Source organism: Hordeum vulgare, chromosome 5H (assembly GCF_904849725.1).
Source record: "Hordeum vulgare subsp. vulgare chromosome 5H, MorexV3_pseudomolecules_assembly, whole genome shotgun sequence".
NCBI classification, from domain to species: domain Eukaryota; kingdom Viridiplantae; phylum Streptophyta; class Magnoliopsida; order Poales; family Poaceae; genus Hordeum; species Hordeum vulgare.
In genome coordinates, this window is record NC_058522.1 from 242,076,921 (window position 1) to 242,149,009 (window position 72,089).

Consider the following 72,089-nt stretch of genomic DNA (forward strand, 5'->3'; position numbering starts at 1 on the left):
AGATTCTGTTTTTGTTGAGTTGGTTTCTTGGTTTGATGAAACTATGGTTAGTATCGGGGGGTACTAGCCATGGAAAAGTGAGAATACAGTAGCCCATCATCAATATAGATAGAATTCAAGTTTGCTACAGTACCAAAAGAAGTGGTAGTTTGTTTTCTTGTGCTAATGTTATCACGAGTTTCTGTTTAAGTTTTGTGTTGTGAAGTTTTCAAGTTTTGGGTGATGTTCTCATGGACGATGAGATAAGGAGAAGAAAGAGCTCAAGCTTGGGGATGCCCAAGGCATCCCAAGCCAAATTCAAGGACAGCAAAAAGCCTAAGCTTGGGGATGCCTCGGGAAGGCATCCCCTCTTTCGTCTTCAATCCATCAGTAACATTACTTGGAGCTATATTTTTATTCACCACATGATATGTTTTTTGGTTGGAGCATCTTGTATATTAGGAGTCTTTTATTTTTGTTGTGTCACAATCATCCTTGCTGGACACCTTTTTTAGAGAGAGAGACATGCACTCATCTTGATTTTGCTAAGAATGCTCATAGTGCTTCACTTATATCTTTTGAGCTAGATACTTTTGCTCTAGTGCTTCACTTATATCTTTTGAGCTAGACACTTTTGTTCTTGTGCTTCACTTATATATTTAGAGCACGGCGGTGCGTGATTCGGTAGTTGGATTATGATATGAAAGTAGTCCCAAATGTGATAGGTACCCAAAGAGGATACAAAAACCTCCATCTTCATGTGGATTGAATAGAAAGAGAAGTCTTGATTCCTCTCAATTAGTTTTGAGACGTGGATTTGGTAATATTAAGAGCTATGTTAATAGGGTGTTGTGAATCTAGAAATACTTGTGTTGAAGTTAGTGATTCCCGTAGCATGCACGTATGGTGAACTGCTATGTTAGGAAGTCGGAGCATAATTGATCTATTTATTGTCATCCTTTGTGTTGAGGTCGAGATCGCGCGATGGTTAACACCTACCAACCCTTCCCCTAGGAGTATGCGTTTAGCACTTTGTTTCGATTACTAATAAAAACTTTCACAACAAGTATGTGAGCTCTTTATGACTAATGAGAGTCCATGGTATAGATGCACTTTCACCTTCCACCATTGCTAGCCTCTCTAGTGCCGCGTAATTCTCGCCGATGCACAAACCCTCCATATGCATTCCTCAAAACATCCACCATACCTACCTACTATGGCATTTTCATAGCCATTCCGAGATATATTGCCATGCAAGTCCCACCGTTCCATCTCATGACTTGTGCCATCACTCTCATATTGCCATTGCATGATCGTAAGATAGCTAGCGAGATGTTTCAACGTCATACGCCATGCTAGTTCGTTGCACATCCCGGTACACGCCATGCTAGTGAGCTGTGAATAAAAGTGTGATGATCATCATTATTAGAGCATTGTTCCATGTGAGGAAATAAAAAAACAAAAAAAAGAGAGGCCAAAGAGCCCAAAAAAACAAAAAAATAGAAAAGAAAAGAAAAGAAAAAAAGAGGTCTAAGAGCCAAAAAAAGAAAAGGGACAATGCTACTATCTTTTTCCACACTTGTGCTTCATGATAGCACCATGTTCTTCATGATTGAGAGCTTCTTGCTTTGTCACTACCACATGCTAGTGGGAATCTTCATTATATAACTTGGCTTGTATATTCCAATGACGGGCTTCCTCAAAATTGCCCTAGGTCTTCGTGAGCAAGCAAGTTGGATGCACACCCACTAGTTCTACTTTTGAGCTTTCACATACTTATAGCTCTAGTGCATATTTTGTATGGAAATCCCTACTCATTCACATTGATATCTATTAATGGGCATCTCCATAGCCTTTTGATACGCCGAATCAATGTGACCATCTCCTCCTTTTTGTCACGCAACCACCACCACACTCTATTCCACCTATAGTGCTATATCCATGGCTCGTGCTCATGTATTGTGTGATTGTTATAAAAAGTTTGAGAAAGTAAGAGTGTGAAAACAATTACTTGGCCAATACCGGGGTTGTGCATGATTCACATTAGTTGTGTGAGGATGATGGAGCATAGCCATACTATATGATTTTGTAGGGATAACTTTCATTGGCCTTGTTATTTTGAAAGTTCATGATTACTTTGCTAGTTTGCTTGAAATATTATTGTTTCCATGTAAATAGCAAACTATTGTTTTGAATCTTATGGATCTGAACATTCATGCCACGTGAAATAAGTTGCAAAGGACAACTATGCTAGATAGCATTCCACATCAAAAATTCATTCTTTACCACTTCCCTACTCGAGGACGAGCAGGAGTTAAGCTTGGGGATGCTTGATACGTCTCCAACGTATCTATATTTTTTGTTGGTTTCATGCTATTATCTTGTCAAACTTTGGATGTTTTGTATGCCTTTTATATATTTTTTGGGACTAACTTATTAACTCAGTGCCAAGTGCCAGTTCCTGTTTTTTCCATGTTTTTGACACCTTTCAGAGGAGATTTTGAAACAGAGTCCAAATGGAAGAAAATCCCCGAAAATATTTTTTCTGGAACGGAAGAAGATCGGGAAGCTTGGGAGCCAAGGCACGGGAGCCTCAGGGGCCCCACAAGCCCCCACCCCGCGGCCAGGGGTAGGCCGCGCCATCCAGGCTTGTGGGCCCCCTGAGCGCCTATATATTCCCTAAAAATCTCAAAAAATGAGGAGATCATCGAAAGTACTTTTCCGCCGCCGCAAGCTTCTGTCTCCGCAAGATCCCATCAGGGGCATGTTCTGGTGCCCTGCCGGAGCGGGGATTCTGACACGAAAGGCTTCTTCATCAACACCATGACCTCTCCGATGATGCGTGAGTAGTTCACCGTAGACCTACAGGTCCATAGCTAGTAACTAGATGGCTTCTTATCTCTCTTGGATCTTCAATATAAAGTTCTCCATGATCTTCATGGAGATCTATCCGATGTAATATTCTTTTGCGGTGTGTTTGTCGAGATCCGATGAATTGTGGATTTATGATCAGATTATCTATGAATCTTATTTGAGTTTCTTTTGATCTCTCTTATGCATGATTTCATATCCTTGTAATTCTCTTTAGGTTGTGGGTTTTGTTTGGCCAACTAGATCTATGATTCTTCCAATGGGAGAAGTTCTTGGTTTTGGGTTCATAACGTGCGGTGACCTCACCCAGTGACAGAAGGGGTAGCGAGGCACGCATCATGTTGTTGCCATCAAGGGTAAAATGATGGGGTTTTCATCATTGGTTTGAGATTATCCCTCTACATCATGTCATCTTGCTTAAAGCGTTACTCCATTCATCATGAACTCAATACACTAGATGCATGCTGGATAGCGGTCGATGTGTGGAGTAATAGTAGTAGATGCAGAAAGTATCGGTCTACTTGTCTCGGACGTGATGCCTATCTGTATGATCATTGCCTTAGATATCGTCATGACTTTGCGCGGTTCTATCAATTGCTCGACAGTAATTAGTTCACCCACCGTTATATTTGCTATTTTGAGAGAAGCCTCTAGTGAGCACTATGGCCCCCAGGGTCTACTCCACACCATATTTTCAGCCTTACACTTTTTACTTCGTTGCACTTTCCGCTTTCAGATCTCACTTTGCAAACAATCTTGAAGGGATTGACAACCCCTTTGAAACGTTGGGTGCAAGCTTGTTTGTGTTTGCGCAGGTACTCTGGACTTGATGAGACCCTCCTTCTGGATCAATACCTTGGTTCTCAAACTAAGGGAAATACTTACTGCTCCTATGCTGCATCACTCTTTCCTCTTCAAGGGAAAAACCGACGCAAACCAGAGAAGTAACAAAAAGAATTCCTAAGCGTGAAGGAAGGACTTTTGTTGTCGTAGTAATATGGCCATGAACTTGTGCTTCTTGATCTGCATCACCAAAGCATCGGCATGATCTCCATCGTCATCGGCGCCGCACCATGATCTCCATCATCATGCAGTCATCGAGGTTGTCGCGCTATCTATGCTATTACTACTAAAGCTACATCCTGGCAATATAGTAAAAGCATCAACAAGCATAGACGTTAGTTTAAAGTCAACCCTATGGCTCCTGCCGGTTGTCGTAGCATCGACGTGCAAGTCGATATTTAACTATTACAACATGATCATCTCATACATGCAATATATCATATCATGTCTTTGGCCATATCACATCACATGCATACCCTACAAAAACAAGTTAGATGTCCTCTAATTTCTTGTAGCATGTTTTACGTGGCTGCTAGGGGTATGTAGTATGATCGCATCTTACTTACGCAAAGCCACAACAGCGATATGCAAATTGCTATTGAACCTTCTCCAAGGACCGCCTTGGTAAAATCTGATTCAACTAAAGTTGAAGAAACAAACACCTGCCAGTCATCTTTATGCAACAAGTTGCATGTCTGTCGATCAAACCGGTCTCTCGTAAGCGTACGAGTAAAGTTGGTTCGGGCCGCTTCAATCCAACAATATTGCCGAATCAAGAAAAGACTAAGGAGGGCAGGAAATTGAACATCAACGCCCACAAACTCTTTTGTGTTCTACTCCAGATATCATCTACGCATGAACCTAGCTCTAATACCACTGTTGGGGAGTGTTGCATGGGAAATAAAAAATTTCCTACGCACACGAAGACCTGTCATGGTGATGATCATCTATGAGAGGGAGATTGAATCTACATACCCTTGTAGATCGCTAAGCGGAAGCGTATATAACGTGGTTGATGTAGTGGAACATCTTCGCGATCCAAATCGCAACCCTTCCCGCGATCCCATCACGATCCATCCCGATCTAGTGCCGAACGGACGACACCTCCGCGTTCAGCACACGTACAGCTCGAGGACAATCTCCGCTTTCTTTATCCAACAAGAGAGATGGGGAGGTAGATGAATTCTCCGGCAGCGTGTCAGCGTGCCGGCGATGGTGGTGGATATATTCGAGTAGGGCTTTGCCTACGCGCTGTTGAAAACCGATCTAGAGGAAGAACTACGATCTAGAGGAGAGGGTAGCACGTGGCTGAAAATTCTGTGCAAAAACCCTCAAAAACTCTAGTATATATAGGAGGAAGGAGGGAGAATGCTTTCCCACCAAGGGAAGCCTCCCTTGGCTCGGCCTAAGCAATGAGGGAAGAGTCCTCCTTCAATTCCACTTGGAGGAGGACTCCTCTCCCACTTGTCGACCTCTTTTGGACTTTCTACCTTTTTCCTCATGGGACTTCTTTGGTTGATTGTCCAGACCACCAAGGGCTATTGCGCCACCCCAAAGTACATGTGGCCCTCTCAGGGAGTGGTGGGCCCACTAGGTGGGCCCCCGGAACCCATTCATCACTCTCGGTACAGTGCTGGTAATGTTTGAAACCTTTCTGGAATCCAAATACCAACTTCCTATATATAAATATTCGTTTCTGAACCATTCCACAACTCGTTGTGGCATCCTAGGTATCATCAGGGACTCCGAACAACATTCAGTTACCAACATCAATAATTAAACTATACCGAAAACGTCACCGAACCTTAAGTTTGTAGACCCTGCGGGTTTGAGAACTATGTAGACATGACCGAGACACTCTCCGGTCAATATCGAATAGCGGGACCTGGACGTCCATATTGGATCCTACATATTCTACGAAGATCTTATCGGTTGAACCTCTATGTCAAGGATTCACACAATCCCGTATATCATTCCCTTTGTCCTTCGGTATGTTACTTTCCCGAGATTCGATCATCGGTATCTCCAAACCTATTTCAATCTTGTTACCTGCAAGTCTCTTTACTCATTCTGTAATACAAGATCCCGTGACTAACTCTTTAGTCACATTTCTAGCAAGGCTTGTTTGTGATGTTGTATTATCGAGTGGGCCCCGAGATACCTCTCCGTCACACGGAGTGACAAATCCCTATCATGATCCATGCTAACTCAACAGACACCTTCGGAGATGCCTCTAGAGTACCTTTATAGTCACCCAGTAATGTCGCGACGTTTTATACACACAAGGCATTCCTCCGGTGTCAGTGAGTTACACGATCTCATGGACATAGGAATGTATACTTGACATGCAGAAAACAATAGCAACAAAATGACACGGTCATATGCTATGTTTATAGTTTGGGTCTTGATGGGGTTATAGTCCCGGGGTAGGGTCATAGGCCTGCCCTATAGGTCCTACCCAAGGACTACCCTTCATAGAGGACAAGGCCCTTAGGCAGTTCCGAATGAACTAAGGACTCCCCCATCATCCAGTCGGTGACGAACACTCGGAGCGTATTTAACGCACCGACCGAATTCCACTATGTACATCGTAACCTCCCAGGAGGGCAACGGTCATACATTTTCATACACCATTATTAACATTTAAGGCATACGTTACCTGTAACGTAGGCATTTATTCGCCACTATTCCACCCCTGTCCACCGGGCCATTATGAAGGGTAGCGCACTCTATATAAGCCGCCCTTCCCCACTGGTGCAGGGGTTGGCACTTACTGTAATCCGATAATCCACTCGACACTAAGCTCCCAAGAGCACTGAGACGTAGGGAATTTACCTCCACCATAGAGGGGCCTGAACTCATACATCCTCGCCGTAGCTAAGGCTCTGCCCATCCTTTCGTACCCTACACATCTACTGTCAGACTTATACCCACGACAGTTGGCGCCCACCATGGGGCAGGCGTCTAAGCGACTTCCGGCGAGTTTGCGACTTCATCTTTTCATCATGTCGACCGGCGGTGATTTGTGCATGGGTCATGAGATCCTCTTCAGCGCACTCTCCTTCATCGTCGACGATTCAGCATGGCTTCGAGATGCGCCCCTCGATGTCGAGGCGCTCCCCAGTCGCGGGGCTACGCACTTCCGTGCCGGTTCCCGCGGCATCCTTCTTCTCCAACAATCGGCCCCGGTGTTGATCTTCGCCCCCGTCACGCACCGCAACAAGCGGTCCCGCCGTCCGCGGCTCCAGCGTTGGGTGCGACACGCCCAGGCGCGACAGAACGCGTCCTCTCAAGTGGCGGTCCTCGAGTCGGTTGTGGTCGCACCGCTGTCCCACTGCTTGGACTCAGTTCCGACTGAGTTACCTTCCGAGTACTTGGGTCGCGGACCTGCAGCCGAAGTTCTCATGGCCGATTCCCATGAAAGTCCCCTCCGAACTGGTCGGAACGAGCATGAGGTTGGCGAATCATCTGGCGCTCGTCGTCAACACCACCGTTCACCCAGTCGACGCACTCGCCATAGCAACGTTGAGGTGTTCCGCACACCCGTCCTCAACCTGCCTGCCGCTGCCAAGATAGCCGATTCCCTCCAACCGACTGATTCAGAGGCTGGTAGAGGGATCGAGCAGATCCGTGCCCTGTTGCATACGGCGCAGTAGCAGAATTCGGCGGTTTCCCAGTCGCACAACAGGATCCACAACAGTTTTGTTCACGCGAACACGCATCGGTCGGTTTTCAGCCCCGACTCTCATCAGCGACGTGGAGGAGGCAGCCGTTCCAGGAATCCCGAAGATCGTCGCCGTTCACGCACCCCTCCGCGGGGTGGGCCTTACGGGCCCCGGCATCACGATGATCAGCGTTCAGTCGGTGACGCATATGATCCAAGGCCCGACGCAAGAGGATACATCGCCCAGAGGAAGGTCGACAGGAGTCGAGCCCGCCGTGATGGTCATGATAGAGACCGTCCGAGTGGAAGCAGGACCATCGTCTCTGGTCCCGAGTGCTTCAGTCGGGCCATCCGTTCAGCTGACATCCCTCCCAACTTCCGATTGGTGATGGGAATCAGCAAGTTCACAGGAGAGTCCAAGCCATAAACGTGGCTGGACGACTATAGAGTGGCGGTCCAGATCGGTGGCGGAGATGACCAGGTCGCCATGAAGCATCTCCCCCCTGATGCTCGATGGCTCGGCACGAGCGTGGCTGAAACAGTTGGCTCCGTCAAGCATCTACAGTTGGGCAGATCTGTCCCGAGTCTTCATCAGGACCTTCGAGGGCACGTGCAAACGCCCTGCTGGTCTCGTGGAGCTCCAGCACTGTGTCCAGAAGCAGAATGAGCCCCTGCGCGATTTCATCCAGCGCTGGAGGACCCTCTACCACACGGTGGAGAACGTCACAGAGCATCAAGCAGTCTGCGCCTTCAAGGCAGGCGTGCGGTACAGGGACTTGTACCTGAAATTCGGTCGGACATGCGACATCTCCATGAGCAAGATGATGGAGATAGCCGCACGCTATGCAAATGGCAAAGAGGAGGACCGCATACGTAGCGGCAAGCATAAGGCAGTGGCCGATGGAGATGGGAACAACAATCGGAAGCAGAAGCAGAAAGCTCCATCCACTCCGCAGGCAGATGCAGCAGCCGTTACAAATGCCAAGTTCAAAGGCAGGGGGAAAGCTCGGTACACCCCCAAGAAGAAGCAGTTCGGGAATTCCATCCTGGATCAACCATGTCCAATCCACACGAAGATGGATGAAGAAGGCAACGCCATATTCCCGAAGCACACCACTCGGCAATGTCGCCTCCTGATCCAAGGGTTCGGCGAAGGGCAGCCGAGTGAAAAGGACAACGAGCAGAATGATGAGGACAAGGAGGATCCGTTCCCCCAAGTCCATGCAACATTGATGATTTTTGCTGACGTGGAAAGAAAGAGTCGACTGAAGCTGGTGAACATGGAGGTGAACATGGCAACCCCAACCAACCCCACGTTCCTCAAATGGTCTCAGACTGCGATCACCTTTGATCAGTCGGACCGTCCAGCACATGTGCCCACCCCAGGGAGGCAAGCTCTGGTCGTCGACCCGATGGTGGAAGGAGTCCGACTGCGCAAAGTCCTCATGGACGGCGGCAACGGCTTGAACATCATGTACGCCGACACTCTCAAGGGGATGGGCATTCCGATGTCCAAACTTAGCGAGAGCAGCATGCAGTTCCACGGAGTCGTCCCAGGACGAAAGGCCAAGTCAGTCGGCCAGATCGCGTTGGACGTCGTTTTCGGCTCCGACAAGAACTTCCGCAAGGAAAGGCTGACATTCGAGGTGGTGGACTTCCAGAGTGCATACCATGCGATTCTGGGCCGTCCGGCGTATGCGCGTTTCGTGGCCCGTCCATGTTACGTGTATCTGAAGCTGAAGATGCCGGGTCCTAAAGGTGTGATCACGGTCACAGGCAATCGGCAGCGGGCCGAGGATTGTCTGCAGCAGGGGTCGAGGATTGCCGACCAGCAGATGGCTATCCTCGAGCTGGATGAGTACAAGAAGACAGCCGACCCGCTGACTTGATGCGTTCGAAGAAGCCAGCTTCGGAGTCCGCATTCCAGTCGGCGGGAGACACGAAGAAAGTCAGCATCCACCCGACGGACGACGCCGCTGCCCCGACGAACATCTCCACCACCCTTGATCCAAAATAGGAAGCCGAGCTCATCCAATTCCTTCGTGAGCACTGGGACATTTTCGCATGGAAGCCCGCTGACATGCCAGGTGTACCCAGGGAGTTGGCTGAGCACCGACTGCATGTGGATCCTGCTCTCGGCCCGTCCAAGAACGCCTGCGTCGGTCCGCCGCGCACAAAAGGAAGGCAATCGAAGAGGAGGTGCCTAAACTTTTGGCAGCCAACTTCATTCGTGAGGTACACCACTCCGAGTGGCTCGCCAATGTTGTCATGGTGCCCAAGAAGGACAAGTCTCTCCGTATGTGCATCGATTTCAAGCATCTCAATAAGGTCTGCCCGAAAGATCATTTCCCGCTCCCCCGCATTGATCAAATTGTTGATTCGACTGCGGGTTGCGAGCGTTTATCATTCCTTGATGCCTATTCGGGCTATCATCAGATCCGTCTGTATGGTACGGATGAATTAAAAACAGCCTTCATCACCCCATTCGGGTGCTTCTGCTACATCACTATGCCATTCAGTTTGAAGAATGCATGAGCAACTTTTATGCGCATGATCCAAAAATGCCTCCTTGACCAGATCGGTCGAAATGTGGAGGCATATATGGACGATATCGTAGTCAAGTCACGCAAAGGTTCCGACCTGCTGACTGACTTGGCAGAAACATTCGCCAACCTACGTAGGTACGATATCAAGCTCAACCCAGCCAAGTGTTCTTTCGGCGTTCCCAGCGGGAAGTTAGTCGGTTTCTTCGTTTCCGAACGAGGGCTCGATGTCAACCCCGAAAAGATCGGGACCATCGTCCGAATGGAACGGCCGGTCAGAATACATGATGGTCAAAGGCTCACAGGTTTCCTAGCGGCATTGAGCAGGTTTATCACTCGACTCGGCGAGAAGGCGCTACCTCTGTACCGACTCATGAAGAAATCAGATACTTTCGAGTGGACAGACGAAGCCCAAATTGCATTCGACGACCTCAAAGCCCTGCTTTCCACCCAGCCGGTTCTTACTACCCCGCTCAGTAAAGAACCCCTTCTTCTGTATATCGCGGCTACAAATCAAGTCGTCAGCACTGGTCTCACAGTCGAACGCGAAGAAGAAGGCAAAGCGTACAAGGTTCAGCGGCCAGTATATTATGTCTCTGAAGTCCTCACTCCTTCCAAGCAGAGGTATCCCCATTATCAAAAGCTTATTCATGGGATCTACATGACTGCAAAGAAGGTGGCTCATTATTTCCAAGACCACTCGGTGTCTGTCATTTCTGAGGCTCCATTGTCAGAAATCCTCCACAATCGGGAGGCATTAGGCTGAGTGGCGAAGTGGGCAATGGAGATGTTATACTGCGACATCAAGTTCGAAGCCAAGAAGGCTATAAAGTCTCAAGCTCTGGCTGACTTCATAGCAGAATGGGTAGAACAACAGCAACCGACTCACATCTACTCGGCTCATTGGACCATGTTCTTCGATGGGTCCAAGATGTTGAATGGCTCCGGCGCTGACATAGTGATCATATCGCCAAAAGGTGATAAACTCAAGTATGTGTTGCAGATACATTTCGATTCTTCCAACAATGAGGCAGAGTACGAAGCTCTCCTTTATAGATTGCGCATGGCCATCACACTCGGCGTCCGTCGCCTGATGGTCTATGGCGATTCAGATCTGGTGGTTAATCAAGTGATGAAGGAATGGGACGTAAGGAACACCACCATGACCGCATACTGCAACGCAGTAAGGAACCTCGAGAAGAAGTTTGAAGGTCTGGAACTTCATCATGTTCCCCGACTGAAAAACCAAGCAGTTGATGAATTGGCAAAACTTGGATCCACTCGGAGACCAGTCCCGAGTGATGTCTGCCTCGAGCACCTACATCTCCCCTCGGTGAAAGAAGATCCTTTTACAGAGGAACCGGTACAACCGAAGAGTTCAAGAGATCCAACTGAAGTCGAGGTCCCCGCTGTGGTTGATTTGATTATGGAGATTCTTGCCATTGTCCCCGAATGGACTGTGTCGTTCATTGCGTACATCCTGAGGCAAGAGTTACCAGAAGACGAAGTCCAAGCTAGGCAGATCGTCTGCAGGTCGAAGTCCTTCACCGTCATCGATGGCCAGTTATACAAGGAAAGTGTTTCAGGCGTCCTTCAGCGGTGCATCTCCCCTGAGGAGGGACAGTTGATCTTGGAAGAAATTCACTCGGGAACTTGCGGCCATCGTGCCTCCTCAAGAGCAATCGTCGCCAAAGCATTCAGAGCTGGTTTCTTTTGGTTGCAGGCGAATGAAATGGCAAAAGATATGGTCGACCGATGCGAAGGCTGTCAGTTCTATTCGAACAAGTCCCACAAGCCAACATCTGCGTTGAAGACAATCCCTCTTGTTTGGACGTTCTCCTTGTGGGGATTAGATACAGTCGGACCATTCAGAACGGGCCAAGGGGGATTCATTCATCTGTTGGTAGCAGTCGACAAGTTCACCAAGTGGATTGAAGCCAAGCCCATCAAGAAGCTCGACGCCCTTACAGCCATCAAATTTGTCAGAGACATCATCGCCAGATTCGGGGTTCCGCACAACATAATCACCAACAATGGCACAAACTTTGACTCGGACAGATTCAAAGGTTTTTGCACATGCCAAGGTATCCGAGTGGATTTTGCATCTGTGGCGCACCCCCAAACAAACGGGCAAGCAGAGCGGGCGAATGGACTTATTCTTCAAGGGTTGAAGCCTCGACTCTTGTGAGAAGTTGGACATGCCGCCGGTGCATGGGTCATCGAGCTGCCTTCGGTGTTGTGGGGCCTCCGCACAACTCCGAATAGAACTACAGGGCGATCCCCGTTCTTCCTCGTTTATGGAGCAGAGGCAGTCCTTCCGAGTGACTTGCTTCACAACTCTCGACGAGTCGAACTCTTCTTTGAAGCCGAAGCAGAGAAAGCCAGGCAAGACGGAGTGGATCTCCTAGAAGAAGAGCGCGAGATGGCACTTACTCGCTCAACAATTTATCAACAAGATCTGCGGCGATTTCACACGCGACACGTCAGGAGCCGCACATTCCAAGCAGGCGACCTAGTGCTCCAAGTGGATCCGCAGAGACCTCACAAGTTGGCTCCCGCCTGGGAAGGACCCTTCATCATCTCTAAGGTGCTGAACAACGGAGCGTATCGACTCTACAACCTTGACAGGGAAACGGACGAGCCGCGAGCATGGAATGGAGATCTCCTGAAGCACTTCTACACGTGATCGCCGATGGAGACAATGTAAAGAACAAGTATCGTTGAAGTAATACAAAGCAGATTGATTTCTTGCAGGTTCAAAATTCTTCCACGTTTGCAGACTCCGGTCTAAAAACTCGCTTCGAGTGCGCACCAAGAGCCGCACTCGGGGACTTAGCTGCGACCCAGAATCACCTAAGTACAAACTTGCTCCGAGTGTGCACTAAAAGTCGCACTCGGGGACTTAGGTGCGACCCAGAATCGCCTAAGTAAAAAATTTGCTCCGAGTGCGCACTAAAAGCCGCACTTGGGGACTTAGCTGCGATCCAGAATCGCCTATGTAAAAAGCTTCCTTCGAGTGTATCCTCGAGATCCACTTGGAGGCTTAGCAGACCCTCATTGAGGCTCATGTGGATGTGAAGACAACTGACAACTACATGAGTAACAACTCGCTCCGAGTGCGAGCTTACAGCCGCACTCGGGGACTTAGCTACGACCCAGAATCGCCTAAGTACAAACTCGCTCCGAGTGCGCACTAAAAGCCGCACTCGGGGACTTAGCTGCGACCCAGAATCGACTAAGTACAAACTCGCTCCGAGTGCGCACTAAAAGCCGCACTCGGGGACTTAGCTGCGACTCAGAATCTCCTAAGTACAAACTTGCTCCGAGTGCACACTAAAAGCCGCACTCGGGGACTTAGCTGCGATCCAGAATCGCCTATGTAAAATGCTTCCTTCGAGTGTATCCTCGAGATCCACTCGGAGGCTTAGCAGACCCTCATTGAGGATCATGTGGATGTGAAGACAACTGGCAACTACATGAGTAACAACTCACTCCGAGTGCGAGCTTACAGCTGTACTCGGGGACTTAGCTGCGACCCAGAATTGCCTAAGTACAAACTCGCTCCGAGTGCTCACTAAAAGACGCACTCGGGGACTTAGCTGCGATCCATAATCGCCTAAGTCAAAAGCTTCCTTCGAGTGTATCCTCGGGATTCACTCGGAGGCTTAGCAGACCCTCATTGAGGCTCATGTGGATATGAAGTCAACTGACAACTACATGAGTATCAACTCACTCGGGGATACACTCGGGGACTTAGCTGCGACTCGGAGTCGCCTAAGTAAAAAGCTTCCTCATGTTTGCCATTGGCTTCACCAAGAAACGCCAAACAAAAACCACGAGCCAAAACCGTGTCAAAAAAATTGGCGAAAGAAGAGCAAAATATTCGATTCGAATTCAAAGTTGGATCTATGATCAGTCGGCTCGGTGTGGATCAAGCTTATCCACACCGAACCATGAATGTGAAGGCCAACAGCAGTGGCCAAAGTTTGATACAGATACCACTCGGCATACCGAGGTAAAAAATTTCAAGCGTGAGGTAAAGTTTTTCAAGCGTCACCGGGACTGGCAGGCTCCACAAAGGTGTCAAGGTCGATCCCGGCTGCGATGCGAGTGGCTGTGTCGAGGAAGGTCTCCATGAAATCTTTGAATTGAAGCTTCTTGGTGTTGGCGACCTGCAACGTCTTCATCTTTTCTTCACGAGCTTCCTTGCAGTGCACTCGGACCAGAGATAGCGCCACGGCCGCACCACAACGAGCGGCAGACTTCTTCCGTGCCTGCACTCTATTCGGGACGTCCTCCAGCCGAGTCATCAACCCTTCTATTTCTTGCCGGGAATCGTCTTCGGGCCACAACTCCTTGTCGATCCGGCCGATGAGTTCTCTCAGGCGGCCAATGAAAGGTCCCACTCTGCCAAGGCGAATATGCGCTCGGAGCAAGTCCCGGTTGGCACCGTCGCCGAGTGGAACGTTCGGAACAACCGACCGTTCAATGTCGGCTGCTTCAGCCTCAGCGTCCAGACAAAAATCTGCAAAGAAAATACAAGCAGAAACTAAGCGCAGAGTGAACTCCAAAGTCAAGAAGCACTCGGCAAAAGACTTACCACCAAGCAGTGCAATCATCTTCCTTGCCCAGTGCTGACGTACTTCTCCTGCGCCATGCACCGAGTGTTCATCAACTTCAGTTGGCCCATCCGTTGAGTTCTTTGACTCTTCAATTTTTAAATTTCGGCTAGCAATGCCTTGTTGGTATCCCGGGACTCCTCCAAAGACTTCTCTCGGTCAGCAAGAGCCCCCTTCACACTAGCCAGGTCATTCATAGCCGCCTCCAAGTCCGCAGCAAGCTGAATCTTCTCAGCCTTGAGAGCATTGTACGCGGATCCCATTTCGCAAGTCTTCTGCCAAATAAGAGCAAACGGAAGATCAGACACATTCAACAAGGAAAAAGTAGCGACTCATATGACAAAACAATCAAAGTTCTTCAGACCCCTGCCGATGCAAGCAATCGACAGCGGTCTCGGGGACTACACCCAATGGGTTCACTAAGAGTGACCCCACTAGCATGAAGCTCGAACAGGTCGACCCTATTGATCTCCATGACAAACAGACGAATCTATGAGACTACCATTACCCGACCTGAGTAACATTAATCTCGGGGACTACATCCAGTGGGTGCTCTCCGAGTGCCCCCACTGGTAATATTCGGGCAGATCAGCACTGATCTGCTCAGATCACGGGAAATACATATAAAGACAGCTGCCGGTGCAAGCACTCGACAAAAGTCTCGGGGACTACACCCACTGGGTTCACTCGGAGTGAACCCACTTCAAAATTATACTACTGTATCCGAGTATATCACTTAAACCCCCAGTGGGTAACCAGAGGAAAGTAAACACTTACTAGCGCACTTACTCGGATATCGTCCCGGAGTTCCAAGCTTTTCTTGTATAAAGACGCAATGGAGTCATACGCTCCCTTGGCGTCACCCACCATCAGCTCCACCTGCAGCATGGCGTCCTTGGCGGGCCCCACCTGGTCTTCCGGGAGGTGTCGGGCGTCATATTGAATGGTTGACGGACCCGGCACGACAAAAGACTCCTTGGGCATCCCAAGCTCCGCTCCAGTCGGTTCCGCCGCGAGGAGCACCGTCTCAGTCGGCGGCATCGTCTCGGTCGGCGGCACGTTCATGGTGGGAGCAGCAGCAGATGGGACAACCTCAAGGACAGGCACCAAAGCTGGCCCTGACCCCCTTTGGTCGTCGTCCTCCAGATGAATCACCTCCGAAGGAAGCCCGACTGAACAACATGAAATTACAGAAAAAAGGCAAGATTAAAGGCAGCACTCGCGAAGCAATAATACAAACTCTCAGAGTCGTTATCCGTGTCCATGGGATCATCGTCCTGGTGCGGCAGAGAGGCGGCGGAGGTAGCAGCTCTGTTGAGTGAAATCCACTCGACAGATAAGCATGAGTTCAATCAGATACTGAAGGAAGATGGGAGAACAAGACACTTACGCTGAGGCGACTGGAACAGCGATACTCATCCGAGGCAAAGCTTTCCGAGGCTTGGCCCCGCTAGGTTTGGCCACCTTGCACGGCTGGTCCGTGGGCTCGGCAGCAGCATCCCTAGTCCTCTTCACACTCCGAGCACTCGGAGTTACGGGAGGGGCTGGCGGAGCACTCAGGGCCGCTGGAGGAGCTGGCGGAGTCGCGGGATCGTGACGGCGGTTAGTTCGATGTTCTGATGGTGGAGGTGGCGAGCTCTGCTCCCCAACCTCCTCCTCCTCCTCTTCGGTCTCCTCCTCCGTCTCCTCACTGTCGGAGACGTACTCGGCGCTGTCCACGCTGCCCTCCTCGCTGCCCTCCTCTTCCTCAGCTGGATTCCCGTTCGAGACGGCAGAATGCCAGTTAGTCCATTCTTGCACAAGACAGAGTCGGCAACGTCACACGTCAGGCGGTGGTACAAGAAAAGCGATAAATCTAAGAAGATTGAAAGCACTCGACAAGATGCGCTCACCTCATTCGGAGGAGGATTGTCGGCGCGGAAGGGCTTCACTCGCCGGGCACCTTGGGGGTTGTCGCATGCGCCTGTGATGCCGGGGACCCACGCTGTCACAGTCTCCCCGGTCACGCACTCTGGATGAGTCCGAGTGGAATCCTCAGGCCCCGTGTAGTGCCACATGGCGTGGTGTCGGGCTTGCAGCGGCTGGATGCGCCGACCCAGAAAAGCCTCCAGCAAGTCCGTGCCGGTGACTCCCTTGCGAACGACGGCTATCAGCGCGTCGACCAGAGGCTGGATCTGGACCTTTTCCACCTTTGAGAGTGCAAGCTGCCTGGGAGGGGCCGGACGATCTAGGCTAAAAGGTGGCAACCCAGTCGCAGCATTCGGACAAGCAACGTCCTAGCAATAGAACCAGGTCGACTGCCAGTTCCTAACTGACTCGGACAACTGGAGAGAGGGGTAGCTACTCTTTGTTTTCTTCAGGAAGCCTAAGCCCCCGCAGAACTGGAGGAGATGGGTCTTATCGTCCGGCCTAAGTTTTTTGATGGTTTGGGACCTAGCGGAGAAGACGTACTTGAAGAGCCCCTAGTGGGGGGGACATCCAATAAAGCATTCGCAAAGGGTGACGAATGCTGCAAGGTGGGCTATCGCGTTCGGAGGAAAATGATGGAGCTGCGCCCCGAAGTGATTCATAATACCTTGGAAGAAGGGGTGGGGAGGCAAGGAGAAGCCCGTGAACACATGGCTGAGCAGCAGCACTCCCCCTCCTTCGGTTGCGGCTCCATCTCGCCCTCCGGTAGCCTCCACAACTTGTTGGCAATCATGCCGTGCTCCACCAGCTCCAGCAAGTTGTCCTGCGTCACCGTGGAGGGGAGGAAATCCCCCTGGATCCAACCCGCCGGCAGTGCCCGTTGTCGCCGCTGAGCAGGGGCCGTCCCCTTCTTCTTCTTCTTCTGCGCTTCGAGTTTGCTGGTCTGCCCCTTCGTCATGGTGAAGGTAACAGATCCACAAAGGAGGAGAGGAAGGAGGAGGCTTGGGGCGCGCAGGGAGCTGCGGGAGGAGCGAGGTTAATGCGAGGAAGAAGAGCAGCGCAACAAGAGATCCTCGCCGGAAGGGCTTAAATAAGCTTTCGACTGAGTTGCTAACAGGTGGCCCCGAAATCTTATCCCCCCGACCGGCTGCTGCGATGTTAGTGGAGAGGATAAAGGCGCGGTAATCGAGGCGGCAGAAACTACTCGATCGCGATGTCGTCATCCCCGTTGAGCGCGCGGCAACCGAAATCTGAGGATCCCGGAAAATCCGCCGCTGTCAGTTTGACCGGTCACATCGAAAGATTCTGCGGAAGCACTCGGTCCTTGACGGTTCATTTCACTAGTATATTCCCTCGGATCACTGGTTGAAAGGATAAAATGGATCGAGGCAAACAACGCCAAAGTCACATCCATACCAGTCGGATCCGCACTCCAGGCATCACTTCATCGTTCCAACCCCGATCCATTCGGGGACTAATGATGGGGTTATAGTCCCGGGGTAGGGTCATAGGCCTGCCCTATAGGTCCTACCCAAGGACTACCCTTCATAGAGGACAGGGCCCTTAGACAGTTCCGACTGAACTAAGGACTCCCCCATCATCCAATCGGTGACGAACACTCAGAGCGTATTTAATGCACCGACTGAATTCCACTCTGTACATCGTAACCTCCCAAGAGGGCAACGGTCATACGTTTTCATACACCATTATTAACATTTAAGGCATACGTTACCTGTAACTTAGGCATTTATTCGCCACTATTCCACCCCTGTCACCGGGCCATTATGAAGGGTAGGCACTCTATATAAGCCGCCCTTCCCCACTGGTGCAGGGGTTGGCACTTACTGTAATGCGATATTCCACTCGACACTAAGCTCCCAAGAGCACTGAGACGTAGGGATTTTACCTCCACCATAGAGGGGCCTGAACTCATACATCCTCGTCGTAGCTAAGGCTCTGCCCATCCTTTCGTACCCTACACATCTACTGTCAGACTTATACCCACGACAGGTCTTGTCTATCACATCATTCTCCGAATGATGTGATCCCGTTGTAGAGTGACTACACTTGTCTATGGCCAGGAAACCTTGACCATCTTTGATCAACGAGCTAGTCAACTAGAGGCTCACTAGGGATAATGTGTTGTCTATGTATCCACACATATATTTGAGTTTCCAATCAATACAATTCTAGCATGGATAATAAACGATTATTATGAACAAGGAAATATAATAATAACCAATTTATTATTGCCTCTAGGGCGTATTTCGAACACTTATTTGGTCAAGTTTTATAATCCCCCTATCGTCGTTTCCTCACGACAGATGCCATGGGTAGGCTTATCGAGAGTGGTTGGAGTCGAAAGGACACCGGCGGGCTACGGGAACGAGATTGGTAACTAGCGAGCAAGACGCATGATGTACCCAGGTTCGGGGCTCTCCGTGGGAGATAATACCCCTAGTCCTACCGGAATGGTTGATGAACCAGAGTATTTAGAGGATGCTCCTTGAGCTGTTCGAAGGAGGAGGAAGAAGGAGCTTCCGGCTCGCGTTCTACCTCTCGTGTGTGTGGGGGGTGCAAGAATGGCCGACCCTCTGCATGGAGGGGGCGGGGGGTTTTATAGACGAACCCACTGGCCTACAAAATGGATATAAGCACATAATGGGGGACCCGGCTGGCAACCTCTCTAACCGGCCAGGGGGCACTATGGTTTAGTCTTGTCGCATGAGGGGCCCGCTGGCTACAAGGTCCCATCTGGCCATGAGGCCCGTCGGCCAACCTATGGGGTTGGTGCATGCTCCGCACGTAGCATGTGTATTGTACGTCCGGCATCGCCTTGCGGGATCCGACGCCGGTCAGCGGTACGGCAGTCTCCACTGTAGCCATGTTGGACCGGGTAATGGAGTGGGCGCTGGCGTGCGGGTACTGTGCATGGTTAACGGATCGGAGCCGGCACAAGTCAGCGGTACGGCCGCTGACACTGTAGCCATGTGTGCGCTTCTCCCTCGTACCCGTGCTGACGTACCTTCACCTTTAATCGAAGGCCCCCGTCACATCCTAGGGATTCATGTGATAGGTGACCTTCAGCCGGCTGGCGGCTTAGCCAGCCGGCCAGAGAGTAGCCGGCTACGCTGCTAGCCGGCAAGTACTTCGTAGCTGGCCAGGAGGAGCCGTCAGTTGAGGAAGATATTGTTCCCTTCTATACCAAGGTATAGAGGAGTAGGCTTGATGAGCCTACCCTGAACTTATCCCCCCTTTAGTAGTCCCCAAAGCAGGGGAGGTATGCCGTCTCGAGACGAAGGGCCTCGTCGGCTTGAGTATCCGGCCTGCGAACCTTGAGAGTCGTTGTATGAGAGGCGTCCGGGCCGGGAGCCGGCTGGCTTCCGGCAGACGGCTCGGCTTTGTCGCACGCAGCAACGATGCGCCACGTGTTGGGGTTCGGGCGCCGCACCCTGACAAGCCATGCGCGTGACGGGACTGGGCCTACATCATGGGGCCCGCCATGCTGCGCCCTCGGCCCACGCGCGACGGTTGATATTTTGGGGCGCATTAACGCTCCCGCACGATTCGGAGGGGGTGGGGATCGTCTGCACCAGATCCCCTCCCCCACGATCTCTTCGATGGATTAAATTGACGGGCGGGGACGCTGTAGAGGCCATTCGCTCCTGTCTCGCTCCGCTCCAGTGCCCCTTCCCTCCCAGAGCCAGAGAGAGAAGGAGACACCGCTCACACCTTCGTTGTCGTATGTCGCCGGAGCTCTGTGCATCTCGCACAGCCTCCCGCCACCGCTCCACCATGTCTCAATCCGTCACCGAGAAGGAGAAGTTCTGAGGCGCCTGGGAAGGCAGCGACGTCATTGATGGGCACATTGAGGTGCTCCGCCACCGCCGAATGCTGCCCCGAGCGGAGCGCGTGGCGGTGCGTCTCCCCGGCGCCGAAGAATCTTCGACCCCTTGGGACGGCGAGGTGGTGGTCTTCAAGGAGCATTTCTTCCATGGATTTGGGCTCCCTGCCAGCGACTTCTTCTCACGATTCCTGGTGTTTTTCGGCTTGCAGCTGCATCATCTTGCGCCCAACACCTTGTGCTCGCAGCCTTCGTCACCCTGTGCGAGGGGTTCGTGCGGATTGAACCCCGCCTGGATTTGTGGCGCAAGCTGTTCTTCTTCAAGGAGTAGTCGACACCGACTGATGATCCCAACGTCAAGAGGATGACCCCTTGCAGCGCCACGGTTGTTCATCACTGGTTCGCCTCCGGCTTCCCGAAGCTACATCTGCAAGATTCGGTGAAGAAGTGGCAGAGGGGATTCTTCTACATGAAGAATGTGAATCCCCTCTGCGACTACATCGACCTTCCTCCATTCGCCATTGCTCCGCCAACTGCGAAGCTAAACTGGAGTAGTTCGCTTCCGAAGCCCATCCCAGACATGAAGGAGATATACGCCCACCTCGAGATTTTGAAGGCTCAAGGCCTTTTGGCCACAGATTTGCTCGCCACCATGGTGGCCCGCCGGATCCCACCTCTGTAGCACCGGCCGCACCTGATCTGCTAGATGGGTGGCCAGCATGATCCATGTCGGCTCTCGACGAAGAAATTCTGAGCCGGCAAGGTGAGCCAGCAGGTGAACTTGATATACTCTGCCTCCATGGATGAAGGTGGTGAGTGGGAGTGGGCACTACAAGGAATATGCTAATACACGACGCTATTTTTTCATCGCTACATCGTCACGGTTTTTAATTTACGATGATCTCACGAAAATAAACCAAGCTTCAAAAACGGAGCGTCACAAATGAACAACAGCGATGTTTTGATCAAAATCGTCATAACTTTTACGACGATTCCTGGATTGTCGTAACCTTTACAACGATCCTAAGTCATTGTTGGCAATAAAACCAGTCCTACGTGGCAAAATTACGACGAAATCAAAACCTCATGGTTAAAATCAGCCCAACCCATTTTAATTGATCACATGGGCTGATTTTATTTTTTTGGTCTTTTTCTTATTGGGCTTTTTTTGGACCTTATCCTATTTACAACCACTTCAGTATTTTTTTCGAATTTCTTTTATCATTCTAATTTGGGCCCTGGCCTTTTAGTACCCAAATACATTTGATCCAGTTTCACTTTTGGCTTTTTCATTTTTGAATTCAGCAACTTTCTGTTCCAGAACTTGATTTCATTTCTATTTGTTGGGCCTTTTCAACCCAATTATTTGTCCAATATTAAATCCAACACTATTTCATATTCAAATCAATAAAACTCCTAGTCGAATTAAAATCATCCATCATATAACATCACATAATACATCTCTCATGTTTACATAACACAATAAGTTATTGTACAGCTCCATGACGTTGTTCTACAGTACTGTGAAATTACATCCATGATAGCTAATTGTACAAAAGAGTGAATGAAATGAACTACGAAAATCCAGCATCATAGATCTACAGACGGGCTTCTCAAAAGTGAGCCAAGTTGTATACTAGAGTCCATGAAAGCTGCAAGCCGAGAGAAGAATCTGTTAGTAATTGATGACGTCCAATTTATTCAATGTGCGAACACAAAGACGTAAGAACTTAAAGGAGTTCATTCAATGTTACAAGCTTGTGTTTTTTGTTTGACACCTCCTACTGAAATAGTAGAATCACGTGATAGTGCTACTTTTATGTGCCTGTAGCGGTTGCTAGTTAGGAGGCAAGCTGATAACATGTGAAAAGAAATCACTAGTAAGACATGTGCATGTGTGGTAGAAATGAGTTCAACATCGGTGCAACTAGGAGGTGGTGATGGAGAAGACATGATTATGGACGATAGCTTACCAGGAAAAGGGTGAACGAGGCAAAGAGCCCCTCCTGAATTAGGGCGGCATGGCCTCCAAAGTCTTCCTCATCAATCTTCAGCAGATGTGCATAGTACAAATGAAATATTACGGTGGAAATGGTAAAGAATCTGCAATAGAGAAAAAAAGAATATGCCACATGGTCAATTTGGCTGAGAAGAGATAAAGCATTCTGCATTTATTGAAAGGGTGTTGAAGCTATCCTAATACGACAAGCGGATTTTAGAAATTCACTGGCTAACTTGTAACAAGTCATATGGGTTATTATAGTCCTGAATAGCTGATACCAAAATACAATATAATCTAGTATGACAAGCGCTTTAATCAAACGGGCATAGTACTGCCTATGGGAAATGTCAAGCCATGATTTCTAAGTGTTCGAATATAGAAAATGCTCAGGTGTTCAACAAAGATGAGCAATCAGGCAATATCACTGCTCACAACACAATTTTGCACCAGAATTATCCCATGCTAAAGGGAGCAGATAGATATACTCTCCTGGACCGAAGAAAAAGTACAACTCATATCTAAAGCAGTTCTTATCCCATTGTGGCAATTGTGTTTGTTTACTAATGTTTGCAATGTAGGTGTCCCAGAAGTTGCCGCTCTTACTTTGAATCGCCATTCATGTGATTTTATTTTACTTGGTGAAATGAAGCACACGGACTGTAGCAGATTCGCCGAACGCCACTGGAAGGAAGAAACACTTCACGCATCTGTTCCAATACAATAGGCCAGCTTTATAAGGAAGGAAGAAGCACTTCACACATCCATCTAATCAGTTTCAAAACTAGTTCAAACGCCACTGTAATTAGATGAGCATATAGGTGACCAGGAGCTTGTAGCTACCACGATAGGGCGTACTTACCAATTCTAGTTTCAACATTGCTAAATACAGTATTAAACTTATTTTTGCATCACTAAATCGAAACTAAGATGTGGCGAGAGATGCTATAGATAGATGTTAAGCTGTGTTCTTTGCCCTCAAATTAAGCTCATTGAGCCGCTCGAGCGGACAGTCAAAAGTGGATGACCGAATATATAACATCTACTGTATGTATAACATCTACAAGTACTGGGGTTGGGTTGGAGTTATCTAGATTCATCCAGCATGCAACTCCTCTTCTTTCTTCTTCCTCTCCGAGCTACTGCACGAGGCAGAAAAGAGCTTCTCTTAGTGACATAAGCAATACTGCAGGAAGATGTGCATAATCAAATAGAAACATGGCAAAATCGACTAAAGAATAAACAGTTTCAGGCCAAACAAAGAGACCAGTTACAATGGCACTGAATATGTAATCTTCTTTAATACGGCATAAAACAGATAGATCAGAGGCGGCCCTATATATACACAAAAATAGACAAACCTGGCATATTTTAGGACATACAACCACAACCTGAAAATCTGAAATAAGGCTATAAAAGACAGCGTGTTCACTTGGATTTACGGCTCTACGCGCGTATGTACAAATGCAAAAGCAGTTAAACCCTGTACCAGAGCTGATAATCTTAAGATCCTACCGACCCAGCACTCAAGTGCAAAGCAAAGCTATTAATAGTAGTAACCACTAAATCTAAATGTACAAGACGTTCAGAGTGGTGATATTAGCAGCTGCATAACGATTCGAAAAGATCTTTCAAACAATTGCACACTGAACCCATCATCGTGAAAGTTCCCATTGAAATAACAGCATGGACAAGTCGTAAATAATCCAACCCCTCCCGCAAAACCAACCTCGGTCAAAGCAAAGCATGCAGGATTCCTCTCGAGAATTAATACCCAACGAAATACTAAAACAGGGAAGGCTACCAGGGACGGATGCCTGCTCAGCCAGTTCAAACGGTGTGCTGCCATGGTTGATTTGGCCATCCTAGTAATGTCCTACAGACCCGCCACTCAATCAAATGAAAAAGCGACAATATCTCAGTTAGTACTCTAGTGCAACAATGAGCAAAAAAATATGCATTAGGCGCACACTTAGTACGTTGTCCTACAAAAATGCTAATCGGACATTGCAACTCATGTGAAAACTAGAATCAGGTAGATAACAGAATGAACGAAAACTACAACCAGGTAGAAAACAGAATTAATGATCCAACTAATTTTGGTATAAGATATGTAGAAGAAATATGAATCAGATTATATAGTTTATGATCAATCAGTACATGAGCAAAATAAATAGCCAAAAGGGAGTGGGATTAGCCTTATTCAGGTAAACAGTATTTGCACAACTAACAGGGATGCATTTCACATATGAAATGCACATTGCGTTATGAAGATGCAAAAAGGAGATGCATATTAGACACTTGCAATATCCTAAGGTTTGTTTAGAAAATGTGAGTGGTGACGACTAAGGAACAAGTGTGTGCTGCTCTATACTTTTTTTTGCTTTACGGAACCAAAACTGGTCCAGAACAAGAGATACATTCAGTAAGCTTCAGCAGGCACTGACTGGTCCAGGACGATAACAAAAACAGGAATACAAACTTTGGTAGGAGTACTAACATAAATTCAAGTCCTTCTTTCTTCTGTATTAATTTAGGGACCAAATAATACATCGTAACTCATGTTCTACTCCAAATATTATTCAGTCAGCATAATTCTAATATTAGTACGATCGTGCAAGGATATAATAACACAGTAGAATTATCATGTTCACTTTAAATAAGACCCAATCTACAGAAAACTAGGTATTGCAGCAACAAACTATTGCAGAGTTCATCACCATGAAATTATGAACCAAATTTCTTGTAAGACACATCACGATCACACACAGAGTTCCTAGGGGATAAAAGGCCTAATGCAACCATGTCATTTGGGCTTACCTTGATCTGTAGCTGCAAAAACTTAAGGTAGAGGACTGCCTCCTCGAGCATAGTGCTGAGATCCACCTATGAAGAAATTTCACAGCAGTCAGAAAGTACTAATGCCAATAACTAGCTCAATCTGCAGCTCAGTTTGCTTCCTAGATTTTTCTTTTTTGAAAAGGAGTTTGCTTCATACATAGAGTAGGAAAAATAGGATGGACTCACTTTGGTTCCGTTGGGCACCAGCTTCTGCAAAACCCAAAGCTTGTCGTTGATCTTCTCCCTTCTTCTCTGCATTGCACAAAACAAAAGTCTGAACCAGTCCACTGAAACGGTCACATTGAATTGACCTGCAGGGCTGCACATGCATTCACATCACCTTTGCATACAAGTTCTGGGGGTCGCTCGCCGGTCCGTGGCCGGCCCGAGCTTTCACGATGCAGACGACTCCGACGTTCCATCTGCCAAGACAACAATCATGTTTTCATACCAAGTTGAAAATATACTCCAAGTAAAGATTAAGATTGTGTGAAAATAAATATCCTCTGCCGGTCCATCTACCAGTCAAGAAAAAAAGTAAAGACAATATCAACATTTAACGCTTTGACGATCGTTAATTACAGCTCATAATAGCACAGAAACAGAGCATACTACATACACATCCTCCTGCCCCAATCAAACCTGTCATGGATCAGAATGCTGATCAGGCTACGCCATCACCAGAAGGAAAACAGACACACAAGCAGAGGAGGTTTTCTCGACGTCGAGCGAGGATAAGCACGCCCGAGCGGACATGTTAGCAGGCGATGGCGTTCGAGCAAGCAGCGCTGGTTTCCTCAATGTGTTGTGGTGCCAGCGTCGTCGCGTGGGTGTTGGATTTATAGACTCTGAACCTGTCTCCCCTCTGCTTCTATCTAACCACCACCACTACTCTACAGTAAAACTGTAATCCTGTTCTTGAGCTCTATCTGGTCCAGCCTAGTTGATGCTACTGTATCCAGGTCCATGACAAAACCCAGTCTCCAACTTGAAAATTGGAATCGAGCAGCTTCAACTTTTCAAGGAGCAATCAGACAGTGTGCATGTGCCTTCCAATGTACACGGGCCCAGGTTCCACTCGGGGGGGTGACCGACGAAGTGTCGGCACGGCCACACGAGCAGGCAGGCCGTTGTTGCGGCACAGCTTGCCGAGGTGGAATTTGTCAAACGACATAGGGAATTTGAGGGGTTGATGGAGATACGCCTTGTCCCCCCTGTGAAAAAGGGATCAAGCTTTCCACGATTGAACGGAAGCTGATGCTGTTGCAAAAGGTGCATGGAAACTATGGTCTTCCTAGTGGACAGGAGAAATCGGATAACCATCACAGCCAACAGTTTCAAAGGAATAATCACCTAAGCTTAGCCGCTATGTTCATGTGCGTCGCGTCCCGGAGGAATCTGGGAACAACAAACTGATCAAAAGGGCGGCGCCGAACCAAACCCTAGCGGCGACCGAGAAGGACGGAACGGAGAAGCGGGGGCCTCCGGGGACCGACCCGGCGGAGAACCCTAGAGCGAATCGGGATGGAGGGGGCAGGGGGAAAGCGGGGAAGGGGAGTGGAACCTTGGCCTCGTAGAGGAGGGGCCCGTGGTAGGCGAGCACCTTCTCGCCCTCCGTGAAGGAGACCGAGGCGCCCTTGCCCTTGTCCCCGTCCTTCCCTCCGCCGCTGCTCGTGGTCGTGGTCGTGTTGGAGCTGACGTCCATCGGATCCAGCGATCTGACAACGAGGTCCACCACGGGTGAGGGTTGCTGGCGCGAGAGATGGATCTGACGGGAGGGGAGGAGAGAGTGGCGCGAGGGGACCACGGAGGTGTGCTGCGCAACGGCGAGAGCCGCATCAACTCGCCGGAATCGAGCGACATAGGTGACGGCGGCAGAGGAGTCGTGGGAGGGGGACAGAGAGAGGGCTCGCGGTGGGAGAAGGGGGCTAGTGGTTTTCTTTAGATTAGGTCAAACGAGAGACATTGGATCCGTAGGGTGTGGAAGGCCTAGATCGGCTACAATGTGGTGATCGGTGGGAGGGTGCTTTCTACCTCGTGATTGGTTCAAAATATGTGTCATTGAAAATGGTTTTTAGTGCTATAAACACAAGAAATTTTGTGAAGCAGCTACCAAAAATAATTTACAAAATAACAACATTAAAAATTTTACTAACGTTAGGCCATGTCTTATGGATGATCACCAACGTGTATGCACTTGTGATATTTCTAGCTATTTTCAGTCATTCAAATGGTTTTCTATCGAATCACATGGAACCGGGTTCACAAACTAGGTTGAGGTGGGATAGAATGGATCCACGAGTGACATGTCAACATAGTTAGAACATGTTAAGACATTTTTATAATCGTCGTAGAAGTTATGACGGTCTCATCTTATGCAGTTACGACGTTTTTGACTAACATCGTCGTAATTTATATGTAGATTTGATCCCCTCAAACGGGTTACGACAATCTCGGATGAAATCGTCATAGATTTATGACGAATTCATCAACGACGTCTTAAAAAACATCATGTATGAGCATATTTCTTGTAGTGGGGGCATGGCCCCTTACGACCGAAGCAATCTGACTCCAATGGTATGTTCCTTCATTGAGTATGTTTCTTGTATTTCTTTGATTTCTATCCGACATCTGATGCCGGATGCCGGCTACACCCTCAGTTATTCGAGCCCTATGAAAGTCTATTGGCAGCCGACTGCCGACCTGGAGGTGTCGGACCCCGTCCAAATCGAGGATGGGGACGAGGTGGAGCTTCAATCTTCTTCCTCCGAAGATGTGTAAAGGGTGGCGGAGTCGGAGGGCACCGAGCCGGCTGGTGAGTTTTGTCGGCGTTCTGGGAATGGGGATACCCAGACCTCCCTGCAAGTGGCACAGGACCGACCCACTTCATCAAGCAAACCAACGGGCTTGGCACCACTCAAGGCAAGGCCGTCGTGAGGGGCCAAGCCTCACGAGGAGGAATGGCATCAAGACCCGCAGGGGCCTCTTGAGGACCCCTCCGAAGCAGCGAATATTCGGAGGCGAGGCCCGACCTCATGAGTCAAGGATGACGCAAGGGAAGGACATGCGAGCAGCAGACAGCGGAGCAGAGCAGTTTCCCCTTTAGTGCAAAGGGGGGCAAGGACATACCAGGGTTACAAAGGCATCTTTCAAAGGTTTCCCTTGTGGTGCAACAAGGCCGTCGCTGCCCACCAGCAGGACAGACGCCATCCCCGGACCCGTCCCTGCAGCGCGGGCAGCCACTTTGCATGAGAAGACCACCTTTGGGCAGGGGAGCATGTTCCCGTGTCCCCCTTCATAATTGGCCAATGTGGGATCCCTTCCCATCGAAACGATAAGGGAAGAGGACCGGGGCCGCCATTATATATAGGGGATAGGTTGCTCCGTAGAGGAGGCCGAACCATTCATTCACCCACTAGCACCGCACAAGGTCACCCAAACTCCGGAGGCTCCCAAGCACTGTATTAGTTCATCCACCAACATCCGCGAGAGGCAATCCACCAAACCAGGAGTAGGGTTTTACGCCTCACAGCGGCCCGAAGCTGGGTAAACTGTTGTGTCTTGTGTTTCCTTCACCATCAAGTGAGTTTCCTGCCATCTGAAGCGAGTAGCGAGCTAGGTGAGGCGAACCAGTGAGAGATCTTCGTACACACCCCTGAGTTTGAATATTGAGGGTTTTGCGGAGCCCGAAACCTCACATTTGGCGCGCCAGGTAGGGGCGTGTCAAGGTCTTCTCCAGGTTCCACCTTCACCAAGCTTCATCGCTTCGATGGCTGACGCTCGCCGGGCTCGTGCCGAACATCGCGCCGCCCACGTCTCTCAGACGGCGCACGCAGGCCCCGCCGGCGCGCGTCGATCAGCATACCCCGTGGTGAACGCCGCCACGGGCCCCGACGCTCAAGAACAATAGGGCTCGTCCCATCCAAATATCGAGCACCGCGACGGCCGCACCGCCACTCCGTCGCTTGGCCTCCGGGGCGACCTCGCACGCCCGGCCGGAGATGCCACACGGCTGGCACGCGCTTGCCATGGCCACTGAGCTGCTCCGCTACCGGCCCGCCCCTAACCGCCACCACGACTGGCTCCAGCGCATCGAGGAGCTCGTTGTCGTTGGTGGTGATTCCACAGCACTGTCGTGTTCGTTTCAGCCCCAACCGTCCCAAGAAAAAGTCAAGGAACAAGATGTGCCGCCCCCACCACCGCGGTGAGATGTGCGTCCCGAGCCCAGACAGGAAGCGAGTCGCCGCGACCAACCTCGCGAGCCCAGGGCGGGGCCAGGAGATGAAGCCAGCTGTCAAGTGGTCCCTCGGCCTCGCACTGCCATCGCACGCCCCCGACGTTGCAACTCCCGCGTCATGAGCACGCGCCGCTTGAAGCAGACCTGGTGGAGAAACAAGACACGGCTGCTCCCGCGCACGCGGCACTCGTCGGGCCAGGGGGATGCCTCACCATCGCCCCTGAACTCTACCCAACTACGTGGCCCTGCAAGTTCAAGCCCGACCTACCCCCGCGCTATGACGGCACCCTGGACCCGGCAGAGTTCCTGCAACTTTACACGCTGAGCATCAGGGCGGTAGGAGGAGGCGACAAGGTCATGGCGTGTTGGCTCCCCATGGCGCTGAAGGGGGGCGCGCTCTCTTGGCTCCTCAATCTTCCGAAGGCGTCTGTGCCCCCACCGTGAACGACCTATGGTGCATCAAGCAGGAGGAGGGGGAGACCCTGCACAAGTTCATACAGTGCTTTACGGTCATATGCCTCAAGATCCCCAAGGCGTCAGACGAGGTCGTCATCTGGGCCTTCTCCGACGGAGTCACCGACCTCAAGATGAAGGAGGAGCTCGCCATGAGTGATGAAATGAGCACCGCACTGGAGATGTTCAACCTGGCAAACAAGTGCACCAAGGCTGTGGAAGGTTGCTTGTCTCTCCTCGGGCCTCAGGCGGTGGAACCAGAGGAGAAGAAGGCCAAGGCTAAGGAGGTGAAGCGCAAGGCTCCTACGGTGCTCGCAGCCGAGCCTGAGGCAAAGTACAGCTCAGGAGGAGAACATCCGCCAGGAGGGGGCCAATGTGCATATTCCATGGCACCAGCGGCCATGATACCTTTGAGTGCCAAGTGCTCTGACTGGCCCGTGCTGAGCATTTCAGCAGGCACACTGGACGGGGAGACAGAAGCCCCGCCCGTGCCGGAGGCAGCGGTGGAGGACGCTGGGACGACCAAGATCTGTGTCAGGGGTGGCACGAGCGGCCTCATGAAGACCCTTGGTGTGGCCAGCCTCAGGAGGACCGCTGGCGCGACGACCCTCGGGAGGGGCAACGACGCGGTCAACCTCGTGAGGTCCGCCCTTGTGAGGCTGGACTGCCTCCTCTACCTCCGCCACCCAGGAGGAGAGATGAAGACAGGCAAGACGATGGGTATGGGGCTTCCAGGAGGTTAGGGCGGTGGCCTCCATCTTGCGTGGCGCCCAGACCCTAGCCTCCAACAGCGCCTTCAAGCAGTTCGCATGGGAGGTGAACGCCGCTCTCCCGAAGCCTGAAGCGATACGCCCCCTCACATGGTCCCACACCACCATCGCCTTCGACCCAAGTGATGAGCTCAGGTGCTTGTTCATGGCCGGCAAGCTCCCCATGATGTGCACCCCGACCATCAACAACGTCCTCGTCACCAAAACCCTTATCAACAGTGGAGAGGGGCTCAACGTCCTCTCGGTAAAGACCTTCAAGAAACTCCAGCTGTCGTACACACTCTCCTACTGACCAAACCCTTCTCAGGAGTCATAGAGGGGTCCACCGTGTCCATCAGGCAGGTTCATCTACCAGTCACCTTCGGCGAGCACATGAATTACTACACTGAGATCATCGTCTTCGACGTCGCGCACATCCACCTGCCGTACAACGCAATCCTTCAGTACCCGGCTCTCGCCAAGTTCATGGCAGTGACCCACCATGGCTACAACATCCTCAAGATGCGAGGGAGCGGTGGCGTCATTACCACCGCCTGCGACGAGAAGTATGTCGTCTGCACCCTCGAGCGCACCTACCGCAAAGCGGTGGCCGAACGCTCGGACGACGAAGGAGACGAGGCACTTCGCAAGGACCCACACAAGAAGAAGAAGCAGCTCCTCCTCACAGAACACCCTGGGACTTCAGGCCGTGAGCCCGGGGACGGGGCCATGCCCCCCCATCACATAGGAAGGCATGCTCGGTGCCCCCCTTGGGTCAGGCCTGGGGGCTCCCGCCAGGGAGATCCTCGGCTTGATCAGTGAGGCAAGGGTGGCGCTCGAGCACAACTCAAGGGTGAGCTCCGGCGCACGCCTGCTTAGCTCTCATGAGTCCGTCATCAGAGTAATCCGAGAACTTCGAGAGGCCCAAGTCGTGCGAGGCAGGAGGTGCCCTGAACCACCAACCGCAGCTGATGTCGTCGTTACGGTCGATCGGCCCCACATCTGCATCAACGCGCTCGCAATCGACAGAACCGCGACCCGAGACCCTTTCTGTCCCGCACCAACTGAGCACCACTGGGTGTACCCGTGCGATGGTGCCTGTAGGGCCTTCGGGCTAGGGCACGCAAGTACCACCTATCAGCGGCTCCAGCGGGCCATGCTCATGCCCGGCCTGGTGGGGCATGGCGAGGAAGAGGAGGAAATGCTTGGGTCGAGCGAAGGCCCCGAGCCACGGGAGACGGCGGACCTGTGAGGTTCACGAGGGTGGAGGCAGGAGATCGGACAACGACGACGCTTTCGACACTTCAGCGGCATGGTCGCCACGTGACTTTTTGATGGCTGCTGCCATGTAACTTTTTGGCTCACCTTGTCTGAGGGCGCCCACACGGACATGCGGCCTCCAGGAGCTCAGTGCACCCCCAGACGCTACTTTCACGTAAGCATCTTTCAGATGTTCCCACCTCACCCGCTTCGTACCCTTACGTTCTACTTTGCTTGCGTCTTTGGGCGGTCGACTCCCGCTTGGGGGCTCAGGTCGAAGCTTATCCTTGCAGGCTGATACGTCCATTTTGCATCATGTTTTCATGTTGATATTTATTGTTTCTTGGGCTGTTATTACACTTCGTGGAACAAATCTTATGCCTTTTCTCTCTTGTTTTGCAAGGTTTACATGAAGAGGGAGAATGCCGGCAACTGGAATTCTGGCCTGAAAGTGGAGCAAAGTTGAGATACCTATTCTGCGCAACTCCAAACACCGTACAAATCAACGAGGATTTTCTCCGGATTTATCAAAAATACTGGGCCGAAGAAGTGCCAGAGGGACGCCAGGGGTTGGCCACAAGCCTGCACGGCGCGGCCACACCCCAGGCCGCGCCATGAGGGCTTCTAGGCAACCTGCTAGCCAACTTGCCCCCTCTTCTACTATATGAAGTGTTTCGTCTGGAAAAAAATCAGAGAGGAGCTTTTTCGTGGATTCGCCGCCGCCACGAGGCGGAACTTGAGCAGAACCAATCTAGAGCTCCGGTAGGACGATCCTGCCGGGGAAACTTCCCTCCCGGAGGGGGAAATCGTCGCCATCGTCATCACCAACACTCCTCTCATCGGAGGGTACTCGTCACCATCAACATCTTCATCAGCACCATCTCATCTCCAAACCCGAGTTCTTCACTTGTAACCAATCTCCATCTCGCGACTCCGATTGGTACTTGTAAGGTTGCTAGTAGTGTTGATTACTCTTTATAGTTGGTGCTAGTTGGATTACTTGGTGGAAGGGTTTATGTTCAGATCCTTGATGCTACTCATTACCTCTCTGGTCATGAATATGATTATGCTTTGTTAGTAGTTACTTTTGTTCCCGGGACATGGGATAAGTCATGCTAATAGTATTCATGTGAATTTGGTATTCGCTCGGTAATTTGATATGTTGTATGTTGTTTTTCCTCTACTGGTGTTATGTGAACGTCGACTACATAACACTTCACCATTATTTGGGCCTAGAGGAAGGAATTGGGAAGTTGTAAGTAGATGATGGGTTGCTAGAGTGACAGAAGCTTAAACCCTAGTTTATGCGTTGCTTCGTAAGGGGCTGATTTGGATCCACTAGTTTAATGCAATGGTTAGACTTTGTCCTAATTCTTCTTTCGTAGTTGCGTATGATTGCGAGAGGGGTTAATCATAAGTGGGATGCTTGTCCAAGTAAGGGCAGTACCCAAGCGCTAGTCCACCCACATATCAAACTATAAAAGTAACGAACGCGAATCATATGAACATGATGAAACTAGCATGACAGAAATTCCCGTGTGTCCTTGGGAGCACTTTTCCTCCTATAAGACTTTGTCCAGGCTTGTCCCTTGCTACAAAAGGGATTGGGCCACTTTGCTGCACCGTTGCTAATTTTGTTACTTCTTGCTCGCTATGAATCATCTCACCACACAATCACTTGTTACTGACAATTTCAGTGCCTGCAGATTTTACCTTGCTGAAAACCACTTGTTAGATCGTTCTGCTCCTCGTTGGGTTCGACACACTTACTTATCGAAAGGACTACGATTGATCCCGTATACTTGTGGGTCATCAAGACTCTTTTATGGCGCCGTTCCCGGGGAGTGAAGCGCCTTTGGTAAGTGGAACTTGGTAAGGAAACATTCATATAGTGTGCTGAAATTTATTGTCACTTGTCACTATGGAAACTAATCCTTTGAGGGGCTTGTTCGGGGTATATTCACCTCAAACGGAAGCACAAAGAGTTGCTACTCAACCTGCTGCACCTACTGAAAATATTTTCTTTGAATTTCCTTCGGGTATGCTTGAGAAACTGCTGGCTAATCCTTTTACAGGAGATGGAACATCACATCCAGACTTGCATCTAATCTATGTAGATGAAGTTTGTGGTTTATTTAAGCTGGCAGGTTTGCCCGAGGATGAGGTCAAGAAGAGGGTCTTTCCTTTATCTTTGAAGGATAAGGCATTGACATGGTATAGGCTATGTGATGATATTGGATCATGGCACTACAATCGGTTGAAATTGGAATTTCGTCAAAAGTTTTATCCTATGCATTTAGTACATCGTGATCGGAATTATATTTACAATTTTTGTCCTCGTGACAGAGAAAGCATCGCTCAATCTTGGGGGAGGCTTAAATCAATGTTATATTCATGCCCCAATCATGAGCTCTCAAGAGATATTATCATTCAGAACTTCTATGCTCGGCTTTCTCATGATGATCGCACCATGCTTGACACTTCTTGTACCGGTTCTTTTATGAAGAGAGATATTTACTTCAAATGGAATTTATTGGAGAGAAATAAATGCAACTCTGAAGATTCGGATCTTGAAGAAGGTAAGGAGTGAGGTATGAATTTCACGTTTGATTGCGTTAAATCCTTTGTTGAGACAAATACTTTTTGTGATTTTAGCGCTAAGTATGGACTTGACTCTGAGATAGTAGCTTCACTGTGTGAATCCTTTGCTACTCATATTGATCTCCCCAAAGAGAAGTGGTTTAAATATCATCCTCCTTTAGAAGTCAATGTAGATAAACCCATTCCAGTTGAAGAGAAAGTCATTGCCTATAATGATCCTATTGTCCCCAGTGGTTACATTGAGAAACCACCTTTCCCTGTTAGGATAAAGGATCATTCTAAAGCTTCAACTGTGATACGTAGAGGCTATATTAGAACACCTACAGCCCCTAAGCAAATTAGAGTTGAACCTAGCATTGCTATTATCAAAGATCTTCTGTCCGACGATGTTGAGGGACATAATATTCACTTCTGTGAAGATGCTGCTAGAATTGCTAAACCTCACGCTAGAGACAAACATTGGCATGTTGTTGGCATGCATGTGGTTTCTGTTAAGATAGGAGATCATTGTTACCATGGTTTATGTGACATGGGTGCTAGTGTTAGTGCAATACCTCAATCCTTATACGATGAAATAAAAGATGAGATTGCACGTGTTGAGATAGAGCCTATTGATGTCACTATTCAGCTTGCCAATAGAGATACTATCTACCCTGTGGAAAATGTTAGGGATGTTGAAGTCTTGTGCGGTAAAACGAAGTATCCGGCTAATTTCCTCGTTCTTGCTACCGCACAAGATAGATTTTGTCCCAACATATTTGGTAGACCCTTTCTCAATACTGTCAATGCTCATAAAGATTGTGAGAAGCAAATTGTCACTGTTGGCATTGAAGGTGTGTCACATGAGTTCAACTTCTCCAAGTTTGGTAGACAACCTCATGAAAAGGAGTTGCCTAGTAGGGATGAAACTATTGCCTTAGCATCTATCGCCGTGCCTCCTACTGATCCCTTAGAGCAATACCTGATTGAGCATGAAAATGATATGCATATGGATGAAAGGGATGAGATAGATAGAGTTGTTTTAGAACAATATCTTATCCTTAAGAATAACTTGCGTGTTGAACTGCTTGGGGATCCACCCCCACCGAAAGGTGATGTGACGCCCTCGATTTAATCGTACGCTAATCATACATGCAAATGCGTACGATCAAACCCAAGGACTCACGGGAAGATATCACAACACAACTCTAGACACAAATAAAATAATACAAGCTTCATATTACAAGCCAGGGGCCTCGAGGGCTAGAATACAGAAGCTCGATAAACACACGAGTCAGCGGAAGCAACAATATCTGAGTACATACATAAAAATGGGGTGCCTTAGAAAAGGCTAGCACAAAAGATACAACGATCGAACGAGGCGAGGCCTCCTGCCTGGGAACCTCCTAACTACTCCTGGTCATCAGCGGCCTCCACGTAGTAGTAGGCACCGTCGGGGTAGCAGTCGTCGTCGGCGGGGACCTCCATCTCCTAGGCTCCATCATCTGGTCGCAGCACGGATCAAGGGGACAAAGGGGGAGCAAAGCAGCGGTGAGTACTCATCCAAAGTACTCGGAAGTCTTACATCATAACTATTCTAAGTATGCATCAATATCAAAGAAGGGGGCGTGGTTATATGTGGATTGACTGCAGCAATGCGAGAATAGAGAGAAGGCCTAGTCCTATCAAAGACTAGCATCTTCAGGGTCTTGTAGCAATAAACGAGAGTAGAACAGGTGGAAACACAATTAATAGTCATATTGTTGCAGCAGTATTAAAGTGAGGTCACACCCAAAGATCCTCCCTCGACTCCCTGCGAGGAAGCAATCCCGAGGCAACTACTTCCAGTTAAGTAACAATTGTAGTTGTATAAGATCAGGGCACAATTCCAAGTCGTCCTGTAACCGTGGACACGGCTATTTGAATAGTTAATTTTCATCCCTGCAGGGGTGCACCACATGTCCCGACGCGATCGATAACACTCTGGCCAGACACACTTTTCTGGGTCCTGCCCGGGCATGGAATATCGACCCGCCGCAACCCCACCTAAGACTAATCAGAGAGGCCAGCCCGCCGGTCTAAATCCTAAGCACAAAGGGTTCATGGGCCCAGTTCCCCTCCGCGCTCATGCACGATGCGTGGGCGGCCGACGTCAGTCCTAGCATCCCTTAATCACAAGCGCGATGCATGTCGGGACCACTCGGGCGCGCGCCGCTATGATTGATGACATTTGAAAAGCTTCGGTTGATACCGCGACGCCGAGTACCCATAATTCTTCCCACGCAGACGGTGAGTGCGAAAAGGTCTCCGACCAACACAGATCAACTACCCAAATTCATTAACATTTTAATTAGGCCATTGACACAGTCTTGCGGGAATCCACCCGTCTTAACAACTAATCACCAATGATCCGAGTAACATGGTCGAGTAACTGTGTGGCTGTAACATCAGGGGGAATCCGAGGTATCACCCTCGTAAGATTCCGAACGATGTATCCGTCAAGGTGGGCTTAGAGGAATCACCCTCGGGGGTCCCACACTTGAGGGGTTGCACGACAGAGGCATCATCGGGAATGGTGAAAGAGGAATCACCCTCAATAACCAAGACCGACTAGCTATACTACAAAGATATCATCAGGAGTACATAGCGAGGTATCACCCTCGGTACTCGATAGTATCTCTGTAGCATCGTACAACTAAGGGGGGTGTATGTGCTGTGTCGGGTATGGCTCGTCGACCAGGGATCGAGATTTGAAAAACAAGCGGGGCAACTAGACTACATGGTCACAGGTGATGGCTGCTCCACCTATACTAAGCAGATTTAAAGGTACAGGACTGAAAATAGTAGTTCATCAAAAATAGGCTATGCATCAGATATAGGAGCTATCTACAATAGTAGAAAAATACTAATGCAAGCAGTAGGAAGAAAGACATAGGCGATATAGGAATGATCAAGGGGGGTTTGCTTGCCTTGCTGCTCCGCGGCAAAGGATTGATCGGCAAGGCCGTAGATGTACCCGGCAGCAGCGTCAGTCTCGGGGTCTACCGGTAAGAAGAGTGGGAAGAAACAATAAATAATAGCAATAGTGCAACACAATGCATGACATGGCAAGATGCAGGCTAGACATGAGCTAACGCAACAACATCCGTCATAGACGGGTCGGAAGAATATCTGACGATATTTTCCGGGCCTCGGGCTACTACCGGTGATGGGGTTATAGTCCTAGGATAAGGTCATAGGCCTGCCGTGTAGGTCCTACCCAAGGACTACCCCTCATAAGGGACAAGGCCCTTAGTCAGTTCCGACTGAACTAAGGAGTTCCCATCATTCAGTCGGTAACAGATCCTCGACCATCCAGTCGTAGACGAGCATTCGGAGAATATCAAACTAACCGACTGGATTCCACTCTGTGCATCGTAACCCCCTTGGAGGGAAACGGTCATAAGTTTCCATGTGCCTTTATTAGCATTTAAGACATACGTTACCTGTAATGTAGGCATTTATTCGCCGCTACTCCACCCCTGTGCACCGAACCGTTGTGGAGGGCAGAGCACTCTATATAAGCCACCCTCCCCCACTGGTGCAGGGGTTAGCAAATCACGGTATTCTATATTCCACTCGACAACAAGGTCCCAGAGCACTGAGACGTAGTGCTATTACCTCCACCGCAGAGGGGCCTGAACTCATACAACCTCGTCGTAACTAAGGCTCTGCCCATCCTTTCGTACCCTACACATCTACTGTCAGACTTATACCCACGACAACCGGTCTGAGTGGAAACGATGGAAATGTTCCATGTTTGCTATTGTAGGGATGCATGACAGACGAATGGACCGTGTATCCGGGTTCGTCTCGTTCTGTTGATCAACTTTCATGTTGAAAATATTTTGATCTGACTTACAGATTAATTAATATTAATATTTAAAGTTTGATTAATTATTTAGGAATTAAAAATAGATTTATTTAATTTAAATAAAAGCAATTATGACATCAGCATGATGTCATGGTGACATCAACAGTTGACTGGTCAACTGACTAGTGGGTCCCGAGCGTCATAGACACAAGTTTTTAATTAAAATTAAATAGTAATTAATCTAATTAATTTAGTGGGGGACCCACGTGTCATACTCTAATTATTCTAATTACCCAATTAATTAATTAAATAATATATCTATTTATTTATTTAATAAAAACATATTATATATTATATATTATATATTTTCACTTTTTCTCAAAAGAGGGTGTGGGGCCTACGTGTCATAGACAGCGGGGTGGGTTGGCCCCACCGGTAAGTGTCGTAGGCCTCATACACATTTTTCTACATACACGTATTCTCCAATACCTACACACATAAATACATACATATGTGCATCTCATACATACAAAATACGTACGATATCTAATACACACATACATACGCCTTTTCATTTATTTTTATTTTTCTCTTTTCTCATCTCATGTCCAAACTCTCTCTTTTAACACACACTCTCAAACTCTCAACCTCACATAGAGAGAGGAACATCTCCAACATTTCTTACACGATCCTAACGGCGTCGGAACGGAGCGCCGTTTGCCGGAATGGAACCGGGACGGCGTGAGGAAGGAGACAGTGGGAGGAGCCCGGAAGGGGGCTCACCGACGTTGACGAGAGGGCCCGGTGAAGCCGGAGTTCTCAGGAGGTGGAGGAGACGGCGAGGAGGAGGACGAGGCGGTGACGGTGGCGCGGTGAAGATGGTGCCGGCGAGGGGAGCCGGGCGAGGCGATGGGGAGATCTGGGGGGAAGTTGTCGGTGGGATGGGGCGGGGTGACCGAGAGGAGAAGAGGGCTCGGTCGTGGGGTGTCGTGGGGGTAGCTGCGGTACCGAGAGGAGAGGTAGGGAGGCTCTCGTCTTGGTGGGGCTCGGTGGGGAAGGAGCCCGGTAGGTGGGGGGTACCGAGTGAAGGGAGGCCGAGGGGGGTAGGTGGCCTCGCGGGGGGGGGGGGTGGTGGGAGGACGAGAGGAGGGACCTGGCGCGGGAGTGGGGGTCTTTGGAGGCGGCGGCCAGGGAATTGGGGAAGGGGGTCGGTTAGGGTTAGCCCTCCCTAGGGGGCTTTATACACGAGGGGGTGGTGGGCCGAATGGGGGTTTGACTAGGCCACTTTTGGCCTAGTGGGGTTCTTTTTTTCATTTCTTATTATTATTTCTTTTTATTATTCTATTTTATTTACTTTGTTTTACAATTTATTATATATACTTTTAATTCTTTTTTTAAATTTATTTATTTTCATTTACTAAATTTCTTTTATTAATTTGATTTAAAGCTCCACTTTTAAATATATAGGGGTTACCAATAATTCCTAAAGTGCCTGATTTAGTATTATAATCCGCTAGGGAATTTTTATAACTCCCCGACGTTTTTTGATTTTCACAACCAAAATATTTTCTCGTTTGATTTTATCTTAAAGCTTCAAATTTTGATTCGGTTTCAACCAACACGAGATCATTGATATAATTAACGGTGACGTGGTATCATTAGCGCGGGATCACTGTCGCTTAATTACAATCATCACTGTAGCAAAAGTCGAGGATGTCACAATTCTCCCCTACTAACAAGAATTCTCGTCCCGAGAATTAAGAGGTAGAAGGAAAGAGCCCGGGGTATTCATCACGAAGGTGATCCTCGCGTTCCCAAGTGGCTTCATCTTGAGAATGATTTGACCACTGCACTTTAAGGAACTTGGTGACTTTGTGACAAGTTTTATGTTCAGCTTGGTCGAGAATGCGGACCGGATGCTCTTTATAAGAGAGGTCTTGTTGCATCTCAAGCATACCATGATCCACTGCTCGAATAGGATCCTTGAAGCAGCGGCGGAGCTGAGAAACATGGAAGACATCGTGAACCTCGGAGAGGTTCGCCGGCAGTTCCAATTGATAAGCCACTCATCCACGCCTTTCGAGAACAGTGAAAGGACAAATATAGCAAGGAGCTAACTTGCCCTTGATCCCAAAACGGTGTGCACCTCTCATTGGTGTGACACGAAGATAAGCCTTTTCGCCAGGTTGGTAGACCATATCTTGATGATGACGATCATACTGACTCTTTTGACGAGACTGGCCAGCCTTCAGATTCTCATGAATAATGCGGACTTGATCTTCGGCATGTTGAATAATATCCGGGCCGAAGAGTGATCGTTCCCCAGTTTCTGACCAATTCAGAGGAGTTCGACAGCTCCGTCCATACAATACTTCGAAAGGGGCCATCTTCAGACTAGCTTGATAGCTATTGTTGTAAGAGAACTCGGCATACGGGAGAGATTCCTCCCATTTCTTATCAAAAGAAATGACACAAGCTCGAAGCATGTCCTCTAGTATTTGGTTGACTCGTTCAACTTGTCCCTGGGATTGAGGATGAAATGCAGTGCTGAAGGACAGATGAGTCCCCATAGCCTTCTGAAAACTTCCCCAGAATTTTGAAGTGAACAAGCTGCCACGGTCCGAACTGATTACCAACGGAATACCGTGAAGTGAAGCAACTCTTGACATATAAAGATCTGCCAGCTGACTAGCATTAATTGTTTCTTTGACGACCAGGAAATGTGCAACTTTGGACAGTCGATCAATGACGACAAGAATAGCATCATTACCTTTCTGAGATTTGGGAAAACCAATGACAAAGTCCATTTCAACATGGTCCCATTTCCACTCAGGAATAGAGATAGGTTGCAGAGTTCCAGCAGGCTTTTGATGTTCTGCTTTGATACGCCGGCATATATCACATTCTGCCACATAGCATGCAATGTATTGTTTCATATTGGGCCACCAGAATCTTTGCCGGATGTCTTGGTAAATCTTGGTACTACCCGGGTGAATAGACAATGGTGTGTCGTGATCTTCTTTCATCACCTCTCCGGTCATCTTGAGATCTTCCTTCTTATTTGGGACGAATAGGCGACCCTTGAAGTACAAGGCGCCATCTTCAGCAACAGTGAAAAAGGAGGGTCTACCCTTCGCAATATAGCTCTTAATCCTGTCGACATCATCGTTAAAGCCTTGCAGATTCTTTATGGAGCCCACAAGATCTGGTTCAACAACTAGGTTACTGAGGGAACCCTGATTAACAACACGAAGATTCATCTTTTGACACTTGAGCAGGGGGAACAAGGTAACCCTGAGGAACAATACGGAGGTTCAGCTTACGGAATTCCTCTTGCAGACGATTGTGAACCTTATGAACCTGGAGGTGGTTGCAGTATGACTTGCGACTCAAGGCATCAGCCATTACGTTAGCCTTGCCAGGGGTATATGATATACTGCAGTCAAAATCTGCTATACGCTCCATCCATCTTTGTTGACGTAGATTCAGCTCCGGTTGAGTGAACAAGTACTTCAGACTTTGATGGCCGGTGTAGATTTCACAGCGATTATCGACAAGGTATTGTTGCCATTCTTTCAGTGCATGAATAATTGCGGCAAGCTCGAGATCATGAACTGGGTAGTTCTCTTCACGAGCACGCAGTTGAAGTGAAGCATAAGCAATCTCCTTGCGATCCTGCGTCAGGACACAACCTATTCCTTGATGAGAAGCGTCACGGTATATGACGAAATCCCTTTTTGTATCCGGATGGGCAAGCACTGGAGCGGATGTCAGTTTGTCCTTGAGTGCCTAGAAACTTTCCTGACATTTATCAGTCCACTCATACTTAACACCTTTGTGAAGCAGGTTGGTTAAGGGCTTCGCAATCTTGGAGAAGTTCTCGATGAATCGACGACAATAGCTGGCGAGTCCGAGAAAACTTCTAACTTGCTTGACATTCTTCGGGGGAGTCCAGTCAAGAATAGCTTGAATTCGTTTGGGGTTGACTGCAATACCATCCTTGGAAACCACATGACCAAGGTAAGTCACTTCGTCTAGCCAGAATTCACATTTGGGATACTTCGCATAGAGTTTATGCTCCCGAAGCTTATCTAGTACAAGACGAAGATGTTCGGCATGTTCCTCTTTATTATTCAAAAATACCATAATATCATCCAGATATACCACAACGAACTTGTCGAGGTAGTCCATGAATATATAATTCATCAACCGAGAGAAGGTTGCCGGTGCATTGGTTAAGCGGAAGAACATGACGGTGTACTCGTATGATCCATAACGAGTAACAAAGGCGGTATTTGGAATATCCTCTTTGCGAACACGGATCTGGTGGTATCCCAACCTCAAGTCGAGCTTAGAGAATACGGTGGAACCAGCAAGTTGATCATACAAATCATTTATCCGAGGGAGAGGATATTTGTTTTGAATAGTGGCCTGGTTGATAGGACGATAGTCTTGAACCAATCGATTTGTCCCATCCTTCTTCTTAACAAAGAGAGAAGGTGCTCCCCAAGCAGAGGAACTCGGACGAATGAAACCCAAACGGAGCGAGTTGTCAATTTCTTGCTTAAGTTCAAGAAGTTCATGTGGCGGCATTTTATAAGGACGCTTGGCAATAGGAGTGGTACCGGGTACCAAGTCAATGACAAAATCGACAACTCGAGCAGGGGGAATCCCCGGAAGTTCTTCTGGAAAGACATCTTGGAATTCTCGGACCACTGGAATGTTTTCAATCCCTTCAAGAGGCGACACATTTAATGCATTCAAGGCATATAGCCGTGCCTCAGCATTTCGGTGGAGATGAGCATGGTAGCTTACTAATTCATCTGAAGGGTGTAGGAGGTGGACGGTCTTGGTGGCACAAAGGATCGATGTCGTATGAGCTTTCAACCTGTCCATCCCCAGTATGAGATCAATGTTGGATAACTTTAGTAGTATGGGGTTGGCAAGGAATTCTAATCCTTCAATTTCAACTGGAACATGGGGGCAAACCACAGAGGTTCGGCATTCGCCCCAGGGGTGTTTACCACTATCGGGATGTTCATCTCTTCGCTCCTAATGTCATGCATGTATGCAAAATTTTCTGACATAAAGGAATGCGATGCTCCTGTATCAAACAATATAGAAGCAGGTACTGAGTTAACGAGAAGTGTACCCATCATAGTAGCAGGCTGGTCTTGAGCTTGATCCATATCAATGTTGTTGGCCTGACCACGAACATAAGCAGGCTTAGCATTGAAGTTGCGGTTCTGGTTGTTGCCACTGCCAGTTGAGGGAAGTGTCAGCTGATTCGGATTCTGCCTGCAGCCTCTAGCACGGTGACCTGGACGGCCACACTTGAAGCACAGCCCACCATCAGGACGGGAAGGAGGAACTCGAGGTGGTGGAGCTGGAAGCCTCGGTTGCCTAGGTGGTGGAGGAGGCAGGCGAGGTGCAACATAGGACGGCCTCGGAGCAGGAGCAGGTGCATGGTACATGTTGTTGGGAATCCAGATCTTCCGCTTCTGTGTAGATGATCCCAAAGATGAGCCCATGTCACGGTTGTGCTTGCTGCTATCCTTGTATTCCTGCAGACCAGTCTCAACCTGAATAGCCTTGTTCACCAGGGTGGCGAAATCAGCATAGTCCTGAATGAGGTGTGTCAGCTTGATATCAGGGTGGAGGCCTTCACGGAACTTCTCCTTTCCGTGTGCATCAGTTGCAACGTCTTCTTCAGCATAGCGAGATAAGTCCAGAAATTCCCGCTGATAAGCATCCACAGTCTTGTTGCCCTGGACCAGGTTGCGGAACTCACGCTTCTTCCGGTCCATGATTCCCTGAGGAATGTAACGAGCACGGAAAGCAGCCTTGAACTCTGCCCAAGTGATGACAGTTCCATCGGGTTGAGAGCGCCTGTGGCTGTCCCAGCATTGAGCAGCGGGACCCTTCAGGAAGTAGGCGGCAAAGTTGACATAGCTCGCCAGGGGCACATTGGCAGACTCCAGCTCGTAAGCAATGCCACGGAGCCAGTCATGAGCATCAAGAGGCTGAGTTGAGCTGCGGTAGATCGCAGGGTTGAGGCGGCAGAAATCTTGTAGTGTCACGCCTTGCTGTTGGTTCATGTTCGACTTTTGGAACTGATCCATGAGCCCTTGCATAAACTGGCGGTTCAGCTCAAACTATTGGATCATCCCCGCCATATACTTAGGAGGCGAGGGTGGTGCATCGTTGACAGGGGCACGCGGGCGGCCAGCTGGTCTAACCATCCTATTAAATATTTAACAGGGGTAGTTTAGCTTAAAGTAATTGCAAAGGCATCGCACGCATTCATGAAGTAATCAAGCATGATGAAAGGGAAATGCGGTAGATACTTCATAGTAGTTGAGTTCGACATACAGACACATACATAAGTTCGATTACAGACTAACAATTACAAATTCGAAATTTGGCGATAGCCCGGACGCATTAGACGATACCCTGGACTCACTAGGCGGCATGCACGCACGCGGTGGAAGAGTACCACAACGAGATATAGTGATAAGGCTACATCAACGTCGGAGAGGACGAACGAATCCTGGTAGCTGGCGGTGATAGAAGGTAGGAACATGATCCTCTGTCCCGTTGTGACTCTGGTGAGGGTACCACATCCACTCGAGGAGCTGAGGTCCAAGTGCAGGGGCTCTACCCCCAACATCAGTCCACTCGAGGCCAGATGGTAGCTCTGTCCTGCTCGGCTCACGGATGTGCATAGGGGGAACCCTCGGGCAGTGTGATGGCTGCAGCTCTGTCAACGCATTGTAAAGACGAGCGCACGTAGCATACAGCTCCATAGTCAGAGCTCGAAAAGCATGATCCAGTGCATCAGTGTACTGCACCAGAACCCACACGTCATAGCGACGCGTCAGTAGGGGGCGCAAACAGCGACGTAGGATCAGTCACTGCGCTCTCGAACGTCAGCAGCGTAGGTAGTGAGATCAGACCGAGTCTCATCCCCAACGGGAGCATGCGGGATGTATCTGAAAGGGCTCTCTTCCAGGTGAGGGTACGCTGCAAGGAGACGGGTGATAGCGATGTAGGCCGCATCATGGACGGCCATCTTGACCGACACTCCAATACCACATAAGACGTGGCGGTCGTGGGTCTCGCCTCCCATCTGGTCGAATATGCGAACCTTAGCCTGGTACTGGTACTGGTTGTACTCGCGGAAGTCCTTGTACACAGTGTACTCGGGGTACCAGCGATATCCCAGCCTGGTCAGGAGGTCGACCAAAATGGCCGGGAACCCAGTCGTCTCAGTGTCCTGTGTCACGCGCACATGCTGTCTTGCGGGACGCATCTGAAAATAAGATTGGCGGATGTCAAATGACAATGTGTGTAATATATATTCAGGAGAAAAGAGTAGATAGTCCAGCGCTCCGGGTCGATGTGATTACGAAAACCTAATGTTAGAGTTAGTAAAATCTTTGACCCGAAAAAGAAGAGAGAGTACAGCCCAGAGTATAGGAAAGGAGTAAAAGATACTAATACCACCCAATTGAGATGTGGGCCCGTAAACCACAACATCAGTGTAGTAAAGTTTTTCAAACACTAGACTCAACTTCAGCCAAGGAGTTGGAAAGGGAGCTACCTACAGGCAGTCGGCTCTGATACCAACTTGTGATGCCCTCGATTCAATCGTACGCTAATCATACACGCAAATGCATACGATCAAACCCAAGGACTCACGGGAAGATATCACAACACAACTCTAGACACAAATAAAATAATACAAGCTTCGTATTACAAGCCAGGGGCCTCGAGGGCTAGAATACATAAGCTCAATAAACACACGAGTTAGCGAAAGCAACAATATCTGAGTACACACATAAAACATGGGGTGCCTTAGAGAAGGCTAGCACAAAAGATACAACGATCGAACGAGGCGAGGCCTCCTACCTGGGAACCTCCTAACTACTCCTGGTCATCAGCAGCATCCACGTAGTAGTAGGCACCGTCGGGGTAGCAGTCATCGTCGGCGGGGACCTCCATCTCCTGGGCTCCATCATCTGGTCGCAGCACGGATCAAGGTGACAAAGGGGGAGCAAAGCAGCGGTGAGTACTCATCCAAAGTACTCGCAAGTCTTACATCAGAACTATTCTAAGTATGCCTTAGTATCAAAGAAGGGGGGTGGTTATATGTGGACTGACTGCAGCAATGCGAGAATAGAGAGAGAAGGCCTAGTCCTATCAAAGACTAGCATCTTCAGGGTCTTGCAGCAATAGACGAGAGTAGAACAGGTGGAAACACAATTAATAGTCATATTGTTGCAGCAGTATTAAAGTGAGGTCACGCCCAAAGATCCTCCCTCGACTCCCTGCGAGGAAGCAATCCCGAGGCAACTACTTCTAGTTAAGTAACAATTGTAGTTGTATAAGATCAGGGCACAAGTCCAAGTCGTCCTGTAACCGTGGACACGGCTATTCGAATAGTTAATTTTCATCCGTGGAGGGGTGCACCACATGTCCCGACGCGCTCGATAACACTTTGGCCGGACACACTTTTTATGGGTCCTGCCCAGCCTCGTAATATCGACACGTCACAGCCCCACCTAATACTAATCAGAGAGGCCAACCCGCCGGTCTAAATCCTAAGCACAAATGGTTCATGGGCCCAGTTCCCCTCCGCGCTACTGCATAATGCATGGGCGGCCGACGTTAGTCCTAGCATACCTTACTCACAAGCGCGATGCATCTCGGGACCACTCGGGCGCGTGCCGCTACGATTGCTGACATCTGAAAAACTTCGGCTGATACCGTGACGCCGAGTACCCATAATTCTTCCCACGGAAACGGTTAGTGCGAAAAGGTCTCCGACCAACCCAAATCAAATACCCAAATCCATTAACATTTTAATTAGGCCATCGACATAGTCTCGCGGGAATCCACCCGTCTTAACAACTAATCAGCAATGATCCCGGTAACATGGTTGAGTAACTGTGTGGTTGTAACATCGGGGGGAATTCGAGGTATCACCCTCGTAGGATTCCGAACGATGTATCCGTCTAGGTGGGCTTAGAGGAATCACTCTCGGGGGTCCCATACTTGAGGGGTTGCACGACAGAGGCATCGTCGGGAATGGTGAAAGAGGAATCACCCTCGATAACCACGACCGACTAGCTATACTACAGAGATATCATCAGGAGTACATAGCAAGGTATCACCCTCGGTACTCGATAGTATCTATGTAGCGTCGTACAACTAAGGGGGGGTGTATGTGCTGTGTCGGGTCTGGATCGTCGATCAGGGATCGAGATTTGAAAAACAAGCGGGGCAACTATACTACGGGGTCAGATGGAATGACTGCTCCACCTATACTAAGCAGATTTAAAGGTACAGGACTGAAAGTAGCAGTTCATCAAAAATAGGCTATGCATCAGATATAGGATCTATCTACAACAGTAGCAAAATACTAATGCAAGCAGTAGGAAGAATGACATAGGCGATATAGGAATGATCAAGGGGGTTTGCTTGCCTTGCCTTGGGGAAGGGGGGGGGTCAGTTAGGGTTAGCCCTCCCTGGGGGCTTTATACTCGAGGGGGTGGTGGGCCGAATGGGGGTTTGAGTGGGCCACTTTTGGCCTAGTGGGGTTCTTTCTTTTTTTATTTCTTATTATTATTTCTTTTTATTATTCTATTTTATTTACTTTCTTCTACAATTTATTATATATACTTTTAATTCTTTCTTTTATTTATTTATTTTCATTTACTAAATTTCTTTTATTTATTTGATTTAAAGCTCCACTTTTAAATATATAAAGGTTACCAATAATTTCTAAAGAGCCTGATTTGACATTATAATCTGCTAGGGAATTTTTATAACTCCCCGACGTTTTTTATTTTCACAACCGAAATATTTTCTCGTTTGATTTTATCTTAAAGCTTCGAATTTTGATTCGGTTTCAACCAACACGAGATCATTGATATACTTAATGGTGACGTGGTATCATTAGCGCGGGATCAGTGTCGCTTAATTACAATCAACATTGCAGCAAAAGTCGAGGATGTCATAGGAGATCCTGTGTTCGAGCTTAAACAGTTGCCTGATACTCTTAAGTATGCCTATCTGGATGAAAAGGAGATATATCCTGTTATTATTAGTGTTATCCTCTCACAGCATGAAGAAAAGAAGTTACTAAAAACTCTGAGGAAGCACCGTGCCGCTATTGGATATACTCTTGATGATCATAAGGGCATTAGTCCTACGCTATGCTAGCACAAGATTAAAACTGATCCTGATTTCAAACCAGTTGCTGATCATCAGAGGAGATTAAATCCTAAGATGAAAGAAGTAGTGAGAAAAGAAATAGTAAAGCTCCTAGAAGCAGGTATCATTTATCCTGTTGCTCACAGCGATTGGGTGAGTCCGGTGCATTGCGTCCCTAAGAAGGGAGGCATTACCGTTGTCCCTAAAGATAAGGATGAATTGATCCCACACAGGATTATTACTAGCTATAGGATGGTGATCGATTTTAGGAAACTGAATAAAGTCACTAGGAAAGATCATTAACCTTTGCCTTTTATCGACCAAATGCTAGAAAGGTTATCCAAACACACACACTTCTGCTTTCTAGACGGTTATTCTGGTTTCTCCCAAATACCAGTTGCACAATCTGATCAGGAGAAGACCACTTTCACCTGCCCTTTCGGTACCTTGGCTTATAGACGTATGCCTTTTGGCTTATGTAATGCACCTGCCACCTTTCAGATGTATGATGGCTATATTCTCTGACTTTTGTGAAAAGATTGTCGAGGTCTTCATGGATGACTTTTCCGTTTACGGGTCTTCTTTTGATGATTGCCTCAGCAACCTTGATCGAGTCTTACAGAGATGTAAAGACACCAATCTTGTCTTGAGTTGGGAGAAGTGCCACTTTATGGTTCATGAAGGCGTCATATTAGGACATAAAATTTCTTAAAGAGGTATTGAAGTCGATAAGGCTAAGGTTGATGCAATCGAGAAAATGCCATACCCCACAGATATCAAAGGGATAAGAAGTTTCCTTGGTCATGTTGGTATCTATAGAAGGTTCATTAAAGACTTCTCTAAGATTTCTAGGCCTCTTACCAATTTCTTGCAAAAGGATATTCCTTTTGTTTTTGACGATGATTGTGAGGAAGCCTTCGAAATACTTAAGAGGGCTTTGATAACTGCACCTATTGTTCAACCACCTGATTGGAACTTACCTTTTGAGATCATGTGTGATGCTAGTGATTATGTTGTTGGTGCTGTTCTAGGCCAAAGAGTCGATAAGAAGTTGAGTGTTATTCACTATGCTAGTAAAACTCTAGACAGTGCCCAAAGAAACTATGCCACTACGGAGAAGGAATTTTTAGTAGTCGTGTTTGCATGTGAAAAGTTCAGGTCTTACATAGTTGATTCCAAAGTCACTATTCACACTGATCATGCTACTATTAAGTACCTCATGGAGAAGAAGGACGCTAAACCTCGACTTATCAGATGGGTTCTCTTTCTACAAGAATTTGATTTGCACGTTGTCGACAGAAAGGGTGCTCATAACCCAGTAGCAGATAACTTGTCTAGGTTGGAGAACGTTCTTGATGACCCACAACCTATTGATGATAGCTTTCCCGATGAGCAATTGAATGTCATCAATGCTTCACGTAGTGCGCCGTGGTATGCTGATTATGCAAACTATATCGTTGCCAAATACATACCACCTAGTTTCACGTACCAGCAAAAGAAGAAATTCTTCTTTGACTTGAGACATTACTTTTGGGATGAGCCTACCCTTTATAAGGAAGGAGTAGACGGTGTTATTAGACGTTGTGTACCTGAACATGAACAGGGACAGATCCTAGAGAAGTGTCACTGCGAGGACCTACGGAGGACACCATGTGGGAGATAGAACTGCACACAAGGTATTGCAATCAGGTTTCTATTGGCCCACTCTCTTCAACGATGCCCGTAAGTTTGTCTTGTCTTGTGACGAATGTCAAAGAATAGGTAATATTAGCAAACATCAGGAAATGCCTATGAACTATTCACTTGTCACTGAACCATTTGATGTCCGGGGCTTTGATTATATGTGACCTTTTTCCAAAATCCAACGGGTATACTCATATCCTGGTTGCTGTTGATTATGTCACTAAGTGGGTAGAAGCTATCCCCACTAGTAATGCTGATCACAACACCTCTATCAGGATGCTGAAAGAAGTTATCTTCCCTAGATTTGGAGTCCCTAGATATCTAATGAGCGACGGTGGTTCACACTTCATTCATGGTGCTTTACGTAAAACGCTTGCTAAGTACAATGTCAACCATAGAATTGCGCCTCCCTATCACCCACAGTCCAGTGGTCAAGTAGAGTTAAGCAATAGAGAGATTACACTGATTCTGCAAAAGACTATCAACAGGTCTAGAAAGAATTGGTCTAAGAAGCTCGATGATGCACTATGGGCTTATAGAACTGCCTATAAGAATCCCATGGGCATGTCTCCGTACAAAATGGTGTACGGTAAAGCATGTCATTTACCTCTTGAGCTAGAGCATAAAGCTTATTGGGCAATTAAAGAGCTCAACTTTGATTTCAAACTTGCCGGTGAGAAGAGGTTATTTGATATTAGCTCGCTTGATGAGTGGAGAACTCAGGCACATGAGAATGCCAAGCTGTTCAAAGAGAAGGTTAAGAGGTGGCATGATAATAGGATGCAAAACCGTGAGTTCAATGTAGCTGATTATGCCTTCCTATATAACTCTCGTTTAAGATTCTTTGCAGGCAAGCTTTTCTCTAAATGGGAAGGTCCCTATGTTGTTGAGGAAGTATATCGTTCTGGTGTTATCAAGATCAACAACACGGAAGGTAATTGTCCGAGAATTGTAAATGGGCAGAGAATCAAGCATTATATCTCGGGTACTCCCATAAATGTTGAAAACAATATTATCAATACCATAACTCCGGAAGAATACCTAAGGGATATTTATCAGCCTGTTTCGGACTCCGAAAACAAAGAGGTATGTGATTCGGTAAGAAAACAGAGTCCAAAACATTTCTAGTAGGAAATTTTCTCCGTTTTGGAATATTTGAAAAAATACAAAAATTGGAAGTAGTCCGGAAAGTGCACGAGGAGGCGACAAGCCTGCACGGCACGGGCCCACCCCCTGGCCGCGCCGTGAGGGCTTGTGGCCACCTCGTGCGCCTCCCGGACTCCGTTTTCGTGCTGGGTACTCCTTCTGATCTGGAAAGAATCATTATATACACTCCCATTTGGTCTGACCCCTGCATCACGCAGATTTCCTCTGTTTTTCGTTTCGAGCCTGTTTTCTGCCGCAGATCTAGGTCAAGATGTCTTCTCAGGATTCATAGGGGGAAAGCTATGTGGCAGATTACCTTGCTGACCCCGAAGTCTATGGGGACTTGGATCCTTATGGCTGGACTACTCATGAGTAAGAAGATTACGATCCGAAGGGGAAGGAACAAACAAGTTCCGATGAAGAGGAGGCTCCTCTACCTCAACCTGGACACACGCATGTGGAGTTCAAGAAGTCGAGCCTCCCTGAGTCAAGGAAGAAGCCTAAGACCTTGTTTATCCCTTCTCGTTTCTTGCAGGAAAGTAAGCAGGAATTATGCCAAAGGGTGTTGAAGCTTGAAGAGGAAAATGATGATCTAAGGGAGCAGAATTTTATGCTCAAGTGGAAATTAAACAAGCTCAAGACCTCTTCAACAACTCCACCACCATCACCACCAAATGAAGACAACTGAGCATTGGTATGGGCAATCCCCTTGGCTTGTGCCAAGCTTGGGGGAGTTGCCCCGGTATCGTATCACCATCACATCTTTTGCCTTTACCTTTGTTTTAGTTTTCCTTTTTCAGTTTTCTTTTTCTCTAGTAGTTTAAAAGTCTTAGCGTTTTAGTCTTGAGTTTTGCTTTGTGTCACCCCTGATGTATTCGAGCTCGTAAGCCATATAATAAAGAGTGTCTTAGTTGAAGGATTTGCCTCTTGCCATGATCAAAAGACTGAGAATAGAACAAAAGCATGAAAGATCATGTAATGATCCTATGAGAAGTGATGGCTTCACATATAAAAAGAATGAGGATTGAAACTTGTTGAGAGTAGGAAAACGTAGACCTTGGTCATTGTTGCAATTAATAGGAAGTAATAAATAATGTTGGACAACGAAGACAACGTAATGACTTGTGTTTGCTTGGCTCTAAACAATGTTATATGATTAGAGATCCCTTAGCATGTGACGATTGCTTCCACATCATATTAGCCAAAACTCCCGCACTAAGTAGAGATACTACTTGTGCATCCATAAACCATCAACCCAATTTTGCCATGTGAATCCACCATACCTACCTATGGATTGATTAAGATCCATCAAGTAAGTTCTCATCAGTGCAAGCAATAAAAATTGCTCTCTAATATGTATGATCTATTAGTGTGTGGAAAATAAGCTTTGTACGAACCTGTGATGAGGAAGACATAAAAGCGACAAACTGCATAATAAAGTTCTTTATCATAGGAGGCACTATAAAGTGACGTTCCTCTGCACTAAGAGGACACACATCCAAACCTCAAAAGCGGATGACAACCTGTACTTTCCTCTGCGGAGGGCCTATCTTGTACCTTTACTTTTTGCCCTTGAAAGAGTCATGGTGATTTTCACCAATTCCCTATTTTGCCTTTATCTTGGCTAACATCATCTGCTTGGGAAAGATCTATATTCATATGTCAACTTGGAGGTAGGCATTCATGAATTATTATTGTTGACATTACCCTTGAGGTGAGTAGTTGGGAGGCAAAACTGTAAGCCCCTATCTTTCTCTGTGTCCAACTGAAACTTTGATCTCATGAGTACCACGTGGGTTGTAGCAATTGTAGAGAAAGAAAGAATGATTGAGTATGTGGATTTGCTTTACAAGATCTTATTTGACTCTTTCTGATGCTGTGATAAATTGCAATTGCTTCAATGACTAAAGGCTATCGGTTGTTACTTCTCGGTAAGGTTCTTGATCCATGCTTTACTTTGCGAAGGAATTATCACTTTAGCATGAGAGATTATATGTTGGTATTGTTGTTCTGATCTTGATCATGATGCATGCATGTTCGTATCTTGTTTTGTCGACACCTCTCTCCCTAAACATGTGGACATATTTATTGGGCTAGGCTTTCGCTTGAGGACAAGCTAGGTCTAAGCTTGGGGGAATTGATACGTCCATTTTGCATCATGTTTTCATGTCAATATTTACCGCTTCTTGGGTTGTTATTTCACTTCACGGTACAATTCTTATGCCTTTTCTCTCTTATTTTGCAAGGTTTACATGAAGAGGGAGAATGCCGGCAACTGGAATTCTGGCCTGAAAGTGGAGCAAAGTTGAGATACCTATTCTGCACAACTCCAAACGCCGTAAAATCAACGAGGATTTTTTTCCGGATTTATCAAAAATACTAGGCCGAAGAAGTGCCAGCGGGGCGCCAGGGGTTGGCCACAAGCCTGCACGGTGCGGCCACCCCCAGGGTGCGCCATGAGGGCTTGTGGGCAACCTGCTGGCCCACTTGCCCCCCTCTTCTGCTATATGAAGGGTTTCCTGTGGAAAAAAATCAGAGAGGAGCTTTTTGCTGGATTCGCCGCCGCCATGAGGCGGAACTTGAGCAGAACCAATCTAAAGCTCCGGTAGGACGATCCTGCCGGGGAAACTTCCCTCCGAGAGGGCGAAATCGTTGCCATCCATCAACATCTTCATCAACACCATCTCATCTCCAAACCATAGTTCATCACTTGTAACCAATCTCCGTCTCGCGACTCCGATTGGTACTTGTAAGGTTGCTAGTAGTGTTGATTACTCTTTGTAGTTGATGCTAGTTGGATTACTTGGTGGAAGAGTTTATGTTCAGATCCTTGATGCTACTCATTACCTCTCTGGTCATGAATATGATTATGCTTTGTGAGTAGTTACTTTTTTGCCTGAGGACATGGGACAAGTCATGCTAATAGTAGTCATGTGAATTTGGTATTCGTTCGGTAATTTGATATGTTGTATGTTGTTTTTTCCTCTAGTGGTGTTATGTGAACTTCGACTACATAACACTTCACCATTATTTGGGCCTAGAGGAAGGAATTGGGAAGTAGTAAGTAGATGATGGGTTGCTAGAGTGACAGAAGCTTAAACCCCAGTTTTATGTGTTGCTTCGTAAGGGGCTGATTTGGATCCACTAGCTTAATGCTATGGTTACACTTTGCCTTAATTCTTCTGTCGTAGTTGCGGATGCTTGCGAGAGGGGTTAATCATAAGTGGGATGCTTGTCCAAGTAAGGGCAGTACCCAAGCGCTGGTCCACCCACATATCAAACTATCAAAGTAACGAACGCGAATCATATGAACATGATGAAACTAGCATGACAGAAATTCCCGTGTATCCTCGGGAGCACTTTTCCTCCTATAAGACTTTGTCCAGGCTTGTCCCTTGATACAAAAGGGATTGGGCCACTTTGCTCCACCGTTGCTACTTTTTTACTTGTTGCTCTCTATGAATCATCTCACCACACAATCACTTGTTACCGACAATTTCAGTGCCTGCAGATTTTACCTTGCTGAAAACCACTTGTCAGATCCTTCTGCTCCTCGTTGGGTTCGACACTATTACTTATCGAAAGGACTATGATTGATCCCCTATATTTGTGGGTCATCACAGGCCTCCTGAGGCATCAAAACCCAATCTCACTCCCAAAGAAGAAGAAATCAACATGATTTACCAATGACCCAAAAGAAGCTCAGTCCAACAATGACTCGGGGTTAGGCACACTCGCGAGGCCAAAGCGTCCTCGCGACCTCCCAGATACACCCCCACCGTGACACTCTCACGTAATAACGAGCTAAGGCTGTATACCGTGACACTCTCACGTAATAACGAGACGAGTCTATATACGCCCAACCCCCCCCCCCCCCCCCCCCCCCCCCGAGGACGCGGGGGGGGGGGGGGGGTCCATCCCACGCCTAGTGGCAGCCCTATGCTCCGCGCTGGGGAGAAGCTCAGTCGACCAATGACTCGGGGGTAGGGACACTCGCGAGGCCAAAGCATCCTCACAACATCCCAGATACACCCCCACCGTGACACTCTCACGTAATAACGAGATGAGGTTGTAAACGCCCAGGGCCCCCGAGGACGCGGACGAGTCCACCCCACGCCTAGTGGAACACCTATGCTCCGTGCTAGGTACAGATGGAGGCAATAAACACAGTCCACCAATGACTATGCAGGTGGGCCTCCACCTCTTCGCAGCGTTCGGCGGCCGCCTTGGCTTCCTTCAGCGCCTCCTCACGTGCAGCGCGGGCGGCCTTGGCTTCCCTCTCGCCCTTCCCCATCTCGACTACTACATTTCCCAGGGCAGTGAAGGTCGCGTTTAGGACACCCTGGGTGAATACCGAGGTCCTTTGGACCTCCTCCTGAACAGCCTCCAATATTGTCGCAGGTGGTGTCGTCGGGGAGGTAGCCTCACAAGGAATAGGGGGCTTCGAAGGCTGTCTAGCGGTTGTAGGCATTGGTGCATCAGTAGGCTGAGGGCCCTCCAAAGCCTGCCACTCGGGCAACGATGTCACCACAGCCGCCTTAGGGCACTTCGGGGGCTCGAGGGCACGATGATCAAGGCCTGGGAGGTTGCCTTGCGAGCCTCCCCCTCTACATCGGCAGGCGGCGACGCATTGGAGGGAGCTGGCGGTGCATCAGGAATCACCTTCGGCTTGACGTCCGACTTCTTCCTCCTCGCCCTCAGCAAGACAACGTCCCTGGATATCAGGCAAAATAGGGAATCAGCCAAGCGCGGACTTCGAATGCACATAGCATGCCAAGACAAGTGACTTACTCTTCGGGGTCAATCGACCTCTTCCTCTTCGCCGCCCCCGCGTCGGCGGGAGAAACCGGCTCTCCATGGACGGGGGCGAGCCCGGCGCCTCAGGTTTTCCTCCGGCGGAGGCGGGATGCGCCGAGGATGACCCAGCCTTGCACTTCTGCGGGGCGGGCAATCATGCAGACCGCGTAGCGCGCAAGGTCGACGTGGGTCCCCTAGAGGTCCGGATCGGACGCGAGGGGACCCCCGTGGAGTCCTCACCGGCGGCATTGTCATCTACAAACTCACGCAGAAGGACGGTCTGTGACGGGAGGGGCGCGCTCGTCGGGCAGTCGTTGGCGGTCTTCTCGCAATCCCCCTCACCGGAGGCAACACCGGATGACACCTCTACTGGACCGGAGCCCGCGGCTGGGAGGAGCCCACGCTCATCAAAGACAGACAGCCCGGCGATCATGTCGGCCCCGTCGTCAAGATGGTACAACGGGTGTTAGAGCATATTTCTCCATATGTGGTTTTGGTAATTGATGACAATTCCTATGGACTAATGTTTTCCTTAAGTTATATTTATAGGATTTGTCCATAGGCACTTCTTGAAGTCCATCTGTTGGGTTCAAGGAGTTTATATGAAGACCAAGGTGGTATTCAAGGTATTATCCAAAGAATGGTCATAGAGACACAAGGTTGATCAAGATCGTCAGACAAAGAGTAAATCAAGATGATCAACACACAAAGCATACAAGATGTATCGAGAGGGATCAAGTGATCCCATGGTATGGTAAACATTGTCCATTACGCATTTGTGTACTAACCCATGGTCTTCATGAGAGTTCTATGTGGGTTTAGGTGTGTTTCCATGGGCTTGCATCAAGAGGAAGATCTCATACAACCCATGGAGGATGATGTCAAGTGGTGGAGGATGGTGGCAATGGACTTGTGAAGATATGCTGAAGAGCGGCTCACCCATAGTGTGTATGGGGGAGCAATCAACTAGTCTTCATCAAGCCAACGCAATCAAGAAAGGTGGTCCATCTTGAGGAATCCAAGATCATCGTCATCTAGCTCAAGAGGACGAGGTGCAAGGTATAGGTTTTCCCTTGATAGGTTTTCTGTTTTAGGATAGATTGTCGTACTGTCAAGGGGGGCTCTCAAGTGAGTAGCTTGATCGTATCGTTCGTTGAGAGCTCAAACCATTTGCATCCTTGCATCATACTTCTTGGTTCTTGTTTGGTGTTTCTCTTTGTGAGTTTTAGATCCTATGGTCATCTTCATGACAAGCTCAAGTTCGTCGAAAACGGAGTCCATATGCATCTTTTATGATGTTTTCGATGTTGGAGTTTTTGCTGGTTCTTCATTCATAGAGGTCTCACATCTCTATATCATTTGCATTTTCATTACTACTTGTTCTTAAGATTTTCATTCGCTTTTTGGATAGCTCTTGTTGTCCTGAAGCCAACAAGCTTGGGTTTGCTCAATTCGGAGCTCGTATGCGAAAGTTATGGTTGTTTCAGTGGCGAGCGGTAGTACCGCTCCAGTACAAGCGGTAGTACCGCCAGGGGCCCAGTGGTAATACCGCCAGGGGCAGCAGTAGTACGGCTCCGGGTGGGCGGTAGTACCGCTTTGGGACGGTAGTACCTCTCTCTGAGCGGTTTTCTCCGTCGGACTTTTTGCGAAGACTTTCTATAGCGGTAGTACCGCTAGGGCTAGCGGTAGTAACGCCAGGGCGAGCGGTAGTACCGCTAGGGGCTAGCGGTAGTACCGCTCCTCGCCAGCTGGAGTACCGCTGTGCGCGGGCTGTAAGTGGGGGTAACGGTCTGATTCCTTCCCCCTCTATATCAAAGGGGTCTTCTTCCCCCTTGGTCTTATCTATCCATTGAGCACGTGTTCTTCCCCCATTGTTGACCTTCTTAGAGCTTGCTAACTCTCAATCCCTCCAATTATTCTTGCTAGTTCTTGAGGGAAAAGAGAGAGGAGATCTAGATCCACATCTCCACCAATCACTTTTTTCTCTATGTGTGGGGAACCCCTTGGATCTAGATCTTGGAGTTCTTTGTGAGCTCCTTGTTCTTCCTCTCATATTTCTCCATAGCTTTTGTTGTTGTGGAGGGACTTGACCACTTTGTGTGTTCTTGCCATTGCATTAGTTGCATCGGTTTGAGTTCTCCATGGTGATACGTGGAAGTGAGAAGTTGAGAAGCTTATTACCCGTTGGTACTTAGTACCCTAGACATTGTTCTTCGTGGATGCGTTGGACCCTAGAAGCTTGGTGGTGTCTCGGATCTCAATCATTGTGGTGTAAAGCTCCGGGCAAGCATCGGGGTCTCCATTTAGGTTGTGGAGATTGCCCCGAGCAATTTGTACGGGTACCGGTGACCGCCCCCAAGGGTTGCCATTTGTACGGGTTCGGTGACCGCCCTCAAGGGTCCCTTAGTGGAATCACGACATCTTGCATTGTGCGAGGGCGTGAGGATGTTACGGTGGCCTTAGTGGCATCTTGGCGAGCATTGTGCCTCCACACCGCTCCAATGGATATTAGCATCCGCAAGGTTGTGAACTTCGGGATACATCATCGTCTCCGCGTGCCTTGGTTATCTCTTACCCGAACCCTTTACTTATGCACTTTACTTTGTGATAGCCATATTGTTTCTTGTCATATATCTTGCTATCACTTAGTTGTTTATCTTGCTTAGCATAAGTTGTTGGTGCACATAGATGAGCCTAGTTGTTTTACATTTTGTGCTTGACATATTAAACGTTAGTTTTATTCCGCATTTGTTCAAGCCTAAACCGTAATTATTTTAAAGCGCCTATTCACCCCCCTCTAGGCGACATCCACGTCCTTTTAGCGGGCCCAGAGCCTCATGCACGTCACCAGGGTTGCCGCCCAGCAAGATCGCCACGATCCTGCTTAGTTCATCAATGGGGAAGTCCTGGGACGAGAGCCTGAGCTCGTCGTCACCAGCACGATAGTCCCACAAGTGCCTGGAGTGGGCCTGAAGGGACGCCAGGCACTGCACCCACAACTCCTTCACTATCATCCCACCAGTCAGCCTCTTGGCGCTGATGTCGCGGGAGAAGCGCTCCAGGACGGGCGCGACCTGAGGGTCGGAAAGCTTCGCCGAGCTCCACATGGAGGTCTTCTCCGTCAACCCCTTCGAATCCTCCAGCCGAGGGTTGGCGTCCTTGAGGCTCATAAGAACCCAACATTGTGTGAAGTTTTCCACCTTCTTCCCGGCCTTCAGGAGCTAGTTGCCGCTCTAGGCCGCCACGAAGGAGACACACGCCAACAAATGGGCATCGTCATGCAGGCGGAGGCTGAAGAAGTGGCGGAAAAGGGCCACTGAAGGTTGCACACCTAGGAAAGCCTCGCAGTAGAAAGCGAAGATGGACAGGAGAAAGACAGAGTTGGGCTGGAGCTGAAGAGCCTGGATCCCGTAGTGGTTCAAGATGGCGGTGAAGAACGAGGAGAAAGGCGGCACCAGCCCGGCGAAGATGTTGTGGAGGAAGAAGCGGTACACCGCCTTCGAGGCGGGCCACTCCTCTATGGTGCCAGGCCAGATCGGGGTCCGCCTGTACTCGTTGGACTCGGCCACGGTCCAGGGAAGCACGGGGGCGAGGTCCACATCCTTGGAAAGGACGCACTCCAAGAGCGGACGAGCTGGGGCTGGACCTTGCGCCTCTACTTCTGCTTGCCGGCGGGCGCCATCGCTGGACTGGCGAGGGAGCGGCACGACGCTGGATCTGGGGATGATGGTTGGATTTGAATACCAAGGAGGAAGAACGACTGTGGGAGAAGGAAATCAATAATGCACCGTTGCAACAAGCAAGGCTCCTAATAACTCGGGCAGAGACAGAAGACAAGGAAGACTCAACGCCAGCCACGTGACGCGCACCAGCCTGGCCCACAAGCATCTAGGGCCTGCGGCATCTCAGGGCGCCCCCGAGGCTTCGCCTAGAAGCCAACCCGAGCGCATTGTGGGCCCGGGGGTACTGTCGGCTTTCTGGGAATGGGGATACCCATACCTGCCTGCATGTGGCCGACGGCCGACCCACTTCATCAAGCAAACCAACGGTGTAACGACTAAGATGCGGTCCTTTCCGATTTAGGGAACGAGGCCCAAAAATGGAAAGAAGCGCATCTAAGCGTTTCGCAAGCACGATAACATAGCACATACATGATAATAGAATGACAAATAGGGAATCGTTTGCCATCTCATAGATAATATCAGAGGTTACATCACATATTTATTCAGACAAGGTAGTTCCGCTACGGACTACATAACATGAGAAAAAGGCTATGCTACCCTGCATGCTTGCCCACGATCACGACCACGCCTCAGTCTTCTGGATAGTTCACGTACAGGCGGTCGTTCTCCTCATCTTACTGCCACGCCAGCTGCGTGCCATCGGGATCACCTGTGTCGGGCGTACCTGTACCTGTTGGGGTGTTGAAGTAATCTGTGACACACACGGACTCAGCAATCTATGACCTCGGTGCCAGAACTAGTCAAGTTATTAGGTAAGGAAGGTTTAGTGTTTAGGTTGCAGCATCCTAAGCATTTATGGTGGCTAACTTACGTAGAACAAGTTATTGATGGTGGTCCATACTAGCGGGCGAAGACTAGCTGATCAATAAGTGATCCTGAACACCTACTTACGTCAAACATAACCCCACCATGTTTCCGATCGAAGAGAGGTCTTCGAAGGGGACAGTCACGGTTACTCACACAGTAGGCAATTTTATTAGATTATGTTCAAGCTATCTATAACCGGATGTACAAATATTCCAAGTTGCCACATAACCGCGGGCACGGCTTTCCGAAAGATTAAACCCTGTAGGGGTGCTCCAACTAGTCCATCACAAACGGTCATGGGCCGCAAAGTAATCCTCTATCACGAAACTCGTGATCTCGTCGGATTCCTTAGGGGAAAACCTCAACTCTGGGGAGAACCAAAGCTTCACTGGGATTCCTATACGCAATATATATCGCTAAGGTAAGACAAGACTAGCAGGACCTCTCGTTGTGTCGACGACCCTGATAAGAGTCGCGTATCTCAGTGTCAGGACACGACACATGAGCGATGGTTACCACGCCAAAACACCGAGTTGCCCCGGGGAACCTAATAAGCTACTCTGGGTTGGACCAACACTCATGAGGAGCACAAGCCCGGGTTGTTGATTAATTCCTCGGGATAGCTATTCCCTATGCAGATTATTATTAAGTGATTAGCAAATTAACACCAATGTTGGGTCCTGCCGGACAAGTCTTAACACTACCCGATTTATCAAGGGGGTTCCCATAACAACCCCGAACGTGTTAGGAGCGATCAGTTATGGAATCAAACACCGGTAGCCGGAAACTATGGCAGCAATAACGGAACGAAACACCCGGCAAAAGGCTAGGCCTTCCGTTATTTACCAAGTACTCCCTCCGTCCGGAAATACTTGTCCTAAAAATGAATATAATGAATGTATCTATAACTAAAATAAGTCTAGATACATTCATCTCTAGGACAATTATTTCCGTACGGAGGGAGTATATAGGTGCATTAATTAAATAACAGATTTAACATAATGATATCAAACTCATGTTATCACATGAGACAAAAGCACCTGCAACTAGCAACGCTAACATTAGTAGTCGAGCAAGCCTACTTAGCCATTCAATATTAGCTAAGAGGGGAAAGTGTTTGAGTTTCATGGCAATATCAGGAGGCAATTATTTCAGTGGTAGGCAGCGAGCATATGAAGAAGGAAACGTGAATCTAAGCACAACAAGACTAGAGATGGTATCAAGGTCACGTCATCTTGCGTGTGATGTCTTCAACTTGGAACTGTTCTTGTTCGTCCTGCACGTACTCTCCCGGATCCACGTAATCGCTCTCCGATCTCGGTGCTACCCAACATAAAACTAGCATCCAATGAACAACAACACCACATGATGCAACAAACACATGATGCATGAGATCAGAATGAACATGCATCTCTATTCTAGTCACTTGCACATGCATGAGAATAAAATACAAACTTCTGGACAGAAATGCACTCTAAGCTATCTTTACATGCATGAAATGACATGAACAGATGCATCACACAAAAACGATGCAATAAATATAAAGAACGCTACGAACGGAGCTACGGATCAACCGGAAACAACGAAACAAGAAATAGAGTCCTACGGATCAAATCCGTCACAACACACTCCCATGGCATACTTCTGGTATTCCCAGGTTGCCACATCATAAAACAAACAAGTATATATGGGGTGGTCCAAACAAACTCACCGCACCATCAACTATGCACTCACAAGCATCAAAACATCAAAACTATACATTCTGTCCTAAACAGCATCATAGCAGTTTGAGAGCTACATGCAAAGCACCTACAACCACCCAAATGTGCCAAATAAGATATGTGGAAGAAGCTATTCAAAATCTCTACAAGCATGAGCAAAAATATAATGCAAAGGAGTTACACACAGAATGATCTACAGCTGCTAACTTGGACAAAAATATCAGTTTTCAGGGACTTAGTGAAATTCTCAGATTCTCACTAGCTGTTTATGTTGTGAAGCATTTTGACAGCACCCAAAACAATATCTGCAGGAAGTCAAATGGAATAAAAAACACAAAAGCTACAACTTTCCAGTTGATTGGAAGGGCTGATTCCCAACACATGAACTTTTGCAAGCACAACTACAAGGGAAGAAAATAACAACAGTTTCTCAGACTTAGTAAAAATCACAGATTTTCATTAAGCTGATATTTTCAGCCACATGCCTACTTTGACTAAGCACAACTTGCACATATAAACTCCTAAGCATGAAACAACACCACCATGCTGTAGAGGGGTTCACCCTCTACTGCCACAACAAGGAATCAACCCCTTGGGCTCATCACATCACATGGAACCAAGCTCTAATCATTGAACAAAACAGAAAAATGAAATTCCCAAAAAGTGTTCCAAAGGGAAATCTGATTTCACCAATGGATTCCTGGGATGATTCTACCCCAAAAACGAATATAATACCTAGGTACTTGCATAGAACAATTGGGCGCAAAGCTAAGAAGAAAATATGCATGGAATCACATGGAGGTAATAGTACTATATCACATGCTAGATCATCACCTACACATGCACTTGCACACTCTCATCACTCCATAGGTGCATATGAGGGGTAGACCTCATGTTCACGTTCCTTAGCATACCACCACACACACACTTACATCAAGCATACATATATCAAGCACCTACACATGCTAGTTAAAACACACACACTAGCTTACACTCATATAATGCATTCCTACACCTACACATGCAAGCTTGCACATAAGTGCTTATCAAGGCACACCATGCCTTGGGCATGTGTGTGACACACACACACATGCACACACACACATACATCTACAACTACCACAAGGTATGTGGGGGGGGGGACCCACACACATGCACACTCACACACTTGGACAACCTAGTGCATGAGCTCACACCCATGCAGAAGAGTAACACACACACATAAACATCACTACCCTAGTGAAATACACACATGCTAACACCTACACACATATCTCATGGGAGCTTGCTCACACATACACTTGCACTCAAATACCTACACATGCATTCCTACCATACTAGCAAAATAACTAGAGACAACCTACTGGTTGTGAGGTAAACAAATACCACACAAGGTGACCAAGCAAGCTGCAGCAACAATCTAGCAAGCAAAATAAAAACAACAAAAGGAAAAAGGCAAGAAAAAATAAAAGGGTTTGGGGGGGTTCGAACCCCAAACCTGCTGGTTCACCACTCACCACTGCAACCATTGGGCTAGCACCTGCTGCTCAGCAGAATAGAGGAGGCATATAGGGTAAGCTATCTCTCCTGTCCTACTGTGCCCGAAAATCAAATAAGCAAAAGGGTGTCGCCACTGGGTCTCGAACCCGCGACCAAACCTTGTGCAAAACACTCTCCACCACTACGCTGCTACTACGAATCTTAACAGAAGGAAGGAGGAAATTCTATTGAGCAACCCCTATGGTCTTTCCTCTGCCCGACGGTGGCTGGAACAGGGGAAGCACCACGCCGGTGATATACACCAAATGGAACTGTGGCTCATTGATGGAAGGGAGAAAGGGCTCTTAGGTTTCCATTCCTACACTAAACGCGCCACGGGAAGGCCTACTGCTACAGCTCCACGACGCGCGGCGGCGCCGGCGACAGAGAGAAGAACACGGCACGGCTACGGTCCCTACACGCAAGATCTAGCTACGGGGGAAGGGAATGATGTTCGTGCTCACCCACTAGATGAGGACGTCGTGCCTGTCGGAGAGGAGGTAGAGGAAGAAGCGGAAGAAGCCGTGGCGGAGGGGATCGACGGAGAGGAAGTATGTCGTCGTCAAGGTAGGGGAAGCAGACCCGATATGCTCCTCCTAGCTGCGGGAACGGGTCCCGTGGAGGTCCCGCGTGCTCGCCGAAGGGTTGGAGAGGACGCAGGGGCACGGCAGCGACGGCGACGAGCTTCTCACGTCTCGGTCATGGTGGAGGAGGCGCGCGCTTACCTTCTGCCGATGAGGGAGAGGGAGGAGGAGATGGGGAAAGAAGTGGCGGCGGCTTGGAGGAACCCTAGGCTCTGCACAGACGCCAAGGGTCCTTTATAGGAGGAGGTGAGGGATGCGCGGCCTCGACGTCCGTGAAGGCGTCGCCTCTCTGTCTCTTCTCCTCTCTGACGAAACTGACGGAAGGAGGAGGAAGACGACGTCTACAGGGATAGGCTACGCGTGAGAGGGAGTTGGGCCAGCCAGAGGGAGAAGGCCCAACTCGATGCGCGAGATAAGAAAAAGGAAAACCCACTCGGATTTTCCTATTTAAAACAAAACAGAGACAAATTTAAATGCACAGGAAACAATGTTGAAGCTAAAAATAAAACAAAAATGCCCGTGGTCATAAGAAATTATGACCCATTTAAATAAAATATAAAAGGGAATTTTTGGAGCACAAAAATATTTACAAAACAGAATTAATTGATCTGTTTTGTGAATATTTGCACCACTAAAACATAGTTTCAAAACACTAAATACATAGCATCACATCCACCACAATTCATACTAAAGCATGGGCATTTTTGAAACAGGGATGAAGCAAGTGAATCTTGAGCTTTAAGAAAAATAGAGAAGGGGAGAGAGTTTTGAAATCTAGTAAAAACCAACATAGATGCTTCCTACTTACAATTGCACCACTTCACAACTAACACATATCATCACATGCCACACCACATATCATCATTGAACACATGAACAACAAACACAAGAGACATGGAATGATAAGGATGCATGCATGCAAAGGAAAACAAGACATGAGCACATGAAATACCACATGGAATATAACTCCTATTGCAATGACAAGATGGACCCACATACAGAAGGTTCCAAATAAGGAAAGTTACACTCTGGGCCATTACAAACTCTCCCACACTACAAAAAGATGTCGTCCCGAGATCTAAGATTGAAAGAACTGTGGGAATTCAGAACGGAGGTGATCCTCGTGTTCCCAAGTGACCTCTTTATCGTAATGATGTGACCACTGCACCTTGAGAAATTTGACAGTCTTGTTGCGGGTCTTGCGCTCAGTCGCCTCGAGAACCGCAACTGGATGCTCATGATAGGATAGGTCGGGTTGAAGGTCGATGTCTTGAAGATGAACTGTGCGCTTGGGAGTCTTGAAGCATCTCCGGAGCTGAGAGACATGAAACACGTCATGCACATTTGCAAAGTTGGAAGGTAGCTCAAGCTGGTACGCAAGGTCGCCCCTCTTGCCAACAACTCTGAAAGGACCCACGAAATGAGGCGCAAGCTTCCCTTTGATGCCAAAGCGTTGTGTACCCTTCATAGGGGATACCTTGAGATAGACGAAGTCATCGAGCTCAAAAGACATGTCTCGATGCTTGCTATCATAATAGCTCTTCTGACGAGACTGCGCTACTCTGAGATTATCCCGAATGACCCGACACATCTCTTCAGCTTCTTCTATCAAGTCATTCCAAGAATCTGACTCTCGCTGGTCTCGGACCAGTTGAGCGGGGTACGGCACTTCCTGCCATAGAGAATCTCAAAAGGAGCTTTGCCTAAACTAGCTTGATAACTGCTGTTATACGAGAACTCAGCGAAAGGCAAGCAGTCTTCCCACTTCATGCCAAAAGAGATAACTGAGGCTCTCAGCATATCCTCAAGGATCTGATTGACTCTCTCCACTTGACCACTAGTCTGAGGATGCAAAGCTGTGTTGAAGCGTATCTTCGTGCCCATTGCATACTAAAAAGAGTCCCAGAACTTGGAAGTGGAGATACTTCCGCGATCCGAAGAAATCACCATAGGCATGCCGTGCAAAGACACTATCCTGGAAGTGTACAGCTCTGCAAGCTGAGCTGCGGAGATGGATTCCTTGACTGGAAGAAAATGAGCCACTTTACTCAACTTGTCGATGACGACGAAGATGGCATCGTTACCCTTCTTGGACTTCGGAAACCCGATGACGAAATCCATCTCAATAGGGTCGAACTTCCACTCGGGAATGGGCAATGGATGCAAAAGACCCGATGGACATTGACGCTCTGCTTTCACCCTTCGACATACATCACATTCATTTACGAACTGAGCAATCTCACGCTTCATGCGAGTCCACCAGAAGGTCTGTTTCAAGTCCTGATACATCTTGGAGCTTCCTAGATGTATTGAGAGCAGAGAGTTATGAGCTTCTTCCATGATTACCTTTCTGAGATCACCTTTCGGAACGACAAGACGATCCTCAAAGAATAACGTGTCTCTGGCATCAACACTGAAGCACATATATTTGGGAAGTCCCTTTGCCAATCCAATCTTGACTTTCTTCACCATTGCATCAAGAAGCTGTGCTACTCGGACCTGATCTTCCAAGGTAGGAGAGATCTGAAGATTTGCAAGAAATCCCTGAGCTATTAATCGAAGGTTGAGCTTTCTGAAAGATTCACAAAGGTCAGGCTGGAGATGCTTCAGAATGAGACTGTTGTAGTAAGCCTTCCTGCTCAAAGCATCTGCCACGACATTAGCTTTGCCTGGCGTGTACTCAACGCTCGGATTAAAATCTTGGAGCATTTCCACCCAAAGAGTTTGCCAGAGATTCAGGTTAGGCTGGGTGAAGATGTACTTGAGACTCTTGTGATCTGTGAACACTTCAACCTTTCGTTCCAACAAGAGGTGTCTCCAAGTCATCAGAGCATGTACCCTGCTGCCAGCTCAAGATCATGCACAGGATAATTCTTCTCAGCTGGCTTCAACTGCCTGGAGGTATAAGCAACCACTTTCTTCTCTTGCATCAGAACTGCACCAAGACCTTGAAGAGAGGCGTCACATAACACTTGGTAGGGTTTGGAGTCATCAGGAAGAACCAAGACTGGAGTAGAGGTGAGCTTCTCTTTGAGTGTGTCGAAGGCCAACTGACACTCTGGAGACCAGGCATACTTCACACCCTTCTGAAGAAGACTTGAGAGAGGCTTAGCAATCTTGGAGAAGTTCTCAATGAACCTTCTACAATAGCTTGCAAGCCCGAGAAAGCTTCGAAGCTGCTTCACATTTTGTGGAGGCTCCCACTCAACAATGGCCTGCACCTTCGACAGATCAACTTTGATGCCCTCGGCAGAGATGATGTGCCCAAGATAGACGACTTCTTTCAACCAGAACTCACACTTGGAAAACTTGACATAGAATTTGTGCTCCCTCAGCTTATCAAGCACCAGCCTAAGATGTTCTTCATGTTCTTCCTCAGTTTCTGAAAAGACCATAATATTGTCGAGACATAGCAAGATGAACTCATTGTTGAACGGAGAGAATATGTAGTTCATCATTCGACAAAATGTCGGAGGAGCATTTGCCAGACCAAAAGACATGACCATATACTCATACGAGCCAAAACTACTCCTGAAAGCAGTCTTTGAAATATCCTCTTCGCGAATGCGAATTTCATGATAGCCCATTCTGAGATCGAGCTTGGAGAAGATCTTAGCCTCTTTCAACTGTTCGAGCAACTCATTTACGTTCGGAAGTGGATACTTGTTTCTCATTGTCTTCTTGTTCAATGGACGGTAATCAACACACAATCGGTCCGTGCCATCCTTCTTCTTGACAAACAGAACTCCACGGCCCCAAGGAGACGAGCTCGGTCTGATCAGACCCAAATGCTCCTGCTCATCGAGTTGCCTCTTAAGCTCCTTCAACTCTTCTGGACCCAATTTGTACGGCCGTTTGCACACAGGCTCAGTACCTGGTTCAAGCTCAATAACAAATTCAACTTCTCGGTGTAGAGGCATTCCTGACAGCCCTTTTGGAAACACATCTTCATATTCCCAGACCACCGGGACTTGCGAAATAGGATTAATGTCACCCTTTTCATTCAAAGAAAACAGACGGATTGTGTCATCGCGTGCCACGATTATAATCAAGTCCTCCGAAGAGTGAGTAAGCTTCACTTCTTTAGCTTCACAATCAATCGATGCCTTGTTCATGGCCAGCCAGTCCATACCAAGGATCAAATCAATGTCGGAATTGCCCAAGACAATAGGAGACGCCAGAAAAGAATAACTACCCATCTTGACAGAAACACCCGGAACGAACAACTGAGAGCTCATCTGGATACCCGGAGACACAACTTGCAATGACTTTGGTAAAGCTCGGTCGCAATATTATTACCAGATGCGAAGGGATATGACATGAAAGAATGCGATGCGCCAGAATCAAACAACACTTTAGCAGGAATATCATTGACGAGGAGGTTACCCATGATCACATCTGACGAGTTTTTTGCCTCAGCCGCATTCACCATGTTGACTCGAGCAGACCTGGGGTTGAACTTCACGAGAGCATTGCTTGGAGGTTTGCCTGGAGGAGGAGGAGGCAGAAGACGGAGCTGAGAAGTGCACTTGTTGGCATAGTGACCCTTCTGCCCACACTTGTGACAAGTAACATCTGTTGGCTGACGGTACTTTGTTTGAGGAGGTCCTTGCTTCTGCTGCTGTAATCTTTGCTGAAAAGTTGGGTTGGGTGGGTGGGAAGAACCACGGCCACCTGAATGTTTGAACTGCTGCGTGTGCCGAGGAGGAGGAGGAGACACCCAAAACTTATGTTGCTTCTGAACCACTTGAGTTGAGGAAGACAAGCTGGAATCTCTGAAGCGCTTCTTAGAATTCTCCACCCTGAGCAAAGCTACCTCAGCCCTGAGAGCTAAGTTGTAGAACTTATCGAACTCCTCAGGGTCGTGCAAAGCGAGAGCTAACTGCAAATCCTCTTTCAAGCCACCTCTTAACTGATAAATCTTGCTCTTTTGATCAGGGATATCCTGCAAGGCGTATCGGGCCAGCTCATGAAACTCGACGTTGTACTTGTACACGGAGTTACCACCTTGCTTCAAGCGCCTGAACTTGTCACGCATTTCCTCCACAAAGCTGGATGGAATGTAGTTGGATCTGAAGTCATGGCAGAACTCATCCCAAGTGATCACTCTTGCACCCGTGGAATCCTTCAGCTGCTGCCACCAGATAGATGCTTGCCCCTTCAGCTGGAATGTTGCAAACTTGACGAAATCCTCTGGACGAACATTGCTACATTCAAAGTGCTTGTTCGTGTCACGGATCCAATCCTCAGCATCAAACGGCTGGTCATAGGAAGTGAAAGTCTTCGGCTGATTTGACGGCAATTGACTCAGATTAGTAAACGGATTGCCACCATGATTGAAGTTGCCTTGCTGCTGATTAGTCCTCTCTTGCAACAACTGTATCAACATCTGAGTGTTTGCATTTGTAGCAGGCATCACCGCTTGCCAAGCCTCTGCAGGAGGAGGCGGCGGCGGAGGAGGATTCTCCGGAGGAGGAGGAGGTGGCGGCACATTTTCACGACCTGGATTCTGACGAGTTGGTGGAGCCATCCTGAAGATGGACAACACATTAGCCCACAGAATAAATTGAAGGTATAGCTAAATCAAAAAGGCAGGAATAACTGAACAGGAATATTAGCAATTGCACTCGAACAAAATAGTAAGAATGCTTCCTCAAAGTGACTGTCGACAAAATTCTGATTAAGGCCACTTGCAAACAAGTATAAGCTAGAACTTCTCGGAACAAAGATATAATCGAGATTTCATCCGATATCTTCGTGGATAAGATCACACGGGCTCGAATTTATAGTAGCCATCCTGTGCAAGGTAGTGCACACGACTTACGAAGTATCCCCGAGTCGTAGCGAGCTACAAGGACTCTTTAAGACACAACGAGAACCGCTATAAGATGATCGTGAAAAAACATACCCACTGAATGTCGAATCCCAACCTCACATCATGCATCTGTAGGAAGATTGTCCTATAGGTCACTACTTGATATCCCACCTATGAATTCCCGAAATATCTCGTCATGCAATCTGGTACACGGATACAGGGAGTAATAATCACACAACTCCTATACTAACCCGTCCACTGTATCACATCCATCAACACATAACCAGAATCTCGGACCTTCATCTATTACAGACCCTCGTGTTCACAACGATACAAAGTATGGCAGTACTCCCGAACAATCTGCACCAGTACTGGGGACATCGGGGTTATCTTGCCACTACTAGTATTGAAGCAATTACGAACATCCTTCGTTCTGAGATACTCAGAAATCTGAATGATGGCGATGTGCACAAGAATCCCCTGGAGCTCAACTCGCCGGAAGAAATCAAGGTAGACAGGAGGCACCAAGACAGAACTCCGTCACATCGATATCATATAGATTTCAAAAATACCCGCGTGATCCTAAAAAAATTCGAGCGAGAAGAGGAGTAGAATTAAGATTTCCTAAGTTGGGAACCTCACCAGAGCATGGAAGAGGAGAAAAAAGAATCCTACTCTCCGATATAACTAAGACTCAAAACATTTTACTAGACTTGACTCGGCCAAGTACGATCACACAAAGGCTCCTATGGTCGTAAAGCTCTGGTTACCAACTTGTAACGACTAAGATGCGGTCCTTTACGATTTAGGGAACGAGGCCCCAAAGTAGAAAGAAGCGCATTTAAGCGTTTCGCAAGCACGATAACATAGCACATCCATGATAATTGAATGAAAAATAGGGAATCGTTTGCCATCTCATAGATAATATCAGAGTTTACATCACACATTTATTCAGACAAGGTAGTTCCGCTACGGACTACATAACATGAGAAAAAGGCTATGCTACCCTGCATGCTTGCCCACAATCACGACCACGCCTCAGTCTTCTGGATAGTTCACGTACAGGCGGTCGTTCTCCTCATCGTACCGCCACGCCAGCTGCGTGCCATCGGGATCACCTATGTCGGGCGTACCTATACCTGTTGGGATGTTGAAGTAATCTGTGAGCCACAGGGACTCAACAATCTATGACCTCGGTGCCAGAACTAGTCAAGTTATTAGGTAACGAAGGTTCAATGTTTAGGTTGCAGCATCCTAAGCATTTATGGTGGCTAACTTACGTAGAACAAGTTATTGATGGTGGTCTATACTAGCGGGCGAAGACTAGCTGATCAATAGGTACACCTACTTACGTCAAACATAACCCCACCGTGTTCCCGATCGAAGAGAGGTCTTCGAATGGGACAGTCACGGTTACTCACACAGTAGGCAGTTTTATTAGATTATGTTCAAGTTATCTATAACCGGATGTTAACAAATATTCCAAGTTGCCACATAACCGCGGGCACGGCTTTCCGAAAGATTAAACCCTGCAGGGGTGCTCCAACTAGTCCATCACATACGGTCACGGGCAGCAAAGTAATCCTCTATCACGAAACTCGTGATCTTGTCGGATTCCTTAGAGGAAAACCTCAAATCTGGGGAGAACCAAAGCTTCACCGAGATTCCTATACACAAGATATATCGCTAAGGTAAGACAAGACTAGCAGGACCTCCCGTCGTGTGGACGACCCTGATAAGAGCCACGTATCTCAGTCTCAGGACACGACGGATGAGCGATGGTTACCACGCCA

General features: G+C 48.2%; 1 protein-coding gene across 3 annotated transcripts; it reads right to left on the minus strand.

Moving 5' to 3' along the window:
* Positions 1 to 22,897: 22,897 nt before the first annotated feature.
* LOC123398711 (transcription factor RHD6-like) lies at positions 22,898 to 27,107 on the minus strand. Of its 3 annotated transcripts, XR_006610240.1 has the most exons (7): positions 26,919 to 27,107; positions 26,676 to 26,829; positions 25,452 to 25,533; positions 25,298 to 25,363; positions 25,091 to 25,156; positions 24,075 to 24,160; positions 22,898 to 23,412 (listed from the first exon to the last, which is right to left on the minus strand). XR_006610240.1 is itself a non-coding variant. In XM_045093159.1 (6 exons), exons 1-5 carry the CDS (start codon positions 26,972 to 26,974, stop codon positions 24,101 to 24,103), a joined length of 573 nt encoding a protein of 190 aa, XP_044949094.1. In that variant the 5' UTR covers positions 26,975 to 27,105; the 3' UTR covers positions 22,898 to 23,412; positions 24,075 to 24,100. The 3 variants fall into 3 exon arrangements, 2 of the variants coding, with proteins under 2 accessions (XP_044949094.1, XP_044949095.1); XM_045093159.1 differs by having other exon boundaries at positions 26,676 to 27,105; XM_045093160.1 differs by lacking the exon at positions 24,075 to 24,160 and having other exon boundaries at positions 26,919 to 27,104.
* Between the last annotated feature and the right edge of the window lie 44,982 nt (positions 27,108 to 72,089).

What these genes read in the sequence shown, in the direction of transcription:
- LOC123398711 (XM_045093159.1), bottom strand. Translation starts at nt 26,974, where the DNA reads ATGTCGCTCGATTCCGGCGAGTTGATGCGGCTCTCGCCGTTGCGCAGC. An exon ending in CCCAGAACTTGTATGCAAAG is followed by an intron (nt 25,364 to 25,451) that starts GTGATGTGAATG and finishes TGTGCAATGCAG; the next exon opens with AGAAGAAGGGAGAAGATCAA. An exon ending in TGGTGCCCAACGGAACCAAA is followed by an intron (nt 25,157 to 25,297) that starts GTGAGTCCATCC and finishes ATTTCTTCATAG; the next exon opens with GTGGATCTCAGCACTATGCT.